The sequence below is a fragment of the Rhododendron vialii genome, chromosome 12a (genome assembly GCF_030253575.1).
Source record: "Rhododendron vialii isolate Sample 1 chromosome 12a, ASM3025357v1".
In the NCBI taxonomy this organism is placed as follows: Eukaryota; Viridiplantae; Streptophyta; class Magnoliopsida; order Ericales; family Ericaceae; genus Rhododendron; species Rhododendron vialii.
The window spans coordinates 11,653,602-11,719,202 of record NC_080568.1 but is presented as its reverse complement, the minus strand read 5'-3'; the positions used below and the strand labels follow the sequence as shown (position 1 = coordinate 11,719,202).

At 37.0% G+C, this 65,601-nt stretch overlaps 2 protein-coding genes, 1 long non-coding RNA gene and 1 pseudogene across 6 annotated transcripts; 1 reads left to right on the top strand and 3 right to left on the bottom strand.

Annotated features, from left to right (window-relative positions):
• Window positions 1-21,040: 21,040 nt before the first annotated feature.
• Window positions 21,041-29,883, bottom strand: LOC131310793 (uncharacterized). Its single transcript, XM_058338001.1, has 8 exons — window positions 28,816-29,883; window positions 28,150-28,279; window positions 25,659-25,823; window positions 23,753-23,848; window positions 23,519-23,649; window positions 22,863-22,935; window positions 22,643-22,780; window positions 21,041-21,943 (listed from the first exon to the last, which is right to left on the bottom strand). The coding sequence occupies exons 1-6, from the start codon at window positions 28,896-28,898 to the stop codon at window positions 22,926-22,928; spliced, it is 615 nt and encodes a 204-aa protein (XP_058193984.1). The 5' UTR covers window positions 28,899-29,883; the 3' UTR covers window positions 21,041-21,943; window positions 22,643-22,780; window positions 22,863-22,925.
• A 25-nt stretch (window positions 29,884-29,908) lies between these two features.
• LOC131310795 (uncharacterized) lies at window positions 29,909-31,700 on the bottom strand. The gene is made up of 3 exons (XR_009195303.1): window positions 31,149-31,700; window positions 30,255-30,379; window positions 29,909-30,164 (listed from the first exon to the last, which is right to left on the bottom strand). It is a non-coding gene; the product is annotated as an uncharacterized LOC131310795 (long non-coding RNA).
• A 910-nt stretch (window positions 31,701-32,610) lies between these two features.
• LOC131310792 (protein COFACTOR ASSEMBLY OF COMPLEX C SUBUNIT B CCB4, chloroplastic-like) lies at window positions 32,611-40,665 on the bottom strand. Of its 4 annotated transcripts, XR_009195302.1 has the most exons (9): window positions 40,523-40,665; window positions 40,251-40,406; window positions 38,949-39,048; window positions 38,764-38,837; window positions 38,119-38,282; window positions 37,616-37,828; window positions 34,647-36,324; window positions 33,056-33,105; window positions 32,611-32,970 (listed from the first exon to the last, which is right to left on the bottom strand). XR_009195302.1 is itself a non-coding variant. In XM_058338000.1 (5 exons), exons 1-5 carry the CDS (start codon window positions 37,619-37,621, stop codon window positions 32,917-32,919), a joined length of 468 nt encoding a protein of 155 aa, XP_058193983.1. In that variant the 5' UTR covers window positions 37,622-37,666; the 3' UTR covers window positions 32,611-32,916. The 4 variants fall into 4 exon arrangements, 3 of the variants coding, with proteins under 3 accessions (XP_058193983.1, XP_058193982.1, XP_058193981.1); XM_058338000.1 differs by lacking the exons at window positions 38,119-38,282; window positions 38,764-38,837; window positions 38,949-39,048; window positions 40,251-40,406; window positions 40,523-40,665 and having other exon boundaries at window positions 34,647-34,920; window positions 36,241-36,324; window positions 37,616-37,666; XM_058337999.1 differs by lacking the exons at window positions 32,611-32,970; window positions 33,056-33,105; window positions 34,647-36,324; window positions 37,616-37,828 and having other exon boundaries at window positions 38,119-38,202.
• A 10,194-nt stretch (window positions 40,666-50,859) lies between these two features.
• Window positions 50,860-53,952, top strand: LOC131309429 (tetraketide alpha-pyrone reductase 2-like; annotated as a pseudogene).
• The last annotated feature ends 11,649 nt before the right edge of the window (window positions 53,953-65,601 follow it).

Genomic DNA, 65,601 nt, shown 5'->3' with positions numbered 1-65,601 from the left:
GGACTCAATCTTTCAAACTTGTTCTCAACACATATTGCTCGCGGAGCCCTCCTTAGTAGCTAAAAGACCCCTTGCAATCTATACTTTTTGAAGAGCATAACAAGATTTTATTAATCTATGAAACAAATTACAAAGATTCTAAGCAACACTACAACAAATTCGGTCTTTCGTTTCTGAAGATGCAAAATTCGTCGCTAAAGTTTTTGGCGACGAAAAATTTCATCCCCAATTTCATCGTCTTTTATTTGACGCCAAAGGGGTTGTGGGCTACCAAAGCCCGGGAGTGCCTTTTCGGAGGCCTCCCCTCCACTTGTTTTGAAAATTCAAGAGTCACCACCCAGGTTTTTGTAAAATGGTTTGCCACCCGAGAAAACCTGGGATTTGAATATTTATTGAATTTGAAAATAAACCAATGATTTTGGGTTCGGGAGCCAGGTTACAAGAGGGAAATGTTTTGTTTAGAAAAGCACCCCCCTTGCCCAATAAAATCGGTCTTTACTAATATTTGTGGTATTTTAAAAATCATTTTATTGCTTAACTTTTAATGCCACATAAACAGTTTATAAGCACGTAAGCAGTTTAATTGCAAAAACAAAACAGGTAGTATGAACAAGCAGGCATGTTAAACATTTAACAGTTAATATGCTAATATCAGATAGCTAATGGCATGCTCAATCAATTGCAGAAAATAACATACTTTCTCACGTAAACTCTACCGCATGGTAGATATTTGTACCGTATGATACATGCTTTGTAGTCACCTTTGCACATGAATAGCTATAGTATGTAATCGATCTATATCAGCAACGTGTATTTGACATGTAGAGACCCGTAAATTTCTTTTAAATTTTAATGTTTTATAAGTGGACAAATGATGGTTTAATGTGAAAATTATAGTTGTGGGTTAATGTGCAAGGATTTGGTAAGTGTGGGTGTTAGTGCAATATGGTGTATATATGTGTGTGGTGTGAGTGGCAGGGAATTTATTTCCCAATTCTCCATCTCTCTCGGCTCTCTTTCTTCTTTCGGCTCTCTCAATCTCTCACACTCCCTCACCCAAAAACTCATCTCCAAATTCAAAACCCACAACAAACAACCTCCATTCCATCTTCTACTTGTGTATTGGAGTTCGTATCTCGTTGGATAGAGCTCGGATCGGAGTATTTTGTTCGGTTTGGATTTCGGAAGCTAGGGCTTGCTCAATCTCTTCGGTTTCGGCTTGTATACTTAAGGTAGGGAATTCTACCTCTCTTTATATGTTATTTGAGTGTTCTTGTGCCTTATTTGAGCTTGTATTGGTTGTTATTGAGATTGGATCGAAATATGAAAATTCTATCAAAATCGCCTGAAAAACACTCCCTACAGGTAGGAACTTTTCACCTACCGATAGGACAAGTGAGAAATTTCTTTGTAACCAGCTCAAACATACAGCAGCAGCTCAAAAGCTGCTCAACGTATTCATCAAGTGCAAAGTTGTTTCGTTCAAATGTTGGCCCGGTAGGAACTTTCACCTACTGGTAGGTCAAGTGCAAAGTTGTTTCGTTCAAATGTTGGCCTTACAGCAGCAGCTCAAAAGCTGCTCAACGTATTCATCCTCCTACTAGTACGACCTTTCACCTACCGGTAAGTCAAGTGCAAAGTTCTTTCATTCAAATGTTGGCCTTTCTGTTTCCAGTTTCTACCGGTAGGAACTTTCACCTACCGGTAAGTCAAGTGCAGAATTCTCTTCTTCTACTGGTAGGACTCATTCACCTACCAGTAGGTGATTGAACTGCTGCAGTATCTATGAGCTGCTTCTCTTACATCTTCCAAATTACATTTTGAAGCCTCTCATCGACTCTAATGGGTTTGTTTGCACATTCTTTCAAGTGTTTTAGAGAGTATTACTTGTCTCACACTTAGAGTGGTATCCGATGGACTTAAATGAGCTTGTCAAGTTAATTGTAGGAAAACTTGAATCAATGGAATTATGTGAACGGACTACGAATACAATGTGATACATTACCGCCTAAAATGAATCGAAGATCGTGGTGAGCAGTTGATATGTGAGGTATGGGTTTACCTTGTAATGAGAGGTTAGTAGATTGCTTAAGGGGAATTAATGACGGTTTATATATGGACAAAGATCAAGACAACAATTGTGAGCTCTTTAGTACTTGATTGAAGCGTGGTGACACGATGTGTAAATGCAAGGTGACGTCTAGTGACAAATTATTAACACAAATGACATAATGGGTAGCATTCGTTGAAATGAGAAACATGTGAGGTAAAAGTTGATATCATCTGAACTTGAAGTTAGAAACCAAATGTATGAATTGGATATACGGGGTCCTGCGTACCCAGAATATGAGTTGGATATACGAGGTCCCAAGTACCCGAAACATCAATCGGATATACAGGGTCCCGAGAACCCGGAATGAAAAATGGATATATGGGGTCCTAAGAACCCGGAATGAGAATTGGATATACGGGGTCATGATCACCCGAAATGTAGACTGGGTATACAAGGTCCTAATGCCCGGAATGTCCCTAGGTCTATCACGCGGTGTGACATGGGTGCAAAGTTTCTAGTGTGCCTATCTAAGATCCATTGGGAACATAAGGGATGCTAAGCTGTTGGATTGTAAACCGCTTATGGTGGATGTGAGCAGATCAGGATTTGAGTGAAGAATTCAAAAGATGATGATAGGTTGATTGAGAAGAGTGAAATGTTCATTTAAGTTCTTAATTTCTAATATAGTGCTTGTGTCTTATCTATACTTCTCTGTTATCCGAAAGTCTATGTTTCCTCATCATCTCTCATTTCATTTACATATAGAGTTTGCGTAGACTTTTCTATTGGGCTAGTGTAGCTCAAACCTTACATCATTTTCAAGTGCTAACTTGGGACAGTATCTTGCATACCCGGAGTGCTTGGATTGTGGACATTACTTTTGAAAGCTAACCAAAGAAGTTACTTATTCATTTTTGTAAATTCCTTTTGAAAGATGTACTTGAACTTAAATTGTAAATCTTTTGACTATGGAATATTTGTAAACTCTCAACTCTCATGACATTTGATACTTATGTTAATTTGGGGCCATTGCGCCGATGATGTAATATTTGGTAATCTAATGGACTTGGAATTATGATTATGGGAATGGAAATACTGTAATCTTTTGGGTATCATATAGATTAAAGTGAGGATTTTTATTACAAAAATCATTTATATTTATGTTGAAAATCGAGGGCGTGACATGACAAGAATGCGTTAATTCAAACAACTGAAGGCAGGAAGGGAAATAAAGATTCTGTACCACAACTATCACTACCGTACGGTAGAAATGTGAATCGTACGGCACATATTATTGTGGTTTTTAGTTTTAAAACAGAGTTATTTATCCTTCAGTGTTTCAATAGGCATACATGCTTTTATAATAACTAACTAGTACATGTGTTAGGACATAACATGTGACTGATATAATTCATGAACTTAACTAACATGGCATGTGTTATTTTAAACAAAATATGGAGTAGCATGGTATCTTATATCAAGCATGGCATCTCATATCAAATAGGAAGAAAAAAAAGTAGCAAACAAGAGACTATTTCCCTAAAAACCTTTACAGTACGGCAATACTATGTACCGCACGATGGAGATACATGGGATTCCAATTTTAATTTCTTGCAGTATTCGAACTATTTAGGCTCAGGGGTGGTATTAGGAACCAGCCTGAACCTAGTAGTCTCCCTCAGAATATAAGAACAAAAAGTTATACCTTTGTTTGGAATGAAGACTTCTTTGGAGAATTTGTAATATTTGAAAAGTCTTGAACAAACTCCTAGCCTGGCCTACTCTGAAGACAAGGTGAGAAGCCTATTTTCAAACATAGGTTGCTTTTGAATCAAGGATTTTGAACTTGAATTTTGGAAAAAAGGATGTTTTGGTGTTTTGGAAGAGGTATAGGAATAAGCAAGGGTTTTCAGAACATTTTTGCAGTGTTTTTCAGCGTGTCTTGGTATTTCGTAATGTATTTCTGTGCGTTCTTTATCCAAAACAGCCTAGAGTATTTATAGAAGGATTTTTCAAAGGATTTAGCTTGGTCTTCAAGCACCTGCCGGCCAGCTGCAGGCCTACGGCAGCCATGGAGGGCTACGAACTAGGCTATGATGGCCTGAGATGCCTTGGCCATTAATTTTGAAAAGGTGGTGCACGTACCGATGTACCGTACGGTGGAAATGGTAACCGCCCCAACTACAAGGCATTAGGATGACATATGTGTAACGCACGGTTGAGTGTTCTCGAACGGTAGAGTTGACTTTGGGTTGACTTATGGGTTTTGAAGGATTCATTCCAAAATGGTATCAGTTTCATACAAAATTCTTTTATCATCATCAAGGACTTAAAAGATATCGAAGCATCTAAATTGGGGTGTCTACAGGGGTGACAGTTATTGGCAATTGAAAAAATCATCAAAAAATGTACATTTTGGCAAAATAAAAAATCGTCGCCGAATGAAACATTTTGGAGACGAAATTTTTTTTTTTTTTGTCGCCCAAAACAACCAAACTAGAATAATTATTCCCCCTTCTTGTTCCTCGAACTCAAACTTGGGTTCTATGATTTCTAAACTATGACTCCTACCAATGCACCACGTATCATTTCATTGATAATATTGTAAAATTTAATATATATTACTACTTTTTCAATAATTTTTAAAGTAATCTATGTATAATATAAATCAATATATATTATTTATTGAAAAATTTAATTGGTTTTCCATTTGGTGACGAAATATGGGTTTTTACGCAAAAAAGGACTACATGAATATTATTAGTCTCCAAAAATATCTGCACACCATGAATACTATTTCTCCAAATTCGATAATCTTACAATCCATTACGTTTACAACACCAAAGCACTCTCAAATATGTCTTTCCATCCAAATATAAATAAACCTCTATGTTTTACCAAATATTATGTATGTTAAAGCAATTTCTCCATCTTCTCATATCATATACTCCGTAACAATAAATCCTCCAAAAACCAACACAAAATCATCCAAAACAAAATAGAAGTATTTCTCCAAGATAAAAAGTATAAACAAAACTCATAATAACGAAATAGCCTAAAAGAATCCTAGCCTACAATTCGCCCAATGATTAGACAACAATGATGTACATGCCACTTAGGTATTAATAACAAATTTCCACCACTAAAGTCCTTAAACTTCAAAGTTTTTCATATTTCTTCCAATTTCATGAATCTAACTTCTCAATAAACCACTCTTGGTCCCTTTTTTTTGTACGCTACACTTAATACACAACAATTTAATTGAACTCTCAATGATGATCCACTACCCTAGTTACCATAAATAAATTACCACTACAATTTGGGATTAATACATAGTAAGCCTCTCACATCCAAGTCTCTGCGTCTGCAGTGCAAAACAAAAAGAAATTACTTTACTCAAGCCGGATACGTCGAGGCCATATGTCCATTTTCTAGCTATTAGGTACTCTCTTCTACTCCCAACTTCAAAAATTTCGGAAGTACATATCTGTCCTACTTTCAAACTCAATTTTTTTTCTTAAAACATCTTACTACGATCCACAACATTAACCATTAGCAAATCAACAAAAATAAACCTCAAATTACACTCCAACTTCCCCAAAGAATTACTCATTCAAAACAAAAAAGAAGATAATCGACCAAGTCTTTGTTCAAATTTGGAATCACCATAGTTAAAGAAAGAATAACAAGAAATCCTAACCCAAACCAAATAAGGAAATAACCAATGAATAAACTTCTATTACAAACTACTACTATACATTGATATGAGCCTCAAAACCCCAAATCAAACTTATTTAACACCTGATATACCAATGTTGCTATTAAACTAATAAATATTTACCAAATTTCAACTGCAAATCTGAGTCCCATTAACCACCAAAAAAGAGAAACTTATTGTTGATCATCATATAGACATAGACACCCTTACAACTTACTAAACTTCAGTAAGGTCATGAAAACTAATGCATCCAAAAGAAAAGCCCATAGTACAACATCCCAATAAATAACAATAGTCAAGACCAACTCTAAAACTTTTAATTCACTCAACAACATAGGGCCTAAACCCACGCACTGAAGCATTAAAATATAATTCCATAGAGTCTTGCACACTACAAATTCTATCAGAGTTCGCTACAGAATAATGTGTCTCCAAATTAAGAAAGACGTAAATGATCCCATAACTAACAATAATCAAGATCAATATTACTCAATATTCACTTGAATGTCAGAATAGTAGATCTAATCTCATCAGTTTATTCCGACGCAATCTTCTACTTTCGAACTACCTATAACCCAAGATAGTAACGCTCATTGATACAGTTAATTCCATAATCGACACCTAAACATTCCATTCTTCCACCAACGGTCTAATCAGCAAAATATACCCTAACAATCCACTTTCATATAGCCCAAGCAAACTACACACTCTCATAAAATCTACATATATTGTCGTTACCAATCAAACAATCCTAACCATTCTAACTAAAACCTCCATTGATCCCCAAGTTTTCAAAACCTAAATGTCTATCACAAGAAAACACACCAAATTTTCATAATGACATCAATCAAACAACGAAGTCTCTCTCCTAAATCCTAGGTCATCTAAAAAAATACCTATCAACGACAAAACATTGGAATCCTATCGACTTGTGCTACTATTCACCTCCGGCTGAATATATGCAAAATCCAAAAAGCATTTTCTGAGATGGTTTAAAATCATTTATTTTTCCCAATAAACCAATAACCAAGTCTGGATTAGAATACTAACAAAAAGAAGTCTATAAAATATATAACTCGAAAACTCTATAGAATTTAAAGAAAATCCAAATAAGGAAGTCTAAGAACACCATCCTTAAATAAATTAGCCCCTACCTTCACAACTAATTGAAGAAAAAGTACTAGTCACATCCATATATTAGTCTCCAAAAATACATGCACACCATCTATATTGTTTCTCCAAATACGACGACCTTACAATCCATTACGTTTACATTACCAAATCACTCTCAAATATGTCTTTCTATCCAAACCTAAATAAACCCTTTATGTTTACCAAATACTATGTATGTTAAAGCAATTTCTCCATCTTCTCATTATATAACAATAAATCCTCCAAACCAACACAAAACCATCCCATAACTATATTAAAGTGTGCTTTTTCCCCTGGGATTACCACGGATTAGAAGTATGTATACAAACGTTATCATAACAAACTCACTCCAAGATAATAATAAAAAGTGTAAACCAAACTCATTAAGGAAACAGCTCAAAAGAATCCTAGCCTACAATTCGCCCAATGATTAGACAACAATGATATACATGCCACTTAGGTATGAATAACAAATTTCCACCACTAAAGTTCTTACACTTCAAAGTTTTTCATATTTCTCCCAGTTACATGAATCTAACTTCTCAATAAACCATGCTTTTGGTCCCTTTTGTTGTACGCTACACTTAATACTCAACAATTTAATTGAACTATCAATCATGATCCACTGCCCTAGTTACCATAAATAAATTACCAATCCAATTTAGGACTCATACTGAGTACGCCTCTTAAATCAAACTCTCTGTGAGCAGAGTAAAACAAAAAGAAATTACTTTACTCTAACCGGATACATAGGGGCCCAATGTCCATTTTCTACCTATTAGATTCTCTCTTCTGCATTTAACTTCATAAATTCAAAAAGTACATATACGTTCTTCTTTCAAACTGAAAAACAATTTCCCCGGAACAACTTACTATGATCCACAGCAGTAACAATTAGCAAATCAACAAAAATATACCTCAAATTACACTCCAACTTCACCAAAGAATTACTCATTTACAAAAAAAAAAGATTATCAACCAATTCATTATTTGAATTTGGAATCAGCCTAGTCATGGAAAGAATAACAAGAAATCCTAACCCAAACCAAATAAGCCAATAACTAATGAGTAAACTTCTATTACTAGCAAGTACAATATATTGAGCTGAGCCTCAAAACCCAAAATCTAACTTTTTTTAACACTTGATATACCAATGATGCTCATAAACGAATAAACATTTACCAAATTTCAACTACAAATCTGAATCCCCTAAGCCATACAAAGAGAGAAAATTATTGTTGATCATTATATAGACATGGACACCCTTGCCAATTACTAAACTTCACTTAGGTCATGAAAACTAATGCATCCAAAATAAAAGCCCATAGTATAATGTTTCAATAAATAAAAATAGTCAAGACCAACTCTAAAACTTTTAATTCACTCATCAACTTAGAGTTTAAACCCACGAACTATAACATTAAAATATAATTAAGTAGAATCTTGCACACTGTAAATTTTATCCATATTCACTACAGAATCACGTGTCTTCAAATTAAGAAAAAAGTAAATGATCTCAAAACCAACAATAATCAAGGTCAATATTACTTCATATTCACTTGAACGTCACAATAGTAGGTCTTATCCCATAAGTTTATCCCTACACAATCTTCTTCTTCCGAACTACCCATAACTCAAGATAGTAACGCACATAGATACAGTTAATTCCATAATCGACACCTAAATATTTCATTCTTCTATGCAAGGTTTAATAAGCAAAATATACCTTAACATACCCTAACAATCCAATTCAAAATATCTCAAAAAATCCACACTCTCATGAACTCTACATATATTGTCGTCACCAATCAAACGATCCTAACCATTCTAAAACTAAAACCTCCATTGATCCCCAAGTTCTAAAAACCAAAATGGCTATCACAAGAAAATACACCAAATTTCCACAATGACAATCATAGAATTATCAAAGAATTAAGTCTCTCTCCCAAATCCTGGGTCATCTAAAATAATACCTATCAACGCAAAACATTGGAATCCTATCAACTCGTCAGTGTTCTAAAATTCGGTATTCCTTGGCAAGTACTCGCTTCAAGGTGCCTGGCCGAGGGGACTAATCCCCTACTCGGTGGGCATTACTCGCCGACTAATGCCTAGTACTTGCTCCAAGGTGCCTGGCCGAGTGAGTACCGGGTAGCGAGTTATAGAACACTGCAACTCGTGCTACTATTCACCTCCTACTAAATATCTACAAATCCAAAATGCATTTTCTTAGATGTTGTAAAATCATTTATTTTTATCAATAAACCAATACCCAAGTCTTGATTAGGATATTAACAAAAATATATCTATAAAATATATAAAACCTCAAAGAATCCTTAAGATTTAAAGAAAATCCATACAGGGAAGTCTAAAAACACCATCCTAAAATAAATTAGCCCCAACCTTGTACTGGCCTCACCATAAATTAGTCTCCAAAAATACATACACACCTCAATACTATATCTCCAAATTCGATGCCCTTACAGTCTATTATGTTTACATCACCAAAGCACTGTCAACTATGTCTTTCCATCCGAACATAAACAAACCCTCTATGTTTACCAGATACTATGTATGTTAAAGAATTTTCCCCATCTTCTCATCATATAACAATGAATCCTCCAAACCAACACAAAATCATCCCTGAACTAAATAGAAGTATTTTTTTTCTCTTGGAATCCAACGATTAGAAGTATACGCAAACAAACGTTATCATATCGAACTCAAACCCAAATAAAAGGTCTAAACCAAACACATAATAACGAAACGCCCCAAAAGAATTCTAGCCTACAATTCGCCCAATGATTAGACAACAATCATGTACATGCCACTTAGGTATCAATAACAAATTTCCACCACTAAAGTCTTTACACTTCAAAGCTTTTCATATTTCATGAGTTCCATGAATCTAACTTATCAATAAACCACGCTTTTGGTCCACTCTTTTTTGTATGCTACACTTAATACACAACAATTTAATTGAACTACCAAATCATGATCCCATTCCCTAGTTATCACAAATAAATTAGCACTCCAATTTAGGACTAAAACTAAGTAACCCTATCAAATTCAAATATATGCGTCTAAACGTAAAACATAAATAGTAGCACAGTCACAATTCTTGAAGTCTAATTACTTTACTCATGCCGGATACGTAGAGGCCCAATGTCCATTATCAAGCTATTACATTCTCTCTTCTAGATTAAACTTCAAAAATTCCAAAAGTACAAATATGTTCTCCTTTCAAACTAGATTTTTTTCCACCCAACATCTTACAACAATCCACAACATTGACCATTTGCAAAGCTACAAAAATATACCCCAAATGACACTACTTCTTCACCAAAGAATTACTCATTCAAAATAATAAAAAATAAAAAAAGATAATCAACCAAGTCATTATTTGAATTTGGAATCAACATAGTCGTGGAAAGAATAACAAGAAATCCTAACCCAAACCAAATAAGCCAATAACTAATAAGTAAACTTCTATTACTAGCAAGTACAATACATTGAGCTAAGCCTCAAAACCCAAAATTTAACTTTTCTAATGCCTGATATACCAATGCTGCTCATAAACGAATAAACATTTACCCAATTTCAACTACAAATCTGAGTCCCTTAAGCCACACAAAGAGAGCATATTATTGTTGATAATCATATAGACATGGACACCCTTGCCAATTACAAAACTTCACTAAGGTCATAAAAACTAATGCATCCAAAATAAAAGCCCATAGTGCAACATCCCAATAAATAAAAATAATCAAGACCAACTCTAAAACTTTTAATTCCCTCATCAACTAAGGGTCTAAACCCACGAACTAAAACATTAAAATATAACTAAGTAGAATCTTGCACATTGTGAATTCTATCCATATTCACTACAGAATCACGTGTCTCCAAATTAAGAAAGAAGTAAATAATCCCAAAACCAACAATAATCAAGGTCAGTATTACTCCATATTCAATTGAATGTCACAATAGTAGGTCTTATCTCATAACTTTATCCCTTCACAATCTTCTTCTTCTGAACAACCCATAACTCAAGATAGTAACGCACATAGATACAGTTAATTCCATAATCGACACCTAAACATTTCATTCTTCTATGGAGGGTCTAATCAGCAAAATATACCCTAACAATTCAATTCCAAATATCCCAACAAATCCATACTCTCATGAACTCTACATATATTGTCGTCACCAATCAAATGATCTTAACCATTCTAAAACTAAAACCTCCATTGATCCCCAAGTTCTAAAAACCTAAATGGCTATCACAAGAAAATACATCAAATTTCCACAATGACAATCAAAGAATTAAGTCTCTCTCCCAAATCCTAAGTCATCTAACATAATACCTATCAATGACAAAACATTGGAATCTTATCAACTCGTGCTACTATTCACCTCCTACTGAATATCTACACATCCAACAAGCATTTTCTTAGATGGTATAAAATCATTTATTTTTTCCAATAAACCAATACCCAAGTCTGGATTAGGATATTAACAAAAATATATCTATAAATAAAATATATAAACCTCAAAGAATCCCTAGGACTTAAAGAAAATCCAAACAAGGAAGTGTAAGAATACCCTCCGTAAATAAATTAGCCCCAACCTTGTACTGGTCTCATCCATAAATTAGTCTCCAAAAATACATGCACGCCTCAATACTATATCTCCAAATTCGATAACCTTACAATCCATTACGTTTACATCACCAAAGCACTATCAACTATGTCTTTCCATCCGAACATAAACAAACCCTCTATGTTTACCAAATACTATGTACGTTAAAGAATTTTCTCCATCTTCTCATCATATAACAATGAATCCTCAAAACCAACACAAAATCATCCCTGAACGAAAAATAGAAGTATTTTTTTTTCCCTTGGAATCCAACAATTAGAAGTATACGCAAACAAACGTTATCATAAGAAACTCACTCCCAGATAAAAGGTCTAAACCAAACTCATAATAACGAAATGGCCCAAAAGAATTCTAGCCTACAATTTGCCTAATGATTAGACACAACAATGATGTACATGCCACTTAGGTATCAATAACAAATTTTCACCACTAAAGTCCTTACACTACAAAGCTTTTCATACTTCATCAGTTCCATGAATCTAACTTATCAATACACCAAGCTTTTGGTCCTTTCTTTTTTTGTACGCTACACTTAATACACAACAATTTAATTGAACTTCCAAAACATGATCCCATTCCCTAGATATCATAAATAAATTACCACTCCAATTTAGGACTAATACTAAGTAAGCCTCTCAAATTCAAATCTCTGCGTCTGCAATGTAAAACATAAAGAGTAGCGCAGTCACAATTCTTGAAATCTAATTACTTTACTCATGCCGGATACATAGAGGCCCAATGTCCATTATCAAGCTATTACATTCTCTCTTCTAGATTAAACTTCAAAATTTCCAAAAGTACACATACGTTCTCCTTTCAAACTAGATTTTTTTCCACACAACATCTTATAACGATCCACAACATTGACCATTAGCAAAGCTACAAAAATATACCCCAAATGACGCTACTACTTCACCAAAGAATTAATCATTCAGAACAAAAAAAGAAGATAATCAATCAAGTCATTATTTGAATTTGAAATTAGCACAGTCATGGAAAGAATAACAAGAAATCCTAACCCAAACCAAATAAGTCAACAACTAATGAGTAAACTTCTATTACTAGCAAGTACAATACACTGAGCTGAGGCTCAAAACCCAAAAGCTAACTTTTTTAACACCTAATATACCAATGCTACTCATAAACGAATAAACATTTACCAAATTTCAACTACAAATCTGAGTCCCCTAAGCCACACAAAGAGAGAAAATTATTGTTGATCATATAGACATGGACACCCTTGCCAATTACTAAACTTCACTAAGGTCATGAAAACTAATGCATCCAAAATAAAAGCCCATAGTACAACATCCCAATAAATAAAAATAGTCAAGACCAACTCTAAAACTTTTAATTCACTCATCAACTTAGGGTCTAAACCCACAAACTAAAACATTAAAATATAATTAAGTAGAATTTTGCACACTGTAAATTCTATCCATATTCACTACAGAATCATATGTCTCCAAATTAAGAAAGAAGTAAATGATCCCAAAACCAACAATAATCAAAGTCAATATTACTCCATATTCACTTAAATGTCACAATAGTAGGTCTTATCTCATAACTTTATCCCTACACAATCTTCTTCTTCCGAACTACCCATAACTCAAGATAGTAACGCACATAGATACAGTTAATTCCATAATCTACACCTAAACATTTCATTCTTCTATGCAGGGTCTAATCAGCAAAATAAACCCTGACAATCCAATTCCAAATATCCCAAGAAATCCATACTCTCATGAACTCTACATATATTGTCGTCACCAATCAAACGATCCTAACCATTCTAATACTAAAACCTCCATTGATCCCCAAGTTCTAAAAACCTAAATAGCTATCACAAGAAAATACATCAAATTTCCACAATGACAATCGAAGAATTAAGTCCCTCTCTTAAATCCTAGGTCATCTAAAATAATACCTATCAACGACGAAACATTGGAATCTTATCAACTCGTGCTACTATTCACCTCCTACTGAATATCTACAAATCCAAAATGCATTTTCTTAGATGGTGTAAAATCATTTATTTTTTCCAATAAACCAATACCTAAGTATGGATTAGGAGTTTAACAAAAAGATATCTATAAAATATATAAAACCACAAAGAATCCCTAGGATTTAAAGAAAATCCAAACAGGGAAGTCTAAGAACACTCCTTAAATAAATTAGCCCCAACCTTTTACTGGTCTCATCCATAAATTAGTCTCCAAAAATACATGCACACCTCAATACTATATCTCCAATTCGATGTCCTTACAATCCATTACGTTTACATCACCAAAGCACTCTCAACTATGTCTTTCCATCTAAACATAAACAAACCCTCTATGTTTACCAAATACTAGGTATGTTAAAGAATTTTCTCCATCTTCTCATCATATAACAATGAGTCCTCCAAACCAACACAAAATCATCCCTGAACTAAATTGTAGTATTTTTTTTTTCCCTTGTAATCCAACGATTAGAAGTATACGCAAACAAACGTTATCATAAGGAACTCACTCCTAGATAAAAAGTCTAAACCAAACTCATAATAACGAAACAGCCCAAAAGAATTCTAGCCTACAATTCGCCCAATGATTAGACAACAATGATGTACATGCCACTTTGGTATCAGTAACAAATTTCCACCACTAAAGTCCTTAAACTTCAAAGCTTTTCATATTTCATCAGTTCCATGAATCTAACTTATCAATAAACCACGCTTTTGGTCCTGTCTTTTTTTGTATGCTAAGCTTAATAAACCAAACCGAACCTTAAGTCCCAATCACTTAGGGTCAGCTACATGAATGCTTTTCCTCCATTGAGCTCTGTCAAGGGTCACTTATTCACACAAACCTACTATACTCATATCGTTGCACACCACAGCATCTAATGTCAATTTAGGTCTACCCCTCCCCGTAGCATTGCTACCCAAAGTTATCCTATCTGTTATCTTAACTACTGCATCTCCTGGTCTACAGTAGACATGCCCAAACCATCTTAACCTATTTTCCCTCAACTTCTCTTATATAGGTGCTACACCTACCATCTCATCAACTGTTTCATTTCTAATCATATCTCTTCTAATCTTACCACACATCCACCTCAACATTCTCATTTCTGCTACACTCATCTTGTTCACATGTTGTTTCTTAATAGGCCAACATTCTAACCCGTAAAGCATCGCTGGTCTGATGGCAGTTTCATAGAATTTTTTCTTCAATTTTATGGGGTACCCTCTAGTCACACAGTACACCAGTAGCACTCATCCACTTAAGCCACCCCACTTGAATCCTATGGGTCACATCATCGACAATCTCTCCATCTCTACTAATGATTGAGCCTAAGTATCTAAAATGATCACTCTTAGGTATCTCCTGGTCTTGAATCATCACTCTTTCTTCGTGCGCACTGTTGGTACCACTAAACTTGCACACCATATACTCAGTTTTACTCCTACTTATTCGAAAACTCTTTGACTCTAATGCTTCCCTCCAAATCTCTAGTTTCGTATTAACACCTCTAGCGGTTTCATCTACGAGGACAATGTCATCTACAAACATCATACACCATGGGATATCCTCCTGAAATTGTCTAGTCAATTCATCCATAACTAAGGTAAAAAGATACGGGCTCAAGGCTGACCTTTAATGCAATCCTACAGTGATTGGGAATTCACTCGTTTCTCCTTCTGGTGATCGAATGGTAGTGACAGCACCTTCATACATGTCTCTAATCACCTCAATATACCCTTTGGTTACTCCCTTTTCTCTCCAGAACCCACCATATGATGTCTCTAGGCACCCTATCATAAGCATTTTCTAAGTCTATGAAAACCATATGGAGATCCTTCTTTTTTGCTCTATGTTTTTCTACCATTCTCCTTAATAAGTAGATAGCTTCCATGGTTGATCTTTCAGGCATGACTACAAACTGTTTCTCTGACACCGTAGTCACCATCCTCAAGCGATGCTCAATAACTCGTTCCCACAACTTCATCGTATGACTCATCAATTTAATACCTCTATAGTTGTTGCAGCTTTGGACATCCCATTTATTCTTATAGACAGGTACTAGAGTGCTCTTTCTCCATTCGCCGGGTATCTTCCTAGTCATAATAATTTTGTTAAACAACTTCGTCAACTAAGTCACCCCCAAGCCCCAGGTCTTTTCCACACTTCAATAAGGATACCATAAGGTCCTAAGGCCTTACCCGGTTTCATCCTTTTCAAAACTTTGACCACTTCGAACTTTTGTATTCTCCGATAAAATTTATATTCTACGTTCTCGCCAAGTACATACTCTTCCTCCCCACCAAAGTCTCCTTCATGTTTCTCATTTAACTTCTCGAAATACGACTTCCATCTATCCCTGATCACCTCGTCTTTTACCAACACCATCGAATCAATATCTTTTATGCACTTAACTTGAGAAACGTCTTTAGCTCTCCTTTCTCGCAACTTGGCAAGTTTATAAATAATCTTTTCTCTATCTTTACTATCGAGTCTAGCGTAGAAATTCTCATAGACTTTCAACTTAGCATCCATAACGGTTTTCTTAACTTCCTTGCTAGCTTGCTTATAACCTTGAAAATTTTTCTCATTCCGATCCTTTTGCCACTTTTTGAAGCACTCCTTCTTGGCTTTTACCTTGGTTTGAACCTCATCATTCCACCACCATGTCTCCTTAGAAATTGGACATTTTCCCTTCAACTCCCCGAGAACTTCTCTCGATATTCTTCTAATATCGTCAGCTATGGTATTCCACATATTGTAACTATCTCCTTCCACTCCCCACCGGACTTCTTGAGACATTCTTTCCTTAAATACCTCTAATTTCTCCCCTCTTAGGCCCCACCATTTAATCCGTGGGCATATAGTTTCCTTTCTCCTTCTAATATTTCCCTTGAGACAAATATCTAACCCCAAAAGCCTATACTATGAAACTAGACACTCTTCGGGAATACCCTTACAATTCTTACATATCAAGCGGACCACACCTCTAGCAAGAAAGTAGTCAATTCAATTTAGGACTAAAACTAAGTAAGCCTCTCAAATTCAAATCTCTACGTCTGCAATGTAAAACATAAAGAGTAGCACAGTCACAATTCTTGAAGTCTAATTACTTTACTCATGCCGGATACGTAGAGGCCCGATGTCCATTATCAAGCTATTACATTCTCTCTTCTAGATTAAACTTCAAAAATTCCAAAAGTACACATGTTCTCCTTTCAAACTAGATTTTTTTTCCACACATCTTACAACGATCCACAACATTGGCCATTTGCAAAGCTACAAAAATATATCCCAAATGACACTACTACACCAAAGAATTAATCATTCAAAACAAAAAAAAAGAAGATAATCAACCAAGTCATTATTTGAATTTGGAATCAGCATAGTCATAGAAAGAATAACAAGAAATCCTAACCCAAACCAAATAAGTCAATAACTAATGAGTAAACTTCTATTACTAGCAAGTACAATACATTGAGCTGAGCCCCAAAACCCAAAATCTAACTTTTTTAACACCTGATATACCAATGCTGCTCATAAACGAATAAACATTTACCAAATTTCAACTACAAATTTGAGTCTCCTAATCCACACAAAGAGAGAAAATTATTGTTAATCATCATAGAAACATGGACACCCTTGCCAATTACTAAACTTCAGTAAGGTCATGAAAACTAATGCATCCAAAATAAAAGCTCATAGTACAACATCCCAATAAATAAAAATAGTCAAGACCAACTCTAAAACTTTTAATTCACTCACCAACTAAGGGTCTAAACCCACGAACTAAAACATTAAAATATAATTAAGTAGAATCTTGCACACTATAAATTCTATCCATATTCCCTACAGAATCATGTGTCTCCAAATTAAGAAAGAAGTAAATGATCCCAAAACCAACAATAATCAAGGTCAGTATTACTCCATATTCACTTGAACGTCACAATAGTAGGTCTTATCTCATAAGTTTATCCCTACACAATCTTCTTCCGAACTACCCATAACTCAAGATAGTAACGCACATAGATACAGTTAATTCCATAATCAACACCTAAACATTTCATTCTTCTATGCACGGTCTAATCAGCAAAATATACCCTAACAATCCAATTCCAAATATCCCAAGAAATCCACTCTCATGAACTCTACATATATTGTCGTGACCAATCAAATGATCCTAACCATTCTAAAACTAAAACCTCCATTGATCCCCAAGTTCTAAAAACCTAAATGGCTATCACAAGAAAATACATCAAATTTCCACAATGACAATCAAAGAATTAAGTCTCTCCCAAATCCTAGGTCATCTGACATAATACCTATCAACGACGAAACATTGGAATCCTATCAACTCGTGCTACTATTCACCTCCTATTGAATATCTACAAATCCAAAAAGCATTTTCTTAGATGGTGTAAAATCATTTATTTTTTCCAATAAACCAATACCCAAGTCTGGATTAGGATATTAACAAAAATATATCTATAAAATATATAAAACCTCAAAGAATCCCTAGGATTTAAAGAAAATCCAAACAGAGAAGTCTAAGAACACCATCCTCAAATAAATTAGCCTCAACCTTGTACTGATCTCATCCATAAATTAGTCTCCAAAAACCCATGCACACCTCAATACTATATCTCCAAATTCGATGACCTTACAATCCATTACGTTTACATCACCAAAGCACTCTCAACTATGTCTTTCCATCTGAACATAAACAAACCCTCTGTGTTTACCAAATACTATGTAGATTTCTGAGGCACTGACTTCACCTCAGCAGCCTTGATAAAACCTTCTTCAATAGGGAACGGACAACTCTTCCAAAGAGCATACTTTTTAATTGCAAATCTTGTTTCTATGAATCCATAATTCTTAATTTCCTTGCTATACCAGTTTGTAGTAAGTTTTTTCATTCTATTTAAACGAAGACGATGACTTCTTCTTCTTCTTATTTTGTTCTTTTGACCTAAACCACTGCTCTCCTATGGCATTCCATTTAGCGAGGGATTCATAAACTATTTAAGTAAAAGATTTGCACACACAAAAGCCTTAAAATCACAGTGAAAACTCACAAGCTTCAATCTAGTCAATCTCTGTATTTCTCAACAAGAACGCCACTGCGTCTGCCATTAACAATCAACACGAAAAATCAAAATCGTTAACAATAAACGAAAGTAAATGTAAAGATATGTGGAAGAATAAAACACGATGCTTAACACGTAACATCATAATGAAATACCAATCCAAGTCAGAAGGAACTCACAGGGGAAAGTGCTCCAAAAGATCTCTAGACAAGGCTGCTATCAACCTGTGGCAGGACTCCAATTTTTAACCAAACTTTTGCTATGCATTGAAGTGAATGTGCTAAAACTGAAAGAAAAATGATACAAATTCTTTTAACCACAATAGAAACGTCTCTGACCAAATGGAGCCTACTCTACAGAATCATATGGTCTAGATATTAACACATGTTATAGTGTGGGCATGGATCTGAAACCACAACAAACTATATGTATTGGGACTGTTTAAATCCTATATGTTAAGTGAAATGAAAATGTAATTTGTTTGCAGCATGAGTAAAGGAAATTAAAAAAAAAAAACTGCACTTTTGGCACGAAATAGACCAATGTGCTTTAATCACTTGGCGTCAATACCAATACAAAATGAGTCAACACTAGACAACCAAAAGAAGAGGGTGGTTTAGGGTTCAGAGTTCTTAAAGATTGCAAGCCAAAGTGTATCCATCATAATGACTGGAGATGGCCTAGACAAAGAAACTGTCACCATGAAAATTATGGCCAGTACTCCCATCTCCTTGGGAACTCAAATCCCTCAACCTAACAGAGTTGTTTAGAATTTAAAGTCCAACGGACCAATGGTCAATTCTCAGTGAAAATAGCTAGCTTGGAATGCTCTTAGGACTCGCCACAGTTACTTAGTCTAATGTTGCTTGGATCCCACACCATGTTCCAAGATGGGCCATAACCTTTGGATGGCAATATTGGGCAGACTAAACAACTGAGGGGTCGTGGAGTCAGCCCAATGTGTGTTGTGCTATGCTAAAGACTAGTCCCACAATAATTTAGTCTTCTCTTGTCCTTACTCAGCCCAAATTTCGAGGTATTTTTTGTTGAAAGATGGGATCTGTAGGCCTCCTATGGTTCCGACTGAAGAGATTGACTGAGCAAGGCTTCACTCAAGGAAGAAGGCCATGAAGCATACTATTTTCAAGCTCTCCATGGCGGCTATTATCTACTCCCTCCGTCCCAAATTGCTCGACCATATTAAAAAGAATTCCCATAATGCAAGTCACGAACCTATATTTTCTTGGAAGCGTTAAGTCCACAAAATATGAGGATGAATAATTTTAAGTGATCATTTGCAGTCAATAAGCTTGTCTAAAAATCAAGCAACAGAAGTAAGAAAAAACATGTACAACACATGAGTTTCAAGAAAGATTTCAATTCATACTCTCAAACATCCACACCCATTGAGTGTGAGCTTTAACTTCTCATAATCAGTTGTATTATTTCCTAATCCCTAAAGTACATGTGAGTAAGAGTCAACTAATTCGTAGTTAAATTCATGGACATAAAACAAGATCCACACGAACATATACCCAAGTATTTTTTTAGCTCTACCTGCTGCTTCTTTTAGGTAAGCAATTTAGCTCTAGTTTCTTGTATAGCCACTGGTGTTATTTCCTATGCCTAAAATAGAAGGGTGGTAGTGCATTGTCATCTTAGTCAAAGTGACAGTTCACAAACACAAAAGATGGGGGGGAAATTGTCCTGTAAACAAATCTACAAACTCAGATGATTGCATTGCACAAATACGCGTGCTCAGAACTATGGTTCGAATTTTAGACTTCATGGTCTAGTTGCATAAAATGTCTCCACAGTAATTAGCATTTGAAAAGCACAACTATCCATGTAGGTATAAATGCAATATCCGAATATAATCTCGGAGGGAGAGAGAGAGAGAGAGAGAGAGAGAGAGAGAGAGAGAGAGAGAGAGAGAGAGAGAGCCAAAGACATTAATCTCCCATAAGCTATAATAGGATCAGTTTGAGAACTACAAAATAACTTTTTGATATTAAGAATCGGGTAATGTGCTCAAATTTATGACAACTAAACTATTTTCACATACAAACACATAGTGAACCACAACGGTAAAATGCAACAAAAAGGAGAATAAAAGCAATCCTTAAGTGGAATCCATGTATATCTACAAATTAGTTGGTGCTCTGCACGATCATACTTTGCCATCTTTCCCAACAATAGAGCTGCTCTTTCAATCAAATTTAAGGCACTCAATTTTTTGCAGTAAACTATTAATACACAGAACTTAAAAGGGTGCGGCTAATGCCACAACCCCTTTGTTTAATGCCACGACAGATAAACTCACCTGACAAATATACCCCTCTCTCTCTTTCTCCGACTCCTCGTATTTTCTATAGCATCTACTCTGAATCTCTGACACATGGACAAACCCAATTGGCCACTTCCATCTCCTCCCCCACTGTGAAATCTTAAAAATGTCGACCCATCTCGAGATCCACCTCCTCCGTCCATCACTCCATGTCCATTTTCCTTCCATCTCCTCTCTTTTTATCTCTAGACTAGATACAAATCTCCTGCTTGCCGCATCATAGGTCAACTAGAAAGCAGCAGTGCAAATAACATTCTACTAAATTTTCTCTAAAATTGAGCCAAATTCTCTGTCGCCGAGAGTATGAAGATGTGAGTAAAACGAATCACATCACTTTGAACAAAATATACCCAACGTCCCAACCCATTTGTGACATCTTCCGCTGGATCATATGTCTCAAAATCGTGTTTATTCAACAAATCAAGCATGTGGTTCCATGTACATTAAATGCAAGAGCTTGAGTGATAGGTACTCCAGTTTTGCGTGATTCGAAGATCACTGCTGGCAAGATTTGGACTTTCTGCGAGAACATTCGGTCCAGATTTCAGATAGAGGAGTGGTCACAAAATAGATGAAAAGGAATGACTCGCATCCTCCCCTTTCACTTGGCCTCCAGTGAACGACAGAGCAAGGGGGAGAGATAGAAAGGTGTAGACGATAAAGAGGGGGAAAGTGGATCAGTCAAGGTCAGTGAAAACAGAGAGAGAAAGTGGTGAGAGAGAGGGGCTAAAAGGAAGATATGAATAGAACAAAACAAGGGTAATGTTGTCAGATTACTTGGGCGGTCGTGGCATTAAAGAAATCTATCGTGGCATTATCAGTCACCAACCCAAAAAGCAGTACAAACCTCCATGGCCTTTCCTTGAAGAAGTTTGCTAGGAAGAACACTAGAACAGCATACAAACTCAGGCATTGATTGATCTGCAGAGATTTCAAACATCTAATGAGAAGAATCCACATAATACCATACAGGATAGGCCTTTAGAAAATGCAACTTTCAAAAATGCTTATGAGGCATGAAAACCCTACTGTTATGCTTGGTTAGAATAGAAAGGTATTTTTTTTTAGTAACTAAGAGTAGCACTATTGCTACCGACGGGGTCGGTACCGATATCGTAGGGACGGCCGCGCCGGGCCGTCTCCAGCCACATACATACATACACGAAAAAGGGGTGCTCGGATCAAGCACCCTACACACCTCGGATGCCGTTGATTCCAGCGTGGGCCCCCTTGTTTTTTTTTTTTAGAATTTTTGGACGGCTCGGATCAGCCATCCGGTGGCCGGAGACGGCCCGGCGCGGCCGTCCCTACGATTTCGGTACTGACCCTGTTGGTACCAATATCATTTCCCATAACTAAAATGCTAATTCTGCAGCAGTAGAAGTACTGTACATTTGCAGTTCTAATAATGCCTAGAAAATTATTCCTCCAAGGAGCATATTATGGATACTTTCTGGTTTTCATTCCTACAATGACATTGCAAATTTAGACAACTGCATTTCCAGTAAGGCAGGCATAGTGGTGCAGGCTATACTCATTAAAAGATACAGTTTAAGTTCACTCCACCACATATGACAGATGCTTAAAGCAGAAAAATAGAAAACTTCGAGGAACCCTTACCTTCCTGTGATCATTTGGATGAATCCTGCTGGCTTCATCAGGATAAAGGTCTTTAAGACAATCATAACTATAATTGAAATTCTTACACCCATGGTCAAGTTCAGATTCTGGTGGTTCATCTCCTGCAGTAAGTACACACTACCAAGATTATGTTTTCTACCCTGCATTTCATTTCGCATTCGAGCGTATAAAACTTTGGACCACCAGACTTGCTCCTTACCATGAAGACCATTTAAGCAGTTTTCATCCATCTCTTCAACAGACTCATCCAGAAGGAATGGACTCACAAGAGCCTGAGCAGAGCAAACATAACAAAACGGAAACAAGATCGGATTAACAATCATAAAAATAGGGGGACATAAAATTATGGTATGCCAATATGGGACGTAAGCCACATAACTACGAAGCATCTACACTCCTACCTCTTGCCGGCCTGTACCCGTGTTGAACACTTTAGGGACACACGACAAGTGGGAACATGGATTGTCCCATGCATGTCCGCCAAGGGTACGGCAACCTCCGAGTGTGGGTGTTTCATAGTTAAAATAAATGTGAACATATTCCTCCAAATTCTACACAATTGTTGTTGCCCACGTGACCAATAACAAATGTAAAAGGAAATTCACGAAATGCGTTACTGATCCAGAAAGTTAGCATGTCATATTTGGACAAAATGGTACTTAAATCATCCATACGTCATGTATTTGAATCCACTAATTCCACCCATGGGGATTGAGTTGTCGAAGTTACTAAGTATGATCTAGCCATCTTCATACTTCCCAAGTTATTTAGCTTTTATGTCCGTACTACCCAATTTATTATACTAAGAGATCCCCTCTAGGTTCGGATACTTGAAAAAAGAGATGATTGTAATACCTGAGCACAAATTGAGTGGAAAATTTCTCCATGTTAGATTCCCCAAATAAATCACTTGCATCAGCCATCTTTAGTAGCACTCGTCTTACGATTTCACCAAGGTACATATCAGATATTGTCTTCTCAAATATCTGTTTCCATATAGTGCAGCAAAAAAAAAATATTTGAGATTCAGCTTGCACGATGTTTGAATAACTAATGCAACTTAATTAGGATACAAAAATATTAGTTCACCTGCTCACCAGAATTGATACTCGCAGCATCCATGTCCCTGTCAAACTGAGTTAAAGGAATACCAGTTGAAAATGCTCCCCACTCAATATTTATGATCTGAAATCAAGCACATCAATCAAAAAATAGGCTTGAACTAAAAAATTGGCTTGAACTAAAGCCCATGGTTATTAGTCCGGGTAGGAATATTACAAACAATGTTTTAAAAATCGCTAGGCGCTAGTCGGGCGGAAAAGGGAGCCTAGCGCCTAGGCGCCGACTAGTCGGCCTCCAGCACCTAGGCGGGGACCAATTGCCCAACTAGTCGACTGTCTAATCTAGGCATCAGACCACCGCCTAGCACCTAGGCGGGGACTAATCGGCCTAGGCGGCCGCCTTTTAGAACATTGATTACAAACCGTTCTTCCAGAACTTGAAATGCGACTTTGTAGCTTAGGTATAGCATTGACACATTCTACATCACATGCATTGGTTCCAGTTCCAAGAATGATGGCAACCATGAAATCATCATCCCAGTATCTTGCTCCCGCTCAGGTTCCCAGAGTATCATTGACGTAAGTTGTCCCAAAGTAATGGTAAATTCCTAATACAGTATTCAGCAGATCAGAAAATGATAAAAACTCGTTTTTAATTTCGATTGAAGGATCCTTCTACATGTGAAGCTAGATTTGACTATAACATACCAAGGCGGAAACCAGCATATCTACTCCTTGCCTTTCCATTGCTTCATTCAAACACACTACTAACATCTTTTCCATCCTATAAAAAGTTTTAAGTTCTCCAAAAGTTAAATGAGGAAGAGCTTACTTGAGGAAGATTTAAATAGTAAGAGTAAACGGACTATAATATAAGCGAAATGACTTCTGTTGTCTTCTTTTTTTTGGCTAATGTGTATTGCTTCAGAATCTTTTGAATTCTTGAAAAAACGCTTAGGTCCAATTTTTTGCACCATTTATGGTACAGGGTCCCAGAGAGAAGTAAAAGGATAACAATGCCGCCATGATGGCTTTGAAATGGCCATGCTATAGGAGTTATTTGAAATCCTTTTATTTACACGTGGTACCTACACAAATATACTAAACAAATACCTCTCTTCTACCTCAAATATACCTCCTGTCTAATTTGACAAGCTACCTATAGCTAAACAGCTAAACTTCTTATATAGTTGTATTTTCAGATAAACTGAACATTAATCACCTATTGGAAATCCACATTTCTCCAAACGAAGCCTAACTTCACATAGAAGGTCCACACACGCATGTAAACTGATAAAATCAGGTTTACTCCCATAGAGAAATTCTCCATGAACTCGGGTAAATCAAAATAAATCAATCATTACCCATATCGGTGCATTTCTTCTCCGTTGTTTCTAACAAATCCTTGTGCTTCTCTTGCTCCAAAAGATAGTTCCTTCAAGCTCTTGAAACCACTTTATACAGAGCCTAAGCCTTTTAATATAATCCATCATTTGGTCACATTTTCCCAATAGAATATAACAAAGGCTTGCTTTACTAAACACATGAAACAAAAAACAACCCTTCATCATTCTATCACTAAAATTAACTTGAAGCTCAAAACCCACTAACGCATACTTAAATGAAAAAGCTTCATGGTTCAATCAATGGAAAACAAACCCTTCGAGCTTGTTTGGTTAGGGATTGGGATTTTGGACTCAAAATTATTACCCTACTCCAACATCCACTCATTACCCATCTCCAACCTTACTTTCATTTTTATCTCTACCTCTCTCCAATCATTACCCCAATCATAACCCTATCTCCCTACCCTAATCATTACAAATTCAAATCCAAATCCAAATCCAAATCCAAAAACCTTCAACCGAACAAGCCCTTCATGATTCTATCAGTAAAATTGACTTGAATCTCAAAACCCTAATCTACGCAATTACCTTGAGATTGCATTTGTTCTTTGTTTTCATCTTCTCATTCAGTAATGCATCAACATCCATTTTGGCTTGCCTAATCAGTGGTTCCTTTATACCTTGTTGATGGAGGTGGGTTAGTGCAGGCCGAAACAGGTCCAAGGTACCCAAATCAAGCGAGAGAGTAAAGCTCTGCAAAATCAAAAGTAGAAATGTAGGGGTAAATGTGAAAGATGGGCAACCACAAACCACAAACCCATTTATATGTGAGGAAAACCAAATTCGGAGCTGGAATCGAAGGAGTGGATTTAGGGAAAACAATTGTTGATTTTGTTTGAGAGAGAGAATAAAACTGCATGTACATCAAATTTCAAATGGTGCGTTGATACTATATAATTACCGTACATAGCTTCCAAAATCCAAACTTACATCACCTGGACATTTGGGTTTTTGCTGAGCTTGTAAGCCCAAGAAAGTCCAGCAGACCCAGCGTCAATAACCACGACGTCAGTGTCAGTGTAGGTGATCATATCCGTCATGTACCTGCGGTCATTTCTCGCGACACGATCGACTCCTTAATTGGATCGAACTTGAACGACTTCAGATCGTAGGGCAGCGGTTGACATGGTGATGGAGAGGTGGTTGTTGTGTGCCTTGTTGGGTCGGACCAAGCCATGGAAGGAGGAGGATTGGGGTTCGAGGAAAGAGGTCTTGGGTTTGGAGAAGAGAGAGGAAAAGAGGGTTGTGTTCATGGTCGCCATTGATGATGACGATGAATGGTGATGAAGAATTGTTGTTGATTTTGAGAGACACAGACCCTAAATCGCGTGGGTACAGTAAAATGGCCACGCAATTTTAGCGAAAAACCTTCAAGCCCAACACCACTACAGGACAAAATAGTATACAAAAAATGGGACACAAAGGGAAAACCCGTTAAAAGTAATTCGTAAATAACCTAAATAGTGTCTATGGCCCACCACTTTTAAGCGTGAAATTACTAAAATGCCCAAAACCAACAAGGAGTAGCTCAAGCCCCTAATGGCCGAAGTCAGGGGCATTTTCATCCAGAAATGGCAAAATGTAAGCCACACTTTTGTGCAAGCTTCCTTTATAGGTGCTTGTGGAAATCAAGTCTACCCGTTGCTATCGTTTGCTACCAAGAGTGTTAAAGTCATCTTTTGTGCCAAAGTTGGCACTAACTTTGGCTATGCCGAGCTTTGCCAAATTTCCCACATCATCAAGCCAACTGATCTCTCTTGGGAAAAAAAATGGTTTTCATCCAATGGTCGAGATTTGAGATTGTCCCAAAATGGTAGCCAACGGATGAAACAGCATTTCTTTCTTCTTCTTTTTTTTAACTTGTTGACTCTATAGCAAGCCCAAAAATGATTTCAACAAAGTCATTTTAGCTCCAACAGGTAGTGGCTCAACCCTCCTATGGTACCGAAAACCTAAACGAACTTCGTACTAGATATTCACAATGGGTGTGGGTTGCATACAATTCCGCTTGGACCACATCATAGTTGTCACGGGCGAAAAGCGCACCGAGGCGCAAAGTCTTGTTGGGCCTGAGGCGAGAGGCACAAGGCGAGGCGCACGCCTTTCTGAAGCGAGGCGCACCAATGCGGGAAAAAATAGGAAAAATAGCACACACTAATATTTCAAGTAATAAGCACTAAGCCAATGAGTTTATCCAAAAATACATAAAAATATTCATGAAATGTCTTTTAGCCACCGATCTCGCATAGAGAAAAACTAAAACATCAAAATCAATAAAAGACAAGCATCCAAGTACTTTTCCTAGTTGCACTTCAATCATCCTAAGGAGTCAGGAGACTCAGGACAGGAGAGAGACAAGAGAGTTGAAGTCTTGAAGAGATCGTCGACAGCAGCAGCAGAGATCGACGACACAGCAGCAGCAGAGATCGACGAGCAGCGGCAGCAGACAGAGATCGAGTGAGAGAGGCATCGGCTGAGACCCCTTTTGTGTTTTTTTGTTTCAAATCTAACAGCGAGGGTAAGATCTTTAAAATCCTAGGGCTAAGATCAAATTTTAAAAGAAGCGCGCTTTTCTTGCGCCTCTCGCCTTGTCGCCTTTCCTCGCCTTTTGCGCCTACCGTGTGCTTTATTGAAGTCGCTGCGCCTGGGCTACCTCAAGGTGCAAGAGGTGCGTTGGGCCTCCCCTGGCACCTAGGCACGATTTTGACAACTATGGACCACATCCATTGTTGGTCTGAACTCTGAAGGACATTTCTCGGTATATACTTAAGATATCCTGAAACTTTCCATGAGAGAATACATAATCTCACCAAAGTCTAGTGGTGGCTAGAATATCAATACGTCTTACAAAGTATTGGATATCCCGTGTTTCGTGAAACTTAGTGTCCAACAAAGATGTAATCCTCACACATTGTTACAGTCAAAAAATAAAAAAACGTTTCAATGGAAAGCCAATCATATTAATAAAGCCAATTGAACAGGAACCAAAAGCATAATTGATGGAAGAAGATATATATACCTGAGCTTCTAGTTTATTTGGAATGGCCTCAAAGGCAAGCAAATCTGGACCTGCTTCCACAAGAACTTGCAATCTTCGGCGATGAAAATCCTTCAGCTTATCCAAATCCACAATTTGTCCATAACATCCACTACATCCATAAACACAAAATCATTACTTAGAGCCAACTATCTGTTGCCGTCATACCAATACCGCACTTGTTTCAATGCACCCGTAGCAACATGATGTGATGGAAGTCACAAAGTGCAAAATTTTGGAGACATTATCATGCATCTAGATCTGCATTGGGCCAGATCCTCAGTCCCTAAGAATGTCGATTACTACTATTGTCACTTCTCAATTTCTAGGGTTCAAATCTCATTCGATTATCTATTACTCGCACAAATGTTTGAACACAATTTTGAAATTTGTAAACTTTTCAAATAAAGCCTCAAAAGCCCACTTTTGAGCTAAACAAACTCATCGATGTGATTCAGCACGGACATCTTTATTTGTGGAGGCATTCAAGGATATTAATTCAACCAGAAGCAACTCAAACAGGGAAGACTATTTTTTATTTTCTTTTGGATTAAAGAGAACGTCATCGATATAAAAACACATTACACTAAACACACTGTTTCTAATTCATGGGATGGGAAGCAATGGGCCTTGAAACCAGGAACACACCCAGTCGATGGACCACCTCCACCACCAATAAATACACAACTACACGCATAAATCACTCTCTGCACAAGAAGCATCACAGACATTAAACTATTATAGCAACTAATTGGGTAAAAGTTCTTTACCAAAATACACCAAGATCAGTCCCTAAAGACACAAATAGAGCAGAGCAATTTGACCAGCACAAGTACAGATCCACAACGTAACAAACTCATCAAAAGGATCATAACAGACTTGGTAAATTGCATGATCGGTTCCTTGGTGCTCTACTTGGGCAGCAATTATCTCATCACCTCCATCAGTAATGACATAGAAATCACGACGATTACTATTTGGATAACTTGCATGGTCTTTATAAAACCAACGGATAAAGGGAGCATGCACCAAAAGAACACAGGGATAAAACACAAAACAAAATAACTCTCTGGAGTTATTAGTCTGAATATATTGACTATTGAATTTACAAATAAATCCAAGCACAAATAGTGAATATTATCAGATATATAAATTATGTACGGGGAGAATGCTACATTCCTAGGGGTAAACTAATGAAAGGGAAGGTCTAATGCATAATTATTTTATTTCTACAGTGCATTCATAAATCTACTTCTACATTTCTCATTAGTAACAGATTTTGTCAATAAAAGAATCAACATACAAAGCTAACCACAACAATAGCACTTGTTGGGAGCCATATATTACTGATCCATTTTATTTTTTAGGGGGGGGGTGGTAAGCATCTATAAAATTCTTCATTTTTTTAGTAACAAAAAGCATACCTTGGCGTATATATGAGGGACGAAATATACAAGGAATGGTCAATACCATGCACAGAGAAAGCTCAGGAAAACCAGCAAAAAAACTAATAAATACACCCTCAATGGAAAATAGATATTGGAAGGGAAAACACTACAAACAGGTCTATAAGCCAAGGGGGGGACTATTCAGAATTCTTCACAAAATAACACACAATCAATGAAAACTATATTACTGGCCCCAAAGTCACAACAACTTCCTAAATTTCATATTTCATAACTCTTAAAACTCCACCACAATGCATGCATAAAGGAAATCTGGGAAATCTGGTATGGTAAGCTTACAAACTAAGTAAACGCCACAAACAAAACAAATCGACGAAACTCTCTCTTTCTCTGTGTGTGTGTGTATGCATATAGATATATATAAAGATTTTTTTGTAAACATATATCGAAGAGAGAACTATAGCCTCTGTCGAGGTTGAAAACCAACGATCTACAGCATACAACAACCAGTACAAGAGATGCCTAAATACTTATCGGAGGGAGAACTATACCCTCCGTCGAGGTCGGATAGCAACGATCTACAGTGTACAACTGCAACAACCAACACAAGAGATGCCTAAATATAAACCAATCATACGGAAGAACCGAGAAAGAGAAGTTAGGAGAAGAGATCGGGAAAACCTGCCGAAGAAAGAGCATAAACCCTTGAGATTTCAGCCGGCAGAGGTCCCAATCGCGAAGAAACGGAGCTCTAGAAACATCTGTTTTCCTTTTTTAAGCGTGTGTAAGAAATAGCGGTGCACAACCTGCATGGGGAACCGTGCACAATGCTATCATGATGACGTAAGCACAGTGCTGGAGTTGGAAAGACGAAATTACCCTGAGAGTTATAAGGAGAGCCCGGCCATTTGAGGGGCTCAATTGGAAAATTCAGCCAAAAAAAAGGCAAGCCATTCAAATGGCTTCAAGGCTCTTTTACTTAATAGGATAGATAATGACATCCACAGAACAACCACCAAATTATGCCACAAGCTAAAATGCTAATGCCAAGTTGAGCTATGGGACTAGCAAGATTAACACAGCCAAGGTGTCAAAGACAAGCATTCTAATATTGATTCTATAGCTTACTGTAGACTCGTAAAAGAAAACATTTTCCCCGCACCAGTTGGTTTCAAACTAAGAATAGGAAAGGCAAAATAGAAAGCCTATTTGAAACCAACACCACCAACAGGAACAAACTTGAAAGGACAATCAAGAAATCAAGTTTTTTCCACCCTCCAGAGTTGAATCCAGTAACTTTTAGTTAATATTTATCTTACAGAAATAATCTCAAAGGCAATGTCGTCCTTTTAAAGATTAAATCTTGAAAAAATTGATTAGCTTCGGGAGGACAGGAGTGGGGGGGAGGGAACTCCATGAGAAATACAGTAAAATATACCTGCCAAAAATTTACCATAGAATCAACAACATAAGATCGGCCCGGTTCCAAAATTCTGCAAAATTATCAGGAATATTAGAGAAGAACAAATTACAAAAAAAAGATACATCTAAGTTTGCTTTTGAAGTTTCACGTACCTCTATAGACCTATAGTTCTCAGCTCATTTAGGTCATTTATCGGAGGAACCCATTCTCTGTAAATCGATTCCGAAGGGTAGGAGATAGTTCCTTCTTCCCATAATCACCACCAGGATTCATTATTGCAAGAATCATAAAGTCAGGATGAGCCGTTATTTTCTCAAGATCAAGACCTCCTTTCTCAGCCAAAGAACTGCAGAAAAAAATAAAACAGAAATTTTCAAAAAATCCTCCAAACCATCTTCCAAACCAAACAGACCGGAAGAGAACAAGTAGATTGTCATTGCTCAATGGAAGTTACATTAAACAACCTGGACTGCCGTGAAACAAACAGAAATGGACTGGGTGAAAAGTACACACACCACTTACCTCAAGGAGAACAAGCAAGTGGTGAACATGTGCCGAAAAACGGGCAAAGAATATGCAAAAAGCACCAGAAAACAATCTGTTTTGCAAATACTAACATTTGGGGGAAACCTAATACATGTGAAGTGTAGAAGACAAATCAAAAAAGAAGCTAATAGGCACATAGATGTGAAATCTTGAGTCGATTGTCCGCACACTGGAACCCCGTAAAGGGACATTCTTAAAATCTTCAAACACAAACAAAATTTCTTCCCATCATTGAAGTAGTTTGACATCTTAAAATGAAATCATCATAAATTCTTGTACATGTCCTCTGCACATTTACCTTATAATTATTCCCAAACTCATAAGATGTATACGAAGGAATGAGATGGTAATTCATCCGAAACTGACTGAAATGGCAATAGATAGTTGAAGGTCCAAAAATGAAAGTAAATTAACATGTAAAATGTAAAATGTAATGCAAGTATTCCAGAGATATACAATTGTAAATACTTCATGTTGTAAGTCAAGGCAATCATTAAAAGCAGAGAACTAACAAACACCACATTGTCAAGTTACATAGGAAATACCATATACTAGTAACTTGGATTAGCAAAGGAACGGGTGCTAATCAAGCAGATATGAAATTGATAGCAAAGCATATCAAGAAACCAAATCTCCAGGGAACATTACCAACCAATTTCCTTTCTGGCTCCAAGACACTATTTAATCTTTCGAGCACACTATCATCTGCCAAAGAAATTTCATCCACAGCAATAGGCCACCATTCTTCATTGCATGTACAAGTGGTCCATCTTGCCACATAAAAATGGTTTGCCACTTCAGACACAGCTGAGATAGATGCAGATTCAGTGTTTCAATTGAATCAAGAACTTCTAGAGTAACATCAAGATGGGATACCAGTTCTCTCTGTAACTATTTATGACTATATTCAGCTGATCGATAGTTGTAGAAGCTTCAGCGATATTTGCAGATATTTTCTGTAGGAACATATGAAAAATCACAAGTAACAAAGTGCTAGATAAAAGAAACATACAGCAGTGCCAGGAAAGTAGACAAAAAACCTTCGACAACATTAATTGCTCACATAGATTTTTAAACTCCGAAGCAAATCTTGATCTCTCTTGTACAGGAAAAAAAAAACCTGTTTAATAGTCAATTACAGATATTTATCATACGCTTTCAAGCAACAATAATAGAAACAAATACATAGCAAGAAGTGAGGAAGCCCAAAATTAGATTAAAAGGCCACAAACCCCAAGAAAATCAGATGTCTTTGTGTATTGATGGCAGTTCAAAATATGTAATGTGGAACCTAACACGATGCTAAGTAACTGGCAGATAGTTGTCTTCCTGCCCACCATTTCACCAACAAGGAGGACAGGTTCACGCATCTTGTTACACCGTTCGATAAGAAAGTATAGCCTTCACATACTTTAAATCCAGGCAATGCTACAAACAGGAAAAAAGTGGAAAAACTCATAAGGTGAAGCACAGAAATCAGCACAATAAGCAAAATTGTGAGACAGATTCATACTTTCCCGAGCCATAGCGTACGCTTAAGATCTTGTCTCTTCCTACTGGATCCTGAATTACAGAATGAGCACTATTCAACCAAACTGAACATGGAGATCTTCAAATGAGGTATATGTACTACATGCAATTTCCGAAGCACCTGACCAATAAACCACAATCTACCTCGAAAGCAACGTCTACATACTTTAATTAAATCAATCAACAAACCAAAATTAAGCATTGGTGGTTCGTGTTATACTAGACATTTAAGAAAGGTGCTACAAAGAGTGGGATTTATGCCCCTTCTCTTTCTGAGAAGTGTTAACACAATTACCAATATAGACCTAGAAAGCAGCATAGAGTTCATCCCCATAATCGACCAATCAGATCACTTGCACCAGCCTTGGATTCAAGAAGATCGGCCATAAGATCGAAGAAAGGAATGAATGGGGGCAGCAAGATACTCTCGATACGCTACTCTACATATTGAGAAAGTGGAATAGAATAAGAAAGGCCATAGTACCGTACGCCCACAACAAGAAGAATAAATAGGTCGATTTAAAAACGTTCAGGGAGGCTCACAGGGCTAGAACCATTAATCAATCACAGACAACAAAGAAGACATGGACTAAGAAAGAAGTGGACTCAGAAAAGCTTGTCAAATTGGATGCAAAATAGATCATAAACACTTGGACACAACATCCATTTAGCGATCAATCAAATAAAATAACAGAAGAGATGCATGAGGACAACTCAAGATCTACAGTTACAAGGGCAAAGTAAAAGAATCAGCTTTAGGAGGATACTGGGCACCGTTTCTTTTCATAAACATGCACCATAATGTTATCAGAAAGGAAATTTTTCACGTTAATTTAGCATATCACAATATGTGGCTAGCTGGATCCAATTACCTAATGCATCAAGAATACATGTTTCAAAGATGTTTTACAGCTACAATATTTTACATGCCTACTTTAAGACTACAAAGTTATAGCCAACTAGACGTGGCATTTCCAACCCAACCCGTCACCTCGACCAAACCCACACGTAGATGCATTGGTTATGAAATGTCAACGGGCTAAAAAAATTGAACTTACCCGTCAGTCAACCCGTGAACAAGTTATTCCATTAGAAATCACGTAGCACATTCATGCAAGAAAGACCTTATCACTTTTATTACAAGACTCGAAATTGTAACTTAAATGACTTTACATCCTTTCTGTAGCCGCTTTATGTGGCAATAAAATCCAATCGTACTTCAGAAGTAAATTGGCCAAACCTAATTATTTGACGCACAACCCACATACGAGATAACCTAAAAGGCTTGATAGGGTTTCTAGACTGGACCCCACAAAATCCTCAGCCAAGTTGGGTAAGTTTACCACGTAAACAATTTCGATCCACCCAATCCTCCAAACCCACCAGTCCACCACATATACACACACGTTGACCAATTGCTCTTCTAAATAAATTCATTAAAATATGTGAAAAATACATGTAGGTATGTGTATCATACAATAAGAAAAACCCAAGAGTTGCTTAAACCTTATTAGATTAAGGAGAGATGAGAAAAGAAATTAAAGAAATATGAACATATTAAAAAAATTGGCCACCTGTCATAAAATTTTCCATGCAACTCCACCAAAAGATCAGTTTCTTGTGTTTTAACCAACACAACTTCTGGGTCAGTCGACCCATTAGCACAACCAATATAAGAATTAACAGAAAGAGTTTGGTTGGTATCCTTATCGTCATTTGTGCCAAATGCAATTGAGAATGGCTAGTAAGGGCCCGCCCTTCAATCTCTAGCATCATCCTCTCTAAGAGCTGTTCATCAGTTCTTTTATTGCTAGTTATATCTAACACCAACTTTGTCACTTCCAGTGCCTGCCACATTAAATCACAGATACTTTCAAATAGAATCAAGAATTCTACATCAATTTCCACACAAGATGAATGCAGTAACCAAGAAGTCAGATCACTAAGTCAATGTGAATCATTTACACAAGCAACAGACCCAAACAATATGAAGTAGTTGGTGTATGTCATGCACATAATGCTACAGCATATCGACTAAGCATTCTATACATGATAGGTATGGCGGGCCAGAATCAATTATCTTTGTTTTATTATGGATAAAATAGACTTAGATGAAATGTTCTGACCTTGCCCAATTCAAGTAAAGTACATGGAGGGCAAAGTTTCAGTAGAGTGATTCCTTCCCTTGTCATAGATCGCGTCATCAAGCAGAGTTTAGGAAGAAGGGGTGTTACTATTGTTTATGTGTATATTTCCTTCAGTCTCTTTGTCACCTGGGCCTGGGGGATAATGAATGAATCAAAACTAGCAGGAATTCATATCCAGGTGCATAACTGTATCTATGACTAGTTTCCTGATAATAAGACACCTCCCACAAGGACAGAATCCAGATGAAGAATTATAAGCACCTTCACTCTTAAACCGAAGCTAGACCCATATTTGGTTACAGGTGAATGTAAGGTCAAACAGATACCTATCTAGTACTCAATGAGGGCCGCTGCTACAGCACAATTTGGTATTATATATGATTCTTAACATACAATTGCTCAAGCAAACACAGAGAAAAAAAAAAAAAAAAATCAATAATGAGTAAACCAACTCGAAGAGAATAAAATAAATACAGCACAACGTAGCCAGTTGTATGAACCTGTGAACTGAACAACAAATGTTTATTCACATCGAACCCTAAACATGCTATATCAGCATCTGCCTTTCACCTATGACACCCTCAATATTATCATATTTTCTCTAAATGCTTAATATGAGACATGTGCAGAAAATAAAGAGGCCAAAGATTATCTCTTTCATTTGAAACGCATAGGCCAATGCACAAGGATATACCGTGTTTTCCATAAAAGGATAACAAATTAAACACCACAATGATTATCCCGTAACCAAACATGCCATATTGTGTACAACCAAAAATAGAGAGGATTAGGAGAGACCTGGACGAACGACAGTCTGGATAAAACGAAGAGAGAAGAGGGCTGTTGTCGGAGACAACAACAAAGCTTCAAGAGCTTGTTGTAATCGTCTGAAACATTTGGAACATCAAAAGGAAAAGAAGATGTAGGTGAAGACAGAGACATAATTGTGCTGTGAAACCTGCACAAAGATGCTAGAGTAGACAACCACAGAAAGCCAAAATTTCTAATGCCAAGGTCTTACCTGGTCAGAAGTCGTAAATCCCCTAATCGCATCTCCACCAATAATTGCAATTCCTTTGTCTCCAAGCAGTTGCAAGATGACGGCCTACCATGTTAACACTCGTATCAGCAGTCTTGAAGAAGCTTGAATTAGCATACATACGAAAGAATACTGACAAAGGACAACAAAAGAAAGAAACAAACATAAAACATCACTCTGAAAAAACAAACACAGAGAATGCCAGTAAATGAGCTTGATTAACTACTTCCCACAAATATCAATCAGCAAAATGCCAGAGGGCTACGGGAGACAAGTTCTAAGGTTTGCAAAAATGTGCAGACGACACCAACAGCAACAAAAAGCTACAGACAATATTGCACAAGACTGGAGCAGGGCAAAGAAAGAGTTCACTTGCACTCGTTCTACTACTCCCAAGTGAAAAACAGCAACCATGACACCATAAACCTATCAAAAGTTGTGTGACCACAAGAACATGACAAACTTCTGTTCAAGCTTCCACTCAATTTATCTAACAAAACACTATCAACCTCATAGCCTAATTATGCTATTTCTAAGGTCATTTTTTGTTCAATTCTTCTGGACCAATTTTATTTAAATCGAAATCACACAGCCTACAACCAGAAAGCAACCAAAAACAAAATCTAGTCCTGCCGCAGTATCACAGAAAAAATCCAATATCTAATAAAATAAAATAAAAACACTTAGCCAGCCAAAATCTTGCATAGTAAAAGGAGTTTTTTCCATGTATAGTTTCATCTTTTATCCCAGAATATCCATGTCTACATTGACAAATCTTGTTGCTTACCACCAGGTGGTTAAGGTTCTCTTGTCGTATGATCGTATGAATCTACTACCAAAGCTCTCATGCTTCACAAAGGGCTCCAGGATTACTGACAGGCTGCAGAAATCTTTTCTTATAATTTCATACCAATATTTAATGGTGAAAGTTGCTCAAAGTTAACAACAAACCTTCCTTCAACAATCATAGCTGTCATCATCTATACAGTCACTACACCTGGTGCAGCTCTTTTGTTAAGTGACCTGATCTTCTCTCCAACAGTGAACTGATGTCCTTGATAAGAAATTATTAACCTTTCCACTTAGGTTTCTTACCCGTTTGAACATTTATTAGTCTTAGGTTGACATGGTTTTAATGTTATTGGTTTCTGGAAGACGGCCAAAACAGCTGGCTATATCACAGAAAGGCATCTATCGCTCAACCAGGTAAACAGCATCCTGTTTACTGAATCTTAGAACTCTTAAAAACAGCAATATTTTGGCATGATGAAATAGAACTTCAACAAATCTAATAAACATAATCAACAAGTTTTTAAACATGGATAAAGCTTATTCATTGAATATAAAGTCTGATTACCTGCATATTAGGAGGCAGAAATGGTAGTTCTGACTTCCCAGGATAAAGAGAGAGATTTGCCAAGTAGCTCTCTAAATTGCAGGAAATATAGATTTGTGGAGATAATCTTTTCAAGGTCATAGGTTTAAAATGGAAACATATCAAAATTAGGAGGAAATGAAACAGATAAGCAGTTGGTCCATATCATCTTATGTGACCCCGAATTTAGAGCATCTCCAATCTAACACCCTCCAAATCTCTATTTGAGAGGATCAAATTAATCTATTTTATTTGAAAAGTAGATTTAGAGGATTATACTATTTATCTCAACTCCAACCCAACACTCTATTTCTCAACTCCAACACATATTTGGAGGAGATCCTCTATTTTTTCCTTCATCCTCTATATTTAGAGGATCAAAGTTCATCCTCCCAAATGGAGAAGAGTTTTAGAGGATGGGTTGAAGAATATTTTTCCTCCAAAATGAAGAAATGAAGTATGGATTGGAGATGCTCTTAGAACACTTTGGTAGAGTGCACCTCGCATTAAGGTACTGGCATCGATAGGCACTGCTTCCCTGTCGTTAGCAGAGGATGATGCAGCAACCCCTGTTTGAAGGATAAGTTTGCTATCATAAACAATAACTAGATATCTGCAGCAAGTCGCACCTGATAGGGATTCCCAAATCCTGGGAAAAGGTACAAAGATCATCAAAAAGCAGCCTGTCAAGGACACCTAAGAAACTTCTCCTGCTGAGTATAAAATTCACTGTTATAGTAATAAGCTAATCTTAATAATTCATGAGATCTCAATTACTACTATCCAATGCATATTTGCATTGCTACAGTTGTCTTTCATAACCTTGGCGAAAAGTTAAATCCATCGGCAGAAAACATCACAGAAATCTAGGTAGTAGGTTCAGAAGGGTAAGTGCGTGTGATATGTGTTCGAGTCCTAAAACAGATGTTGACGGTTGGATCCTCTATTTTTCTTATGATAATTAAAGAACCTCATCAGTTAGAAAAGAAACATTTCTAGCTTTTCACATGGACAAGAATACAGCTATGTTTTTTGTGTTCAAACTAGTATGTTACTTTCCTATAGTGATACGAAGATTCACCCAAACTAAACAAGATGGACAGAGTGCACGAGTTACAGAAGCTTCATACCATATTAACTCAGAAATTACAAAATCTGGAAGTTGGGGATTTAGCCTCAGACACTCCACGCCTTGAGGACTTACCTGCAGCCAAAATTTTAAAATTCGAAGTGTTTTCTAAGATTGAATTGGTGAAAATTCAACCAAGGGAGGAAGCCAATTAAATTGGGAAGGAAAAGAATGTGGAGTTCTCACCGCTACTATAGTTTTTGGCCGGATTGACAGCCATACCAGTCCTGCTAGAATATTCGTTACTGCCAAACCAAGTGTCAATAGATCTGCTCTAGATTGTGAACTGCTTGAAGAAAAGGTTTTACATAAGTATTGAGTTTTCAACAGGAAAGCAATTAAGATGATGGCTATTTAAACATACTTCGTAAAAATAGGAAAGCAATTATGACAGCAGCTATTTAAACATGCTTGTGAAAAAAAGAAAGCAATAATGTGGCGGCTACTAATTAAAACTAAGACATCTCTAACAAATTACAACTTGCAGGAAGGAAACCACTAACCAGGTTTACCAATCTCTCACTCTTAAAACTAAAATAAAACAAACTCAACTAAACTCGGCAATATTATAAAAACTGGACTACCAATTGCATAGCATACCGAAATGATATGTGCAACTTAACAGGGGATATCAGAAACTCAGGACAAAATGTTGATACTCCATCAACTCAGACCTTTCGACGGACAATTAATCCCTTCCCTAGGGATGCAATCCCTCTTAGTTTGTTGCCTGTTAATCAGTAACGACGCTTGACACTGCAGTCTAGAGCTCCTATTGTTTCTTCATTCTCTGTCATGTTCTCTACACTAGAAATAGATATAATCTAACTCGACGATTAGTGCCGTAGGATTTCACAATAGATGGGAATCTGCCATAGCAAAAAGGTTATCTTCCCTAACCCCCAATAATGTCCCTTTTAAAATGCTTGTCAGCCAGTATCCTTTTGCTTTAGCAAATTCCCCGAAGTTTCATAGCAACTCTTATTTTGCCCCCATCAAGTAAATTCGAAATAGACATCATGTTTATATCAGTGAATTTACCTTCAACGTCATATTCAATATCCTGAGATTATCTTGCTTCACTCTCCTATAATGTTTTGCTCGTCTACCAAACGAAGACCTCAGACAGAGAACCTTAGATTAATATGTGGAGCACATAGCAAAAGTTGTGGAAAGTGGAAACTTTATTCAACCTAAAATCAATTGGCAATGAGTGGAGAGTCCCTCGTGATATAAAGTGATCTCTCATTTCATACCCATGAGCAGAGAGGCCGTTAACTTTTCCAAGGCTCTAGCAATAACCTTAAACGACACGGTGCGAGGGTATTTGAATATATCCAACTAAATTGAAACTTCCAAAGAAAGTTTTATCACATCCATAAGAACAATCAGAATTCCGCATCCCATTCACTATTTTCTCATCCGTGTGTAGCTTTTAGTATAGTACCCAATTAGCAAGTAAGAAGAAGCAGAGGTTAATACTTTTACCTACTGGCATCGGCAACAGGAGCTACGCCCGAAATGCCGCGATTGACGAGAACAGCCAACAGAGAGACGGCGCCGACGTAGATTGGCAAGCTCCGCACGGCATCGTCGTTTCTTGATACCCAGTCTGCCACCCATTCCCTTCTCGGCTTCGATCCCCTATAACCTCGCTTTCATTGGTCCCAAGATACTCGGTGAGAGAGAGAGAGAGTAAAATCTATATAATGAAGATAGATAGAGATATAGATATAGTTGTGCGTGTATGCATCGTAAACCTGTAAGTTGGAAGAAACCCAAAGGAGGGCGGGAAGAAGGAGGGGAGACGAGGAGGAAGGGAAGGGGGTGGTGGTGGTTGTTTGGGGTTGAATATTCGGATGACGATTGGGCGAAGAAGAAAAAGATTTCCCGCTTCCATCGGACGCCCCCAACCACTAATCGTCGAGTTATTGTAGGTCTTCTGGCCGGAGTAGGAACTACAACGCACCGTCACCGTTACAACCCAGGCATCCGCGCCCCTCGCAACGGCAACGCCGCCGACTCATACGGCGTCAATGGACAATGTGTCGGGCTAGGGTTCGAGCACGATTGTCGAAAGAACGAACGAACAGGCATCCGCTTCCATCGGACGCCCCCAACCGCTAATCGTCGAGTTATTGTAGGTGTTCTGGCCGGAGTAGGAACTACAACGCACCGTCACCGCTACAACCCAGGCATCCACGCCCCTGGCAACGGCACGCCGCCGACGCATACGGCGTCAATGAACAATGGTGTCGGGCTACGGTTCGAGCACGATTGTCGAATGAACATGTAGGAATTAGGAATGTAGGAACCCCCGGGACTGCGCGAGCGAGAGCGCGAGAGAGAGACCGGGGGGGGGGGGGGGGGGGGGGGGCGGAAGTTGCCGTTTTCTGAATTTGAAAGCGAGACCGGGGGGGGGGGGGGGGGGGTCTTTTTTTTTTTTTTCCATTTGTTTTCTTATCTCTCGTAGCATCTCCAACCTTGACTTATTTTAAGACTCAAATTAAAAAATGAAATAAAAACCACAAAAATCTATTTCCAATTTTTGACCCAAATCCTTTTCCATTTTGGGTTTTACCTATTTTTTTGCCCAAATCTGAGACAACTTTTGCCTTGATTCATTTCTCCAACGGCTAGTTAGAGAAAGAGAAAGAGGGAGATGTGTAAAATTTGGGTTTGATGATTGTAGATGTGTCTACCCAAAATGAATTTTTACCCAAAATTTGAATCAAATTTGAGAAAAAATATGGATAAAGGCCGGAGATGCTCTTACATAAGAAATAAGAAGAAAGGAACCTATTTTAAATGGATACCTCCGAACGAGGAAGCAGCTCCCCTCAAGTATTTATGTCCAATTTGGGCCTTTGTGGGCCTAGGACGGATCCATAATTTTAATTGAAATCGTTCATTCTGTAGAGTTCATTAAGTTTGTAGTTCATGAGAAAAATAACTTGATTAAATATTGTTAAGTACTCCTTCCGTCCCACTTTGTTCCGCCCGTTTTCTTTTTTGGACGTCCCAAAAAATTGTTTATATCTCACAATCTATAATATTTTATATATTCAATATGGATCTTATTTGATAGATCTCAATTTATTTTATTAAACAAAATTTTCAAAATCATAAAAAACATTATAGATTGTGAGATATACATTATAGATTGTGAGATATAGACAATTTTTTGGGATGTTCCAAAAAAGAAACAAGCGGAACAAAGTGGGACAGAGGGATTGAAACAGATTTGCACAAGAAAAAAAATAGAAATTTTCAAGTTTTGAATTATTTTTCTCATCCCATTTTTCTTGTTCCAATTTACCGGATGTCCCCGGAATCCCAAAGGAACGTTATTTGCGTTACACACTTTATTTGATTCTCTTCAAAAAAAATTATTGTTTCAATATCCGTATTTTTTCGTCTTTAGTGATTTTCGTCAAATTTTTTACTTATTTTATATTTTTTGGATGTATATAGCGTACCTCTATTCAAAAATTAAAAGAGTTTGTTAAAATGTTAAAAAAATTTAGTAAAGACGACAAAATACGCAAATCTATAGAACTTTTTTATGTCAAAATTCCCAACCAAACAAAGTGATTGTGTTTGTTTGTTCGTTATTCCTTTTGCCTTTTTTGTGTCTATTATGTATATCTTTCAATCTATAGACTTTGTATTATAAAACAAATTGAAATATACTCTATCCGTTCCTAAATGAGAGTCCATTTTCACTTTTTCTGTTATTTTTATCTTGTTCATTTCTTTCAATTTATAATTTTTTTTATGATTTTGTGGAAACTTTATGTCACGCCCCAAATCCGGGAGCATGACCGAAAGAAGCAATCATGGGATATAAAGCCTAATAAAAAATATTTTTAGCAACTTGAAACAAATAAAGAAAAATTGGATAATTTATTACAATAAAATGTGCGACTCCAAACCAATATTTTTCTTAAGCAAATGACACAATGAACTGCCAATTAATAAAAGTGCAGAAACTAATAAATAAAAGTGTGGAAGCGTTTGACAATAGAAATAATAAAAAATGCAAACACCCTAGAGGTCTAAACAGAAGATCCCAACAATACCACAAAGTCCACTACAATGCTCCATGAACTAACCTGGAAAAAAATGTGGAATAAATCCGTCAGCTGACGAGCTCAGTGAGTAGTTAAGCATGCTAAGGGTAATAATACAAAGTGGCATACGTATAAATCAACAATAACAAGGGCTCCAAAAAAATGGTGTCAAATTAAGAAAGGTCAAAGGTTCAACGAATAATATCAACAAACTAACGAAGTCAATGGCTCAGCAAATAGTATCGAAAGATGGATAACTGAATAACAAATTATCACAACAACAATCGAACAATGATAACAATCATTCTATATCAACAGTCTGCTCAACAATATCAGAACAATGAACATCAATAATGAGGTAGTTCAAACCAAAGTGAGAACCATATCTTCCAGTTATCAAGTACCAAACGCCAAATATTTTCTCAGGGCTTAGCCCGTTGGATCTAACACAGTACTTAGAGTCACCACAGGATGGTGCCTGGGACATTTTCTCTAAGCCGATCCGGAATAGAGTCACAGGATATTTCACAAGTCTATTTCCTATCCGTTGAGCACTAGAGTCACAGGGTATTTCACAAGTCTTTTCCCTAGTGGGCAAAGTCCCCATGATATTTCATAGGTCTTTCCTTTGGACTTTCACAAATTAATATAAATATAATTCATGGTCCCAAACATACAGAACATCAGCAAACCGGAGTCACCTGCACCAGGATTATTCTCCGTGTCATTGCATAGTCACAAAAATATGATGGAGTCAACAAATCGACGACAATAAAAGTACGGACAATCGATCGATCAAAAATATTATCAAATAACCTTGTATGCCAAAGGGTACATCAATCGTCAATGAATATGAGAATACGAATAAGAATATCACTTATCAAATCAACAACGAATAAACGAATTGTCAAGAATAGATATGCTCAAAGAGGATTCCAAAAGAAGGGATCACATGCTTAACCATTCACCTCGATTGATTCGATAAATTGCAAAATGTAATATCTGAGTACTCGGCTAGTCTGGATAAAAAGAATGAAAGTACTAAAATTAGTTTAATGAAAAATTACTAAAATGCATATGAACTCTCTTAATCTAAACTCTACGCTTTCACAGCCACGAACTTAATTTCCCAATTACAATAATACCACCATCTCTTCTCACAATCACACACGGCTCATGCACAGCCACCACACATGCACGCACCTCTCTCTGATCTTCACCAACAAAACCCCAATTCTAATGAATGATAAGGAAAGCCTTAATGGCCCGTTTGGATGCCGGCTTATGAAGGGGGATAACTAATACCCCCCATTTTTATACCTGGGCCCACGGTTTATCCCTCGTTTGGGAAGCCATTTGAGGTTGGGTATTGTTTTATCCCGTTCTTGTGCAATACCGGAGAAAGGGGCATTAGGGGGTCTTACCTATGGACAAGGTCTGAGGTATCCATAACTTATACACCCTAATCCCCCTCAAAAATTGACGATTTCACCCCTCTTTATCCCCTTTCCCAACCCCTACACCGTTTTTTGTTTTCTGGAGCAATAAACAAAAAATAGGAAGAAGAAGAACAGTAGCAACAAGAACAGATCGGAGAAAGGACAGATCGAACCAGTCAAAGCTGTTGCTGCTGCTTCTTCTTCATTTTCTTCTTCTTCTGCCGCCACTGTTGCTGCCGCCATAGTTCTCTCGCTCTTTCTCTCCCTCTCTCCCTCTTTCTCTGTTAAACGATGAAAAGAAAAGTTAACAGTGATAAGAAATGAAGAAAAGAATAAGAAAAATGATTGTGTGCATATGAGACCATGTGCTATCATACACCCTCACTAATAATTAATTAAAATGAACACATTTTCACCAAATAATATTGTTATACACATGAGAATTGACTTAACTAGTTTGATGGACACATTTCCAACTACCAAACAATGTGTTTTTTTTTTTTTAAAAAAAAAATTTCTAGAATTAAAAAAAAAACCCCCAGATTTTTTTTTAAAAAACCGAATTTTATATATAATTTTTTAAATAATAATAATACTAAATTCATTAATTTGTTAGTACAAATAAATATTACGGCTTAAATTGTGAAAGAATAATTAAATTTGCAATTATATATAAAACGTAATACATAATGAATTTAGACACTGCACAAGGGCAAAAGGGTCATTTGATAGTTTTTTACATCATCCACCGTTCCTTATACCCCCTATTAATCCTTCATCCAAACGAAGTACTATTTAATCATCCTTCTCTTATACTTCATCCAAACAACCTACTATTTAATCCCCCCATAAACATCACATCAATGTGGGCCCTCCCTTATTAACTAATATCCCTTACTATCTTATCCCCCTTTATTAACTAATACCCACAATTCTTTACCCGCATCCAAACGGGCCGTAAGGGTAATAGAATCTCCCAAATATAAAAAAGGAGTGATCAAAGTCTTACCCAAGGACGAAACTTCTTGGTGGAATTTCCTAATGCCGCCGACAACTCGACACTACTGATCTCTCTCTCTCTCTCTCTCTCTCTCTCTCTCTCTCTCTCTCTCTCTCTCTGGAAGTACTCGTAACGTTGAAATAATATACCCTAGTTCTCAATATTTATGAAAGAATAACGGGCCCTCTCTTTATTAATTAAATACACTCGATCTCACGAACAGGCCCAACCTGAGTTCTAAAAATAAGTTTGACCCAATCTAAGCGGCCCAATGATATAACGCATACACATACACATAAAAAAATATATAAGTTATTTGAGTTATTTTTATTCGAAGAAGTTTGAAAAAGAAAAATAAAATACTTGAATTATTTGTGTTAAAAAATATAAATTTTTTTAAACAGAAAAAGTGGAATGTCACACTTTATATTCAGGGTAAATTTCAGATACACCTCCTGTACTTTGGTCGTTTTTCAATTATACCCCATCTACTTTATTTTTAATCACTTGCACTCCTTGTACTTAAGACTGGTTTGGAACTATTAGTATTTCCGTCCAAAATAACGAAAAAACAGGTAATAGCTTGTTAGCGGGAATTTTCCCTTCTTAAACATCTTTTCTAAGACCAAATTGCCCTCAAAATCCATTTTCATCCTATATATGCTGTGAGAGCCCTCACATTAAAAATATTAGTACAATGATAATTCGTCACTACCATTAATTATTGGTTGCGGACGGAGTCACGAACATATTTTACAAGTCAATTGGCCAGGCATTTCAAATCTCTGTGTTCTGGATTTTTCCTTGAAATTCCGAGAATGGGGTTATTCTTAGAATAATTTATTTAGGGTACCGTGTGAATTTTATATTTTTCTGAGACCGAAACCCGGACAGCTTCTCGGCTACGCGTGCGCTCGAGCGTCTGAGACCACTTGCGTATGCAGGGACACATGTCACGCTTATGGACACATGGCATGGCCAATTTGACACCTAGAATTACACTTATGCATGTGTAAATACATTTGGTTATAACATTTTTTTTATCATCTTGGTAAAAACTAGTCAAACATGTATTTTAATTTTTGAAGGAGAGAGCTATGAAATTTAAAGAAAGAGGAGGAGGAGGATGGCGTTCTTCCACCCCCCACCTTAGTTCCACCACGAGCCACCACCTCCCATCACCATTCTCTCGTTGGAAAACTTATTTTCTTGCCGGTAACTTCTTAAACTTTCCTGACAGCTTTCTGGACCATCACAAATTCATGTTTTGAGAAACCTTTTGCTATGATTCAATTTTTTAAGTCTTCATAACTTTTGAAATAAGTTTAAAGACAAAGATTTTGATACCAAGAACATGCAAAACCGATCAACACAGAATTAGTTATGATTTTCGGAATATGGACTGATACGCATGTTTCAAAATCTGGGCAGAGCCATCTTCTTTTTATTTCTGGAAACTATCCTATTAAGTTATGAATCTGATATTTTTACTGAGAATATTACTTTACGTTACAAAACTTTGAGAGTTGGTTTCAATATTTTTGGAGTTGATATGAATTAGTTATGGATTTTCTACGAAGACATGTTTGGCTGCCCTGTTTTTCTGTAGAACAGCTTGTTCTTTTGAAATTTGGAGAATATTTGGTTGATAACTAATCTTTCAATTTTTACAGTAGATACACATGGATGTTACACAAGTTTGGGCGCTGGTTTGAGTATTTTTGGACCTTATATGAATAAGTTATGATTTTTCAAAGAAAGGGTGACAGATTTTAGTAAATGAACAAAGTATTGTTTTTATTTCTTAACATACCTTGCATGCATAGGTTTGGGGCTATCAACGTACTATAAATGAACAAAAACCCAAACGATTTTGGGGCTATCAAAGTACCAAAAACGAACAAAAACCCTAGACTATTTTGTGGCTATCAATGTACCTTACGAACACAATCTTCTGCTCTTTGAAGCAGATGATTCACGATCTTACGTTTCTCTCTCCACCATTGCAGAACCAAAGCTTTGTAGAGAGAGAAAGGATAATACGTAAATGAAAAAGGGGAAAAAGAAAGTGGAATATGAATGGGTATTTCAGTCTTTTCGTTACTTTGGATTGAAATACTAACAGTTTTAAACCAGTCTTAAGTACAAGGGGTGCGAGTGATTAAAAATGCAGTAGAGGAGGTGTAGTTGAAAAACAACCAAAGTACAGGGGGTGTATCTAAAATTTACCCTTATATTTATCTCAAAACTAATTGACAATGAGTGGAGATGTTCCAAATCTTATTAAGTGATTATTCATTCCACTCCCAAGCAAGATGACTCTATTTGTAAAAAATTTGTCTAATAAAACTAAGTGAGATTTATCAAATAAGACTATATTAGATATTTTTAGCATTAAAGATCGCAATGGCGGCTCTAGAATTTCTCGAACGGGTGTTTAAAATTTCTACTACCTCTAAAAATTATACAAGTATAGGGAGTTCAAGAAGGCTAAAACTACAAAAAAAAAAAACTAAAAAACTTATATGTATCCTAAATAATTTTTTTTCCGGGGTGTTCGAGTGACCACCCTCACCATGAGGTGGAGCTGCCACTGATAGATTGGAAGATATAAACAAATTTTTGAAGTGTCCAAAATAGTAACATGAAATCTCATTTAGAAACGGATGGAGTATATCCATATTACATGCATATTTTTTAAGATTCACATTGAAAGATACACAAAAGATTACAAAAAAAAAAAATAGACAAACAAAATATCTCCCCCACCCCTCCCTATATTCTCTCTCCCCCCTCCCTCCATGTTTTTTTTCTATTCTCTCTTTCCCTCCCACCCTATTTATCATTGCTTTGTTTCCATCTAAAAAAAAAAAATTTCAACTCCTTCCCCTAAAATCTCTCCCCCACCCCTCCCTATATTCTCTCTCTCCTCCCTCCATCCCTCAACCTTTTTTTCTCTATTCTCTCTATCCCTCCCCCATGTTTCTCTCTCTCAAAAAAAAAAAAACCTAAAATTCTAGGAATTTAGGGATTGGAGTTTGGAGGCTTTGAAGGCTCACACACATTTAAGCAAAGCAAATGTGTTGAAGTCTCACGAGCCTCTAAACATCCATTCCTAATTTTTTAGATTTTTCATTTTCTATTGTTTAAATTGGGAGGAAGAAAGAGAGGGAGAGAGAGGGGGCACATGAGAGAGAGAGAGAGAGAGAGAGAGAGAGAGAGAGAGAGAGAGAGAGAGAGAGAGAGAGAGAGAGAGAGTCCACATAGGAGGGGGAGAGATTTTAGGAGAATTGAGGAAAAATAATCCAATGCTCCAGCGACATTTTTATGAGGTGGCCTAACTTATCTCTCCACTCCACATTTGTGTGGTTCTCACTACAAAGTTTCAAGCCCGCACAATTATTTTTTTGTCCTGTGCATCGAACGGGTACAACACTAGATGAAAATAAAGATGGTTTAATATTTTTTCCGGTCCCATGTTTGATGCAAGTTAGCATTGGTCTCACTTTATGCACCGAAAGACATGAGTGATAGAAAATAAATTTTGGATACAACATAACGGTGGTCTTGTACATAAAACGGGCACAAACACTAGATAGATAGATAGATTCCAAAGTAAAAAAAGAAGAAGAAGATAGATAGATAGATAGATGGATTCAAATCCAATTGCTCTCAAATCAACCAATAAATACAAAAAGGTCAAAGTTTACAAAAGACCGGAAGAAGGTTTACATGTAATTAACATTTTTATGCTGTGTTTGGATTGATGTTTGAAATTTTTTTTGAAAAATAGTAGGGGTAATAAGTGGGAAGAGATAGAGAGAGAAATGTTGGAAGTATTGGGAATCTAGGGGGAATTTTTTGAAAAATTCTTTTTGAGTTCATGAGAAAGAAAAGAAAGGGTTTTGGTTTCTAGCTAAATCACTCATTTGGATTTGAGTATTTTGGTTAGAAATAGAGAGTACAAAAAATGAAAGTTCTTGACTCTCATCAAATCTCACTAGAAATGGCTCTCTTTTCTTAACTCACCATTTTTGTTAGGATCGACACACACACGCACACGATTTACGAGTATAAACAGTAAAGAATAAACACAGAGATATACATGATTTTCCAAAACCGAGTACGTCCACGGGAGCGAGAGCGGCTGCTGTTCTTTTATTATCATAGTATGAATTAGGGTTTACAACATAGAGTATTTATACCGACTCTATTATAACCCTAATTTGGTATTTGGTATCCCAAAAATACCCATGTACGAACCGTACCGTACCACAGGGGGCGTTGCCCCCCGCATCCCCCAATTACGAAACGCCTGGGCCTTCGGCCCAGTCTACTTCCACTCATTCCGCTCCGCTACGCTCCAGCATCTGGCCTTCTTTCTAGAACTCCTTAGTATCTCTTCATACTTAACATATGAGCCATAGTTCTAACAATTTTCCACCATCCAAAGAGGTTTGGGATATTTTGTGGGCCCATCCCTTGCCACGGAGATGAAATTCGGAGCGTTTACTTTTTAGATCTCGTCGAGAAAATAAATTTTTTGAAAAAAAATTATGTCGGATTGATTCCCGATCTATATCATTTGGGAATTCATTTATCTTGAGATAAAACATTGATCCACTGGATTGGAAACGTATTATCGGAAACACTCTGATATACTAGATTGGAACTCATTTATCTAGAGGTGAATGAATTCTGAAACCTTATCTATTGATACCTTATGAACATGGTTTTTGGCATGACTGACGGTCTCAACATGATCTAAAATTTCAACGGTTTCAATATCTCTCGGGCCATGAAAATCCCAAACATGAGGCCAGGTGCAACAGGCCTACTCCTTTAGTTGCTTGAATGATACGATAGTTTAGGTGAATTGGAGAGTGGGAAGCAAGATTGGAAGAGTCCACTGTAATAGTTCGTGTAACGTCGTGTTTTTACTTTAAGAATAAGACAACAAGTTTGTTTGGTCTATCTAGGTGTTCAGCCCAAACAGCTTTAAAGCCAAGTTTTTTCTCACCTCGAAAGGGGATGTTGACAATGCAATATTTGTGTCTTTGTTATACAAGCTAAACAAGAGATTGTTGTGATGTTGGATTCAAATCGTTCAATTGTATGATAAAATGCAAAGTGGACTACGCATATACATAAAGGAGCAGAGAAGGTGTAGAGAACGTAGCAAATATGTGTAGGTGGAATAGTATATAGGTTTGGTTGAATAGTGTAGGTGAAGTAGTGTTGGTGAAATTGTATGTTCATCGACATGTAATATGGATAAAGTACAGTAATCATTGGTTGATCTCCTTTATGATTATGCCATGTGTGACATGGTATGGGCAAAAATGAAATATCCCAAACATACTTATAGCATTTTTTGGGGCGGTATTCCAAATAGGACAGCATACTCAACGATTTTTAAATCAAAAATGAACCCCCAAAAAACTTTTTAGACATTCAAATCGAGCTTTAGTTCTTTGGACCATTGTGGTCTAAAGGATGTCTACTCCTCAAGCCATAATCTGTAAGCTCAAATATGGTGCAAAAAGAACCTTCAAGTTTTGCCATTTCGTGGAAACCTCATTGCCATGACGACCCACACAATTCCTGTTCAGGAAATAATGGTATTCATTTTTTAAGTTCTGCATACCCTTCAAGTTTTTGAAAGGTTCACCTTTCCCTCATTTCCTCAATAGGGGAAACTATATATTGTTCCTATAGCTCTATGACTGCAACTCAACTTTCTGTTTCCTTAGTTCACAGAAAATGTGGAAAAGGTAGGGTTCCTTTGGGAACTGAATGGAGCCAAGGAGAGACTAAAGATTTTCAAAGCTGATTTAACGGTGGAAGGAAGCTTCGATCAGGCCATACAGGGAGCTGATGGGGTCTTCCATTCTCCATCTCCTGTACTCGTTCCATGTGATGAAAACATTCAGGCAAAGTTATCTTAGAAACCTCATTCAATGATTAAGGATTGAAATTTAGACACTGTTTGTTTGGCCTAAATGATCTTGGAAATGAATGGAATGGCCATTCCCTAGCCTTACGGTGGAATGGCCATTAACCAATAACTATTAACCTTATTGGTTAATGATGATTCTAGATGGGATATCCATGTTATGTCGTTCTTTTAGCAAACCCCCAATGTCTTAATAAGCATTCCAGGAGAATGACCATTCCATTCCCGCTTAGTTGCAATGAACCAAAAGTTGTCAATATTTATGGACCAAGCTAGGAGCTATGTTCAAAACTTACCTGAATCCCTTTCTTATTCTGATGACTATTTTCAGAACGTCAAGTAAAATGAGGCTTAATTAGGTTGAGTTATGAATGATACAAGTTGCATGTACAACCAATTGCAGCCAATGGGTATACAGATCTGATGCTATGCCATTAGTGAAATGAAGGTTGAGTTCAGTTGAGTATTCTTATTGCACAAAAGAAGAATATCACTATCAGTTTGCGTCCATCACTTTCAACAGGTTTCTAAGTCGTTGCATTTTTTCTGGTTTTTGTTTTGTGAATGGTTAAGCAAAATCTCAACACCCTCTGGCTCTGTTTAGATCTTGGTTTGTGGAGCAGCGAAAGCAAGGGAAATGCTATTCAACAATTTTCATTTCTGTTTTTTCTCTCTTTCCCTTGCTACATTGACTCTCCAAGATGCCTTGTCAATATTTCCCAATGGAAACTTGTTGCTACTTGCCATAAAATGAGTCAAGTGCTTTTCTGGCATTCTGAGTTAACACAGAGAAAATACAAATGCTGGGATCCTTTTCTGCCTAGTCTGAGTATAATTCAATTAGAGGTTTGATCAGTCCAACTCCTTGGTAGACACTAGCATCCCACACCCACACTCGAGTCCATCTAACACGAAATGTTTTCCTGCTCCTTTTCTTTTTCTCCGAAACTCCCGTAAGCTGTATTTGGATGAAGGATTTGGTAAAGAAAAGGAAGCCAAAATAGAGAAGTTAAAGGATCTAATGGCTGACAAAGCCATGATCCAAAGACAGCCTTACTACCAAGTCGAATGGATCCAAGGCAGACTAACCTGTGAAAATGTGGTAATCCTGTTTAAAGTATGGTGTCAAAAGATTCTTAATGAAAAATGCTTAGCTTAGTGGAGCAACTGTACTAGATTGGAACTTCTTTTCAAATGGAAATACGGCTAATGGACCAAATCATATATTTATTTCTCTTATTTAGAACAAATTATATCTTACTTGCTTGTGACATGGAAACTTGGATTTATGTGTTTGCAAATAATGCAGACAACTCTTATTGATCCGTGCATAAAGGGCACCCTGAATGTCCTGAGCTCCTGCACGAAAGCAACCAATGTGAGAAGGGTTGTGCTCACCTCTTCTTGCTCTTGTATAAGATACCGGGACGATGTCCAACAAGTTTCTCCTCTTAACGAATCTCACTGGAGCGATCTGGAATATTGCAAATGCTACAATGTAAGATCACTGGATCGTGTACGTCTATATTTCCAAAAACATCATTCATCAATGGGCATGTTCACACGCCAACACACATAAGATGGGGGGAAATTGAAATAAAGCCAAGCAAAGCATATGCCAGATATATGTGTGGTGCAGTCAAACTCTCTATTGTTTTTTTTTTTTTAGAAAATGAATAATGTTACTCTTCAGATTCGTCGAGGATGATATTGCAGTGGTACTTTTCAAATTCATTCTTGCAAAAGTTAGCTTTCTATAGCATCATCAATTTTTCATCACTGACATTAGTGAGTCAAATTCTTACTTGTATATGTAGCTGCAGTATGCATTCGCGAAAACTACAGCTGAGAAAGAGGCATGGAAAATAGCAGAGGAAAGCGGGATTGATCTAGTGGTGGTGAACGGTGAACCCCTCTTTTGTAGTCGGTCCCTTGCTTGCTTCCCAACCAACCAGTACACTCCAACTGATATTGACCATTGTTAAGGGTAAGAGGAGTGAATTTCCTTTGACCTTAATGCATCAATTTCATTTGTTGAATGCAAAGAGTTAATTCAGTTGTGAAAATCACTTATCTAGACCAGCTGCAGAGCTCTTGTTAGTTTGGCTGTTTTCTTAATCTGTCATCAGGTTTGAGAGGAGAATACCCGAATACGACCGTAGGGTTTGTGCACGTAGATGATGTAACAGCTGCTCATATTCTAGCAATGGAGGAAAGCAAAGCATCGGGGAGGCTCGTATGTTCTAGCTCAGTGGCTCATTGGTCTGAGATCATTGACATGCTTAGGGACAAATATCCACCCTATCCATTTGAAGAAAGGTTAGGCATTGTGTTCTATTACTTACATATATTTCGTTCTGGTAATACAATATTTATTTAAATCATCTCTTTTGGATGGTTGTGGTTCTGAAGTGTCGCCTTCAGTTTTGACCTCATTAGCAAGTAAAAATTCACATGTATCAGTATCTGAATTGCCATCAGGATGTTTGGGGGTATTCCATCTGAATTGTTATGTTAAAATCAAACCTACACTTTATTCCTTCCCTAAAGCACGATAGACAACGATTCAGAATTCTGATAGTGTCATTCGTAAAATGACACGACCAACGGATAATGATAGGATCATAATAAGCCACACCTTGCTCTATAGAAATTTCATGTTTAAGTTATGTCATGGAACATTACCAATGATAATTGATAGCAAAGTTTTATGTTCGACCATAAAACGCCAGTATCTTCACCTCCTTGGTGTCTTTTTTGCAAACGTGATCAAGGAGGTATTTCGACCAGAACCCACAACTTGTGTTAGTTACTTTAGTGTTAGCTATTTCTCATAGACATACTCAACCAAACAAGCAATGAAATGGATACCATATAACACAAAATGGGCCAAATTATTGGAGAAATCTGCTACGTAGTAGTTAGTAAAAGGTGATGATTTAAAAAAAAAAATAGCATAATTTTCTTGCACGGGTCATGCCAAGACCCACCCAGTCGACCACTAGCCCCCGCCACATAACCACCTGAGATGCCCTCAAAGTTTAAAAAAAAATCCTGAGATGGTCACGTGGCAACGGGTCAAACGAATCATTTCTAGTACTCCTGTCAAAGGTTTTCACATTTTCCGCTTTCTCCAATCTCCACCAAATCTTAGTCCCACATATTGATACAACGCATATCCATACGAAGGCTGCAACATGCTAACCCGAGTCCCCAAGGGTTAGTTCGGTTGGTTGGTAGATTTGTTCCCTGCACAATTGATCAGTGTTTGATTTTTTTATCAAACCGTAAAAAAATAATTTCTTGTGACCCTTTTCACATTTTTACACCAACTTCTCAACACATACTTGTCAGGCACTCTTTCAGTTCCCTTTTGATTAGTTGATGTTTACAGACCATTCCTCTAGACTCGAACTGTAACGCCCCGATTTTTTCGGGAGCAAAATAAAATACTTTTTTAAGAAAATTTAGCTAAATAAATAAAATTTTCCAAAATAAGTTTAGCTATTACAATCTCAAGATAAATTTACTGATTCAAAATACATTGATTTCAGAGCCGACTCTAGGATTGATACGGATTGCAAGCATACTTTTTAGTTTCGGATGTCGAACCAAAAAAAAATTGATATTTGGTGTCTAGTGCCCAATGACTTTTCCTCCCATTTAATGCACTTGGATTATATCCAAGTTGTCGGTGCCGAGATAAATGGGCCACTAAGCAGCATCTCCCATTCCATCTCACCCCCATGTCTCATGATCTTTCTCTTTGACCTTCATTTTCTCTTCCTCTCTTCTCTTGACAATTTTCTCATCGATCTCTCTTCGTCTCTTGTGACCACCAACATTTCGTGATTTCACATATGCATTGAATTATCAATCAAAATTTATTATTATGCTAATAAAAATCGTGATTGGCTAGTTAGACCATCCAAGATCAAAATTGATGGGTAAAACCTTGGGGCTAAATCCTCCACAATAAAAAAAAATTAATTAATTGGAAAACTTCGTCGTATAGGCTTCAACGAGAAAAAGAAAGCAAAAGTGCATTTACATCCACAAATTCAACCTTGAGTAAGCAACTCTTTGTTATAACCTTGGAAACCTTGTTTGTTTCATAATCTAGCACAATATTATTTTAAGCAGTAATGCTACACACACAGCATTTGTGCACAGATTTTGTACACAGATTTGTTGTGGGGCCCACTACGGGTCCCACACAAATAATCCGAGCCGTTCATTAAATGTAAAACATTTTTTCAAGGGCCTTCGCGAAAAATCAAATCAATCCGATACTTACAGATGCTCGATTCAATCATTTAACTTTTCATTCGAATTTCAAGATAATGAAAAGTTAGATGATTAAATCAAGCACTTATAGGTATCGGATTGAGCTGATTTTTCGCGGAGGCCCTTGAAAAAATATTTTACATTTAATGAACGGCTCGGATTATTTGTATGGGACCCGTAGTGGGCCTCACAACAAATCTGTGCACAAAATCTGTGCATAAATGCTGTGTGTGTAGCATTACTGTATTTTAAGTCGATTTAGAATTGTCTAATAGCTTTCGTATACGGGTTTGTTTGTTTTTTTTTTAAAAAGCCTAGCTTTGACACACAATCACCACATTAGATGCTCTTTGAAGTGAGAAAAAATCATCTAGGGTTTTGAGAGCTGTTAGGCGATTTTGAGAAGCCACAACCGCCTAGCTTTTCTGCCGGGGGCAGAGGCGCCTCTCTCTCTTCTACCCCCGGGCTCCTCCTCCTCCATCTGCTCTCCCTTCTCCGATCTCCTCTTTCTTCTCCCTCTTTCCTATGGTTTTTTTCTTTTCGTTTTCTCCTCCCTCAGATCTAACCCTCTCTATTCGGCTAGCGTCGTCGTCACCGAAGTTCATTTGTCTACATGTAACCCATCGCCGGAGCCCTTGTGGCAACAACGGTGGAGGCAATGAGGGTTGCGATCCGTTCGGTGGTTTTTGGGCGACTGAATTTAGAGGAAGATCTGAGGGAGTTTTGTCTCTCCTTGTGAGAGTAATAAAGTTCACCTTTGGGCGATTTGTTTATTGTTCAGGCTCAAGAAGATCAGTATGCATCTATTGGTGGTTTGCTAGAAATTCATTAATGTGTTCATTTCTGGTCGAAGTTCATCTAATCATCTGGGTTCTTGTTGTCTTTTTTTCTTGGCTAGCAACGTATCTCTTTTTGAGACTGCTATAGGATATATGAATTTTTCGCTCAGCAGAATGTGTATCAGGCGATGCCTGGGCTAGGGATGAAAGGCATCGATTGTCTCGTTCTTTCTCGTTATGTATCAGTTAGATAATTAGTTTGACTTTGTTCAAGTTATTTGTAATGAATTTCGTTATATAAGTGTCGTTAAGCTTTATCAATGCAGTACCTCTCACTTTTGTAAAAAAAAAAAAAAGAAGTGAGAAAATAGCAAAGTACATTCAAATAACCAGCCCACCCGAGCAGTCCAAGAATGGATCCGCCCTTGGTTACCAAGCTGCAAGGAAGAAGTACTCCCTAAAAAACAAAGAAAAAATGAGGAAAACAAAATACAAAAAAAAAAAAAAAAAATCAGACAGAAACACGAGTGAGAATTCCATTTTTATGTTTCCCCATCCAATTTCACGTTGGAGTCTCTTTCTTTTCTTTAATAAAGAAGAAAGCCCTGTCAAATAGTGGGGGAATCAGAATTCTAGTTTAGGCGGCGCCAAAACTTGAAATTTTAGAATTGAGATCGTGATAAAGTTTTAAATTTTTTGTTAGGACTTGTGGCTCATATACGAGAGGTACTGAAAAATTCTACAATAAGGGTCAGTTGAGAGTAGTGGAATGGAGCGAGTGGAGCGATCATCTATAAAAAGACGGCTCTCTCACTCCCGTGGACGTACCTGGCTTTGGAAAACTACATATATTATTGTGTCGATTACTTTACTGTCTTAATCGTGTGCGTGTGTGTTACGATCCTAACAATTATTTCACATGAAAACATAGTGAGCTTCTGTTCAAGATGTAGTACTTAATTATTTCTCTTTAATGTAACACTCTTCCTTCTTGTGCATTATTAAGTGACCTATGATTAATTAACATTTGACTGAATATAGAGAGAAAATTTTCAAAGGGTGGTGCCAGTAGAACACATCTTGCCACTTAAATATGCAATTATACAAGAATTAATAACATATCTATATATAGGGTGGTAATAGCAAGCGACACCCCCACCCTAATATGTGTGTCCACCATTGCCGTCAAAAAAAAAATTGTGTTTGTTAGTTTTACGCCAAATTTTTGGGAAATATGGGTGAATAAGGTCGAGATGAATCGGAAAAGTAAAAAATTATGACTTTTATAGAAGTATTTTGGAAAATATCCAAAGAAAAGCTCAAAAAATGATCCGATTCCTCTCATCCTTACTCACCCATATCGCATAAAAGTTTGGCGTAAAACTAATAATTGCCAAAAAAAATTGAACAAGTTTGAACCAAAAAATTACTCTGCATAAATTAATCACTTGCGTAAATATTTATTTATTTTTTAATATGCTATACAAGGACATACCTATTCTACTCTAACCTATGGGGATGGGGAAGGGCTCGCGGGGTCTGAAACCACAACTATTCTACAACCACACACCTATAGTGTGTGTGGAGCCCACTTCCTTTGTGAGTGTATGTAAGTGTTTGTGTGTGGTTATAAAATTATTGTTGAAACCACCACCTCACAACTGGACTATACCTACTTGAGTCTAATTTGAGTTCAAAATGATAGTTGGGCTCCGTTCTGCTAAGATTCTTATTTTTTAAGTACTTATTTTTTGTTTTAAGAGATAGGTCATTCTCTCACAATAATACATCATCTTTAATTCAAAAAATAAATAAAATAAATACTTATTTTAGTTAGTAAAACACATCCTTGGTTCAAAATTTCATGTGGTTTAATTTGGTTGGCCAATTTTCTAAGTGGGTATGTCTTCAAATGATACAAATTGGACATTTTAACACCCAGAAGACTTTGAACAAAAGAAAAGTCTTGGCAAAAACGTTTAGTGCTGTGCTACTGTGGAAGTATGGATGGAACTTGGAAGTGTGGAATGATCAACACGTTGGACCCCTTGTTTTCATTTAACTTTCAATTGATTAAAGCCAAGCAATATGGCTTTTAAAGTAAAAGATTAATCATGAAACATAGTTGCTTCACCTTCAAGTGTCCGAAAGCAAATCCCCCACTAGCTAGGATTTTTGACTCAGCTTCATATGGCTATGCATTTCTTGGACTGGGCAAAAAATTTCTCTCCCATTCAAAATTTCCTCTTCCGTCCCTCCAGTGTTCGCCCTGAGCAGAAGTGGGCAAAGTGATCGCATTGGGCCCTCAAAAAATTTCTATCCGAGGGGCTCCAAAATTATGTAATATATATGTATACAGTCCGTCTTCCGTAAGGACCACCTCATTTTCATAAAATACGGACCTCCCTTTCCCGATTGAATTTCGATTATCCGAGCCGCTTAATGTGTTCAGAACGTGATTTTAAGGGTATCTGCGTAAAATCAGCAAAAAAAAATGACCAGGAAGGGTTTCATCCGAGCAGTTTTTGTTTATTTTTTATCGAACGTTTCAAACAAAAACTTCTCGGATGAAGCCCTTTCCGGTCATTTTTTTTGCCGATTTCTCACGGGTATTCCTAAAATCATGTTCTGAACACATTGAGCGGCTCGAATCATCAAAATTTGATAGGAAAATTGGAAAAATAAAGAGGTCTGCATTTTAACTAAAATGCGGATCACCTCATTTGAGACTAATTGTATGTGCGCGCGCGCGTGTGTGTGTATATATATATAATATTAAAATTCTATCAAATTGAACCCATCAAATAAGAGAACCCAACTTATAAAAAATAAGAAACGCCGCATGAAGGCCCCAATCTTCTAGGTCAAAGTTGAAAAGACAAAAGAACTATTGAAAACACGAGTGGCTAAAATGCAAGGAAGGGTGATCATTTTTGTAATGAGGAATAATTTTGAAATTTTTGTCATGATGTATGACATTGGAATTCTATTTTGTTGACTACTAATAGTCATCATTTTTGGATACGATTATATCTTTCTAGAGGAAAATTAAATAGCTAAACACACAAAGTCGCAAATCACACTATCAAGAAAAGACTCTAGTGGGATTCCATGTTGAAGTTTCTTTTTCCAACTTCATGTTGGAGTGTCAAAAGTAAAAGTCTTTGTGTTAACCCACTTGAATCTAATGTGAGTTAAAAAAATGAGAGTTTGGTAAAAGTAAAAAGATCCCCTATAGACTATAGTTTAACTTGGTTTACCAGTTTTCAACGTGGGTGTGTCTTCAAATGGGACGAAATTGGACATTTTAAAATACCAAACACGTACCAGAGGACCTTTGAACCCAGGAAAAAGTGTTCGCAGAATAGTTTAAGTGCAACTGTGGAAGTATCAAGTTGGTCTGGTCCGTCTTTGTTTGCTTTTATTTAAATTGATTAGAGCCATGCAATTTGGCTTCAGTGTAGCCTAAACATTCGGGCACACTTCACTTACTGTAAACCTATGGTTGGTCTATGTGCGGATACACTCCCCGATGTTAATTTCTTGCGCATAACTACCCTGTGCTTTGTGGGAGATTGCATCCACACCCAATTCCGTGTAATTTGAAAGTTTTATGAAATTTACATAAATGTCCTCATCTTCTTCTTGAATCTAACTAATTTATTAAAATATTTATTCGAGCCTTTGATAATGTATTAATCAAGCAATATTGCATCTCTGTAATAAATCATGTCGATTGAACTTCTATAACTGAGTGATCGAACAACATTATTCTTGTTAAAATGAAAGTCAAATTTAAATTTGAAAATTTACCTTCATAAGAAATTAAATTCGACTATGAGGTTCTCATTGTCCAATCGACTTGAATTTTGATTGCGAGGTAGCATTGATACGTAATCACCAGCAACAATTTCTTTCTGACCAAAAAAAAAAAAAAAATAAGGATTGATACAGACAACTCTTTTTCCCTTTTATCCAAGGCTTAGTCAGCGTGTGGATGTCTGGTCGGATTTCGTTGGGTCTTCTGATTATGCCTAACAGCGTGGGTTTTCTGCAGGTTATTTGGTGCGGTCGGCGTGGCTACCGCCCGGTACTCACCTAACGGCATGGGTAGCATCCGCGGCAGTGTTTTTGGTATGTTTGGGTTTCGGGATGACATCTTCGATGGGGCAGCCAATGGTGGCTTTGGAGGAGTTTGGTGGTGGCTGACTGGTGGTGGAGGTTCTATCTGTTTGTTTTATGAGGGCAATGAATTAGTCATTTTAGGTCTAGGTGCACTTTAGGCCTTCAAGTGCATTGGGTTTTGTCCTGAGGCTGTTTCTTCCAACTTTTGATTGAAATTCATTTCCATATTCCTTATAAAATATTACTTTTGCCGATAATAAAAAAAAGAAGAAGCTAAGTCAGTATTTTGTGTTTCTGTCATTTTTTGTCAATTCTCGTAAACTGGAGCAGATCCAATGTATGATCGAGCAAGGCCCATCGGGGTTAACGTGCCCCTGGTTTTTTTAGCTTTTTCACATCACATATATCCCTATCAATTTGGGGTATACAGCACATATTCTCATAAGCATGGCACTAGTATTTAAAAATTACCAAATCTATCACTGTTATAATCAAAAAGTATGAAAGCAATCCTTAATCAATGTTGTGTTCTTTGTGAAGTAGCTCTTCTTGTCACGTTTTACTACTACTAATCTATTATTCGTTGCTCGTTTAATTTTGCACGAAATCTATTGATTGTATTGGGTTGTGGAGATTTTGAACTTCGTTTCCTACATCAATGATAGGCGTTTCATTGTACGCTTTTTATAACTTCAAATTTATGTATTGATTGCATGTAAAATCCATGAGAAAATAATATTGTGCCTAATAGGGAGAAGATGTTTTCAAGCTTATGATCCTAAAAAGTACTGCCCTCATTTGTTGATCCACCACTGACTATGAATTATCTTTTAATTAATGAAGCTCTTGTTTTTCTTTAAAAAAAACTAAGACAAAGATGTCTATTATGAGGATGTCTCAAAAAGGCATATAAATCCTAGTGTGAGACCATGAGTGTGTACACAAATGAGTATGAACATGTACATATCTAAGAAGCATGGATATAGATATAAGCACAAATATGAATATGAATATGAATACGTGACACTACAATTCACACTGCAATTCAAAATAAATAGGACAAGGACACAGAGCATCCAAAGTAGTATAAAATACACACCCAGGGGTTGCCCCAGTGATAAGGGCGAATGACTGACTTTGGGAGTACTCCTCTTGGTCAGGGGTTCGATTCCCCACCGGGTGAGTACCCAGATAATAAGTGGGGGGCCGTGACTGATGTGGCCACGCTAATTCCTCCTGAGGTTTGGGTTGCACACTCGGGTCCAATTATGGCTCGGCTATAGAGCTGTTCCTTGGTTATAAAAAAAAAGGTAGAATAAAATACATAAACCTTAGTTTGTTCTTACTATTAATGATGTATCACAATCCAAAACTAAAGAAAATCAACACTAAGTTGGCACAAAAATCAAAACTAACATTACTTTCACATAATTAAAAGACGGTCAATTAATAAAAAAATAAATTCAGGAGGCACTCATGACAAGATTGATATCAAATTTTCCTGTAGGGGAAAATATCAATTCAATGATACTAGGATCAAATGCTTCTACTATCATGAAAATTGATATCAAAGTTAGCAAATCTAAGATTTGAAGAGGAAACTATCCTCCATCTTCTCTCAGGGTTTCAACCTCATAAGTGGAAAAGTCAAAGTGCTCCTACAAAAAAAGAAGTCCACGAACTGATGGGGGTTATCCGGCCATAGACCCTCTGACAAACAAGTAAAGTTGGAAGTGATAAAGACCGTGACGGAGAGAAGTAAGGGATTGGCAACCCTTGATCAGGGCTTATCATTCCCTAAATATGTATAGATTCTAAGGTTGATCAGGGCTTATCATTCCCTAAATATGTATAGATTCTAATAATCACGTGATTCCAGGGATTTGATGTTACTATGTAACAAAATGAAGTATCTTCATACTAGTGTTTGTCTGTACCTACGGCACTACTCACTCCGATTGGAATTGAAATACTCTTTAAATCTTGATAGTGGCTCAAAACATTATTTCAATTTTTAGGTAGCTACAAATTGCTGAAAATTAACCTCTCTTTTTTTGAACGGCGAAGTTTTTTTTTTATTGATATGTAGTAAGCGAATACGCAAACAGTGTAGTGAAGAAATTAGCAACTCATGAAATTATGCAGAACGCTGTTCAAAAGGGGGGGGGGGAACCCCACAAAGTCTCTATAGCTCTACAAAATAGAAAAGAACATTTAACAAACACGTGATGGGCAACAGAAAATACCTCTCTAGATTTTGGAGGAATTGTATACAAAATTGAAGAGAGCATTTTAACAAATACATGGTGGGCAACAAAAAATACCTCTCCCGATTTGATTTCTCCTGAGGGATTTGACTGTCGATGAGGAGTGGACAGTGGACGGTCTCAGTGCTCGGCAGTCCAAGGGGGGAGCCCCTTCCCCAAAGACAGTCAACCCATAGGGAAGGAAAGGTCTCGTAGAAAGGAAGCAAAAAGAATTGCTTTCCCCCTTTTTTGTTTTCACACACACGGAGAGAGAGAGAGCTGTGAAATTTGAATTCTGATTTTTTTTCCTCTTAGACAACAGATGTTATTTATGTAATATGATGGGTAAATGTGGATGCTTTCATAAAATGTGAAAAAATGCATCTCAATCCTTGAATCAAACAAATCTGAACCGTTGCAATAACTTGTCCCCACACCCTTCTGTTTTATAATAGAGATTACAACCTGTATGAGTTTGTGTTGAGCGGGGATCGACCCAAGTATCTCAAACTCCATGTGGCAATTGATATAGTGGTCGGTTGAAGTGGTCATGGTTGTTTTGTTCAAAAATGCTACTTGCACAACCGTTGTGTTGGTTGTGTGCGTAATTCTGACCGTCCAGATGTATTTGGATGGTCTAGATTTTAAAAAAACTCTTCTAAGGAAAAGTTTAACTTTTTTGGAGAAGAGTTTGAGCGAATTATGGCCATTTATTACACCAACAGATGGCTAGAGATTGGTTGTGTGTTGTATTTTACACAACCGTTGTGTGTGTAGCACTTTTGTTGCTAATGGTAGAGTTACCTCCTTTGAACTCCACGTGGAGATCGGTCTAGTTTTTGTTTTTTGTTTTTCTTGGGTAAGTAGCCCGTCTAATCGAAACTATTATACCACAAGGGGCCGGCCAAGACACTAGATACCTAATTGATAATGATTTATGTACTTAAAAGTCAATGAAGAGAAAAGTCAGCCTAAGATTACGGAATTAAACTAACCCTAATGACTAGCACCGGATTTGTTAGAGTGGCCATTGTGGCCTACCAACTACCAAGCATCATTTCTTTAATTTTGGGTACATCTACACTAATAATTTTGTGCCTTGTCAGAGAAAAAGACTAATAATTTTGTGAATTATGATGATATCTTATCTTTGGAATTGGACCCAATGCCTGAAATTGTCACATGCTCACTTCTTCGGCGGGTAAGTTGGTATTCACTCGCTTTTAGAACTTTATGTGTTAAGGATAAAATGGGAATGGGGCTTGATACAGTCTGTGAATTGGGTCCATGAAAGTCTTCATGAAAAATAAATGGACGGCTATAAATCTAAGAGCCATCCATTTATCTTTCATGGGACTTTCATGGATCTAATTCATGGACCTTAACATTTTCCATCGGGAATTGTTATCGAGAACAAAAAGGAAAAAACGTGCCATAATCATTTTGTGCAAATGCTTGAAAATAGTTTTACCCCGGTCAATACAAACACCAAATATGAATTTTGTCCATCCATTCATTTACTAAGCAATATCCCCAGGAATTCCATACCTCAATATCCAAGCCAACAAATTGGGAGTAGCTTGGTTGGCCAGGACTCTTACATCTCATTATAAAGTCAAGAGTTGGATCTCCCTATCTGTGTGTGAGGGTGTTCTTCCCATAGATGGATTTTTCATTTCCTTCTTTGTTTCTTCCCTTGATGGATTTATTTCTTGTATTAGTTGAATTGTTGGACTCTTACAATAGATATAGTATCATACTTTGTACTTCATAGATATGATATAAATGACCTCTTCTATCTATTGAAAAAAAAAAAACCATATCCCAAGAATTCTATATCCCATCCTTCTATCTGCAGACAAACAAATAAGCCCGTAAAACAATGTTAAGATTACTTTTAGTCTATTTCCATAAAGCTTTTGCGGATTCTATATACTCGTATACATTATAGTAACTCTTTTCCCTGTGTTTTTTTTTTTTTTGGGTCAAAAGTGAGAAATTTGTATTGATAAACGCTAAGCGACACTTAAAAACGGAGATCATTATAAAGAATTTGGACAAAGTCAAACTAATCGTCTAACAAATAAAAACGAGCAAATCACAAGGCAATTGATATCTTTCATTCTAATCCAAGCATGGCCTACAGCAACACTTTTAAACTGCGTAACATTTACTTAGGAGTCTCAAACCAGAAAAAGTGCAAAGTGAAGGTTAAAGACACCAAATACCCAGACGATCAAATGCACTCCAACCAAGGATGAACACACCAATGAATTCTCAAGAACTATAGATCTGCCAAGCTGCCACGAGTTGCCCCGCCAAAGACATCGTGTAGAGATAGAACGTTGAAACACATATATCATTGTGAAGCAACCTCAACTGAGAGAAAATCCGATCGGTAGACAAAATTCGTCCAAAAACAAATAACAACTCTCGTAAAATGAGAGATAAAGCTCTCAGAGATTAGGAGAGACGGTATGAAAAAAGGAAAAAGCAAAGAAAATGAGTCGAAATAGTACCATGACCTTCTCCTCCCGCGCGGCACACAGGTATGAAACCCACGGGGAGGAGGGGAAGGGAGAATAGGAGTTGTGGTGGCTAGAGTTGAGATGTGGTGGCTAGAGTTGAGAGAGAGAGAGAGGGAGAGAGAGAATGAGATAGGGTCGGCGAAAAACAAAATCTCTGCGTTCAATAGGGGTGAAATTGGTCATTAAAATCCCGAAATAATTGGCGTAATCAGTAAGTTGCATACAATTATCAGTTAGAGTTGGTACTAGCCCTCCTTTGACGACTTTTATACCAAATCCCCCCTCATCAGGCCCCCCACAAATCTCATTAAATAACCAAGTGGCCACAGCAGTTGTAGAATTGGATTCATTGGAATACAGCTAGCTTAGAAAGGACTCCAAAGAAAGAGATAACAATCTCTTTTTA

What these genes read in the sequence shown, in the direction of transcription:
- LOC131310793 (XM_058338001.1), bottom strand. Translation starts at nt 28,898, where the DNA reads ATGTCTGTGATGCTTCTTGTGCAGAGAGTGATTTATGCGTGTAGTTGT. An exon ending in GGAGGTGGTCCATCGACTGG is followed by an intron (nt 28,280 to 28,815) that starts GTGTGTTCCTGG and finishes TTATGGATGTAG; the next exon opens with TGGATGTTATGGACAAATTG. An exon ending in AGAACAAATGCAATCTCAAG is followed by an intron (nt 23,849 to 25,658) that starts GTAATTGCGTAG and finishes GCTTGATTTCAG; the next exon opens with ATCATAAATATTGAGTGGGG.
- LOC131310792 (XM_058337998.1), bottom strand. Translation starts at nt 40,662, where the DNA reads ATGGAAGCGGGAAATCTTTTTCTTCTTCGCCCAATCGTCATCCGAATA. An exon ending in GGGTTTCTTCCAACTTACAG is followed by an intron (nt 40,407 to 40,522) that starts GTTTACGATGCA and finishes GCGAGGTTATAG; the next exon opens with GGGATCGAAGCCGAGAAGGG. An exon ending in GTAATTTCTGAGTTAATATG is followed by an intron (nt 38,344 to 38,763) that starts GTATGAAGCTTC and finishes TATACTCAGCAG; the next exon opens with GAGAAGTTTCTTAGGTGTCC.